The sequence below is a fragment of the Ursus arctos genome, unplaced genomic scaffold, assembly GCF_023065955.2.
Source record: "Ursus arctos isolate Adak ecotype North America unplaced genomic scaffold, UrsArc2.0 scaffold_7, whole genome shotgun sequence".
Taxonomy (NCBI): Eukaryota; Metazoa; Chordata; class Mammalia; order Carnivora; family Ursidae; genus Ursus; species Ursus arctos.
This window is the reverse complement of record NW_026623089.1, coordinates 66,594,447-66,645,709: the sequence shown is the minus strand read 5'-3', so window position 1 is coordinate 66,645,709 and position 51,263 is coordinate 66,594,447. Positions and strand designations below refer to the sequence as shown.

At 50.3% G+C, this 51,263-nt stretch overlaps 1 protein-coding gene across 1 annotated transcript; it reads right to left on the bottom strand.

The window, feature by feature from the left end:
- Nucleotides 1-9,833: 9,833 nt before the first annotated feature.
- CAPN9 (calpain 9) lies at nt 9,834-50,363 on the bottom strand. The gene is made up of 20 exons (XM_026504200.4): nt 50,135-50,363; nt 44,438-44,507; nt 40,731-40,849; nt 38,959-39,092; nt 35,899-36,067; nt 34,841-34,924; nt 32,327-32,412; nt 30,267-30,344; nt 28,754-28,914; nt 27,631-27,788; nt 27,254-27,462; nt 24,421-24,457; nt 23,334-23,414; nt 21,328-21,385; nt 19,716-19,780; nt 19,212-19,280; nt 18,849-18,927; nt 17,011-17,127; nt 14,330-14,394; nt 9,834-11,458 (listed from the first exon to the last, which is right to left on the bottom strand). Exons 1-20 carry the CDS (start codon nt 50,345-50,347, stop codon nt 11,432-11,434), a joined length of 2,079 nt encoding a protein of 692 aa, XP_026359985.3. The 5' UTR covers nt 50,348-50,363; the 3' UTR covers nt 9,834-11,431.
- Between the last annotated feature and the right edge of the window lie 900 nt (nt 50,364-51,263).

Sequence of the window (51,263 nt, the reverse complement as noted above, 5' to 3'; positions counted from 1 at the left end):
ACCAGTTCTTGCCACCAAGATACCTGTCGTTATTTCTGGTCCTTCAGCGTTCTCTCCAATTCTGTGGGCTACTTTGCATCCTTATGATAATCCTTTTTCTTTCTTTTCTTTTCTTTTCTTTTCTTTTCTTTTCTTTTTTAGAATTTATTTGTCGGAGAGGGAGAGAAAGAGAGAGCACAAGTGGGGGAATGGAATGCAGAGGGAGAAGCAGGCTCCTCGCTGAGCAGGGAGCCTGACATGGAACTTGATCCCAGAACCCCGGGATCATGATCTGAGCTGAAGGCAGACACGCAACCAAATGAGCCACCCAGGCATCCCGATAATTCTTTTCCTACTTAAGTTACTCAAAGTCACATTCTCTTGCTTGCAACCCAATCATTCCAACTAACACAAAGCTAAGAGTTTTGGAATCAGAGAGTTTTAACCTCAAGTGGAAATTGTAATTGTCACGATTATTTTTTTAAAAGTCTGTTTATTTATTTATTTATTTGAGAGAGAGAGAGAAAGCATGAGCAGGGAAGAGGAACAGAGGGAGAGGGACAAGCAACTCCCTGCTGAGCGGGGAGCCCAATATGGGGCTCAATCCCAGGACCCTGGGATCATGACCTGAGCCAAAGGCAGACGCCCAACAGACTGAGCCACCCAGGCATCCCTGTAATTGTCAAGATTAAATGAGATAATTCATGTAAAGCAGTTATGGGATCTTTTTTCAGTGAATGCAGTAAATCAATTGTAGGTATTGTTATTATAAATGTTATAATCATTACTTATTAGATGAACATTTATTTATTTACTTATTTTAAAAGATTTATTTATTCGAGAGAGAGAGAATACATGAGCAGGAGGGGCAGAGAGAATCTAAAGCAGACTCCATGCTGAGTGTGAAGCCCGATGTGGGGCTCAATCTCATGACCCTGAGATCATAACCTGAGCCAAAACCAAGAGTCGGATGCTCAACTGACGGAGCCACCCAGGCCCCTAGGTATTAGATGAACATTTAATAAGCAAGTGACTATTCCCTGCAATATCTCATTTCTCCCATGATGTGCTTGTAGGCTTGAACTGGGTCAAGTCTAGATTTGGTTAGGTAGGATGAACAGGTTCAAAGACATGGACATATGCACACTTGGCAGGAGAGATGAAGAAAGGGATTAATAAATACTCAAAATTATTGGCAAGTGTGGAGTCATTCTTTGTATTTTTTATCAGTTAAACCCTTTATAATAAATATATAAAATAACAAAACATAAAGTGACTTAAGAAATATTGGGATAGGGGCGCCTGGGTAGCGCAGTCGTTAAAGCGTCTGCCTTCGGCTCAGGGCGTGATCCTGGCGATCCGGGATCGAGTCCCACATCAGGCTCCTCCGCTGGGAGCCTGCTTCTTCCTCTCCCACTCCCCCTGCTGTGTTCCCTCTCTCGCTGGCTGTCTCTCTGTCACATAAATAAATAAAATCTTTAAAAAAAAAAAAAAAAAAAAAAAAAGAAATATTGGGATGGATTTTAGAAATGTCAGGACCTTGGAGCTGTATTGCAAGAGCCCCAAGCATTATTACTGTGTTTAATGCTCTGTGATCTGATGCCATCCACGGCCACGTATATCTCTGTGATTTTGGCAAAAGAACATTCTGTAGATACAGTGACCAATTACCAGCAAAAGAAATACCAGCTTTGCAAAACCAGACTGACTTTTATATATTTCTGCCAAATGCAATAATAGAGATAAACATGATATAGGGTTTCTGTGGGAATCTCAACCCTACATTTTCTGACTTTCCAGGGACTTTCAACCAACTGAATGCTGTTCAGATAGGGTAATTTTTCTAAACACTTGCAATTATTGAATACAGCAGGCATGTTCTGTGAGCAACACCATGATTCTTTTGTTTAGAAAAAGGGACCTGCATCTGTTTCCTATCAAAGGTTTTTATCATAGTGTTCCTTGCTTCAATGAAGGCCACCCTGTATGCTTGAAATTTCTTGTATCTGGAAGGCATAATGCCATCTCCGGAGCAGAACACCCTGTGTGCTTTTTGAGCAAAGCAGAGCCAGTATTGCATGCTAGCAAACAGATGTTCAGTGGGCGCCCTTCACGTATCCACAAAAGCCAAGGCTATTCTGATGGAGCAAAGGGATCAAAGGGTTTAGGAATACATACTCCGGGTCCAATTTCCTATCCTCCATGCTTGTGGTCCATGAACATTAGAGACAGAGGTCCCAACCATTAATGTGGACCAGAAGCGGTGCTGGGCACATGGGATGCACAGAGGTGGGTATGACTCAACCCCATCCCTGACAGCAAGTCGTTCCTGGTCTACAGGGGACACCTAGAGTGGGCAGGAGTGAGTGCACAGTTGAGGCAGTGCCACAATCCAGCAAGGCTAAGGGCATGGTTTCGAATGGGAGGACAGCCAACCCAGCTCTGGTCTGCATCCTGCAAACATGCTTAGCGGTAAGCAGTGGCATACTAATTTCTGAGCATTTCCCTCGGAACAAGGAGGAGGCCTGACTGTGTCTTAAGTAGGAGGGCCACACAACACCCATCACAGTGCTGGCTGAGTATCCAATATTTGTAGAATGCAGAATGGAGGTACCTGCAGGAGTCCTTCCGGAGCTGGGTAGAAGCGCATGTAGATACGATTCTCTTCCACAGTGCGCTGTCAAGGAGCTCGGGAGGGGCCAGAAGGGAGACACGGGGTTCGAGCCAGTGGTGTAGAAATGGTAACTGAATCCACAAGCACACAGACATGTGCACACTGGGATGAAAGCGCTGACGGCTGAATCCCAAAGACACCAATACTCAAGTCTGAACAGAGGGGAAAAGCATGGGGATGGGACTGGCAGGAGTGGTCGGGAAGGCAGGGGGAAGCCAGGGAGTAACAGTGCCCAGAGCAAACGCGTGGGTTCATAAAGGAGGGCATGGCCAGGATCATCCATGCTGCAGAGATCTCTCACAGGAGGAGGCCCTCATTGTCCCCGGGAGCTGGCACTATCCCAACAGAGGTGCCAGCACAGGGGTGAGGGGAGGAAGTCTGTTCCAGCGGAGTGTTGAGAAGTGACCACGGGGGAGACCGTCTGGGTGGATGACTGTCTTTTTAGAACCTAGAAGTTCAACTGTGAGGGACTAGAGAGGAAGCTCAACCCACATGGTGGGTTTGGAAGATGCAGGAGCATGGGGAGCTGCTGAAAGGAGGGAGGAGGGCCGAGAATGTCCTAGAAGCCAGGTCCTGATGTGGCCTGGACAGACTCCTCTGGACAGTCTCATTCTTCTCAGAACACTGAGATTTGTCAGGGACTCAGGTAAGTGAATTCTAGGCTGGCTGGCCCCACCTCTGCTACCTCCTACCTGTCTCTCCATCTCTCCCACGGGACCAGGACTGAGCTACACTTGATTCGCCTTCAAAGCCCCAGAATTAGAGAAGGAATCATAGAATGGCACAGTGCAGAGCAGCCCAGAGAAGTTAAGTGATATGCCTCAAGTCCCACAGCTACTGGGGGTCAATTCCAGACTAGACTGCAAGTCTCTGGACTCTGAATCCAATGCCATTTGCGTCATGTGATCCTGCATTCGTTCCGCGTGGTGTGACTGCCTGACTATGGAAAGAGACAGACTTTTCCTCCTAGCAGGGTTCAACGGGTAACGCACCGATAAATGTCCCCCTCAAGAACACTGGGCTATGTTCTTCCATCCAGAGGCAGCTTTCAGGGATCGAGAAAGAGTCTCTCTCCCTCTCCCATCGGCATTTTTCTCTCCGTCCCCCTCTCTCATCCGCCAGCCCCTTGCCCCCATTCAGAAAGGCGCTGCGGGGCTGGGAAAATGCCCCAGGCGAGCATCAGTAGCAAGCTGGCACAACCTACTGTTGATTCGCAGCTGTGGTGCCCGCGCAGCCCACACTGGTCCTTGGCAGGCGGCCTTGGCTCCCAGTAGAATGGCGCTTTGTTACCATGAATGAGCCAGTGCGCTGAGCGGAGCTGGCACCACTGACCCCAGGACTCCTGCCAATCAGGTCCCCTGCTCTGCTGCTTTCTGAAGCCCTGGCACCTCGGTGCATGGCGTGACTGTGCATAGGGCAGGGCAGAACAGAGCCTGCGGCATTCCAGAAAAAGAGGGTGTCAGGGGCCTGGGGCTCCCTCCTGGCAGGGCCTGAGGGGTTTGGTCTAAGGATCTACAGGAAAAGATTTCCACTCCCTGGGTTGGGTGCAGCTCTTTCCATGTGACCACAGGGCTGCAGGTGATGTGAGGGCTGGGGGCAGCCCCGCGGGGAGAGATACCGGGGAGGTAGGTCATCTCTGTGATCTGAAGGAATGGGGTGGAGGCAGGACCCTCCTTGCGATGGTCCACCGGCCTATCTCAGAGAGCCCATGGGAGTCTTTATTTAGAGAATTTGTCCCCTTACACGGTCCTTCATCGAGGGCTTACAGTGTTACAGTGTGTCAAACACTGCGATCACATTTGGGAATTTCAATCTATCAGCCATTGTAGAGTTTGCAGCCCGCAGAGTTAGGTCACATGAAAGTTAAGACACTCCGTGAGCGCTCGGCCACCCTCCGTGTGGGAAGCTGGCCCAGGTGAGCAGGCAGCTCCTTGGGGGAGGGGGGATGTCCACCCTGCAAAATAACAGGTATCCTCCCCTCAACCTGAAATCCCACCGAGGAACGTCACTCCCTGGGCTTAGAGGTTTCATCGTGCTTCAAAATGTCAGTAAGAGAGGACGTTTTCTTTTTAAATATCATTAGTCACTTACACTGTGGTAAGAATAATTTTCAGGTTACTTGAGAGCATCACAGAATCTCAAGATGGAGAAGGACACCACCTCCTCCAGTAGAGGCTTGAACATCTTTATCTAAATTTTGCTCAAACAGGAGGCAGTTAGCATTGCCTTCAAATGGCTTTTGGCTGCTTCATGAGCCCCTCTGAGCCTCAGTCTGGGTTGTTTAGAAATCTGTTTTATGGGGATGAGAACACCAAACTTGTAAGATCGTCTGAGTATTAAATTACTTATTTATAAAGTATGACTTTTATATTTTCAAAAGATTTATCTATTTATTTTAGAGAGAGAGCACGAGCGGGAGAGGCAGAGGGGGAGAGAGAGAATCTCAAGCTGACTCCACACTGAGCTCTGAGCTGGATGCAGGGCTTGATCCCACGACCCTGAGATCATGACCCGAACTGAAATCAAGGGTCGGAGGCCTAACCTCATTATTCTTGAAACTAAGGGAAACAATGATAACATGGATTATCATTTTGAGTAATTTAACAGAAAGCAGTCACTGAGATAGACAGCAATTAATTCAATATTACATATCTGCTTACACTCTCATGTCTCTGTCTCTTATCTCACAGATCATGTACTTTTTATTAAAGGCTTTATCAAGGTATAATGTAAATACTACAGGACACACCCACTGTAAGTGTACAAACAAATGCTTCTTAGTAAATGTGTAGGGTTTGCAACCATCACCATGATCCAGGTTCCGAATATTTCCATCACCCCACACAGTCCTCATGCTGGCTCACTTAATCCCCACTTCCATTTCCAGCCCCAGACAACAGCAGATCTGTTTTTGTCTCTATGGATTTACCTTCTAAAAAAGGTTTATGCAAATGGAAAGTAGAATAAGCATATATCAGCAGCTTATTTTACAATATTTACAATAATTCCATTGTAAGGAATTTTGTTAATCTTTTCTCCAGTTGTGAATTGTTTTCATTTCCTTGGCTTTATAAATAAAGCTGCTATTAGTAGCCACATACAAGTCTTTGTGTATACATCGTATCTTTTCATTTTTCTTAGGTAGGTACTTAAGAGTGGATTTGCTAATTTACGTGGTAAGTATATGTTTAACTTTTAAAGGAAACACTACTGCTCTTCAAAGGAATGGTACATTTTACATTCCTACCAGCAATGGATGAGGGGTGCAGTTTCTGCATATTTTCACCAGCCCTTGGTATTGTCAGTCTTTTTCGTTATAACCATTATGGTGGGTCTGTGTGGCATCTCACTGTGGCTTCAATGGGTAGGAGTGTGCATTTCACTAATGGCTGATGATTTTGAGCATTTTTTCATGTGCTTATTACCATTTGCATATCTTCTTTGGAGAAACGTCTATTGAAATCTTTGTTCATTTAGAAAATAGCTCATTTAGAAAAGTTGTTAGTTTTCCTGAGTTTGTTTCCTGAGTTGTAGTTCCTTAAATATTCTAGAAACAAATCATTTGCCATTTCCATATGATTTGGAAATATTTTCTTCCAGTTTGTGGCTTTTCTTTTTATTGTTTGTATACCTATTGCAATAGGGACACTGTTATTGGTATCTTTTGAAAAGCAAATATTGTAATTTCAATGAAGTTTAATTTATCAGAAGTTTCTTTTATGAATTGTGTTTCTGGTACCATAGCTAAGAAATTCTTTGGCTAATTCAAGATCACAAAGAATTACTTCTATGTTTTATTTTAGAAGATGGATAACTTCAGCTCTTACATTTAGGTATGATATATTTTGAGTTGATTTTTGAATATGGGATAACAGTCTACATTTGTTTTTGTTTTTGTTTTTGCATGTGGTTATATGGATGGTCAATCTTTCCAACACCATTTGTTGAAAAGACTATCCTTTCCTTCATTGAATTGACTTGGCACTTTAGTAAAAAATCAGTTCTCTATAAATGGAAGGATTTATTTCTGGACTTCCATTCTGTTCAGTGTATCTACATGTTTGTCCTTAAGCAAAACCACACTCTCTTGATTACTGTCACCTTATAGTAAGTTTTGAAATCAAGCAGAGTAAGTATTCTTTCTTTGTTGTTTATGTAGATTTTATGTTCAATCCTCAGGATTTTCTGTGTACAGATTCATATCATCTGTGAATCTGTGAACAGGTTCACTCCTTCCTTTACAATCTGTATATTTAATTGCTTTTACTTGTCCCTATTACACTGGGTAGAACCTCCAGTGTAATGTTAAACAGAAGTGGTGAGCACTGGTATGTTTGCCTTATTCCTGATCTTTGGGGGCAAGGATTCAGTCTTTTACCATGTCTCTTACCATTACATATGATACTGTGGGTTTCTTATAGATACTTTTTATAAAGTTGAGAAAGTTTCCCTGTATTTTCAGTTGTTTGAGAGGGTTTGTTTGTTTTTTTAAAAGATGTATTTATTTATTTAAGAGAGAGAGAAAGAGTGAGCATAAGCAGGGGGAGGGGCAGAGGGGAAGACCCTCAAGCAGACTCCTGGCCAAGCACAGAGCCTGAGACAGGGCTTGATCCCATGACTCCAAGATCATGACCTGAGCCAAAACCAGGAGTCAGATGCCAAACCGACTGAGCCACTCTGATGCCCCTGTTTTTTAAGACTTTAAATCAAAGGCACCTGGGTGGCTCAGTTGGTTAAGTGTTTAACTCTTGATCTCAGCTCATGTCTTGATCTCAGGGTTGTGAGTTCAAGCCTTGCATTGGGCTCTACGCTGGGTGTGGAGCCTACTTAAAAAAAAAAAATTTTAGTCATGAATGATGTTGGATTTTGTTGGACGTTTTTCTGCATCTGTTAAAATGATCATGAAGCTTTTGTTCTTTATTCTCTTAGTATGGAGTATTACATGCATTGACTTTTGGGTGTTAAACCAATTTGCATTTCTAGGGTAAATCCTATGTAGTCATGGTGTATAAACTTTTTAGGGGCGCCTGGGTGGCACAGCGGTTAAGCGTCTGCCTTCGGCTCAGGGCGTGATCCTAGCGTTATGGGATCGAGCCCCACGTCAGGCTCTTCCGCTATGAGCCTGCTTCTTCCTCTCCCACTCCCCCTGCTTGTGTTCCCTCTCTCGCTGGCTATCTCTATCTCTGTCAAATAAATAAATAAAATCTTTAAAAAAAAACTTTTTAATGTGCTGCTGGATTTGGTTTGCTAATATTTTGTTACAATTTCTGCACCTATTGTGATAGGGACGCTGGGCTATAGTTTCTTTGATGTCTTTGTCTGGCTTTGAATGAGTTATAGAATGAGTTGGGAAGTCGTCCCTCTTCCTCTGTATTCACAAGAAGTTGTGGAAGATTGCTATTATTTCATCTTTATTTTTATTTATTATTTGTTTATTTTTAATTTCTTTAAATATTAGATAGATTCACCAGTAAAGTTACCTGGGCCTGGACTTTTTTTCATGGGAAGATTTTTAACCATTATTTCAATTTCTTTACTTGTTATAGATCTGGTCAGCCCTTCCAGTTTCCTCTAAGTGCATTTTGGCAATTTCTTTCTCTCTAGAAATTTTTCCATGTCATCTAAGTTGTCTAATTTGTTGGCATACTGTTGTTCATACTATCCACTTATAATCCTTTTTATTTTTGTAGGGTCAGCAGTGATGTCCCCTTTTACACTTCTGATTTTGTTAATATGTGTCTTTTTTCTTGGTCAGTTTAGCTAAAAGTGTATCAATATCGTTGAACCTTTTCTTTTTATTGTTGATCTTTTCTAAGAACCGATTTTTTATTTCTTTGAGTTTCTCTATTTTTCAGCTTTCTAGTTCATTAATTTATGCTCTGATCTTTATTTCTTTCTTATTGCTTTCTCTGGATTTAATTTACCTCTTTCTCTCTCTTGTTTTTTGGTCTCTCGTGTTTTTTTAAGATGGAAGCTTGAATTGATGTGAGAACTTTCTGCCTTCCCAAGTCCTAATTTAGTCATATCCCATTTTGATAACGTTGTATCCTTGTTTAATTCAGCTTAAACTGTTTCTCATTTCCATTGTGATTTTTCTTTGACTCATGGATTATTTCTAAATGTGTTTAATTTATAAAAACTGAGATTTCCCAAATTTCTGTCTGTGATTTCTAATTCAATTCCCTTGTGGCTGGAGAACATACTCTGAATGATGTAAATCATTTTTAAATATATTGAAATTTGTTTTGTGGCCTGGTATATGATATAACCTGGAGAACATTCTATCTGCTTTTGAAAAAAATGTGTATTTATTTTAAGTAGAGTTCTCTAAAAATGTCTATTTGGTTGACAAGTGTCATTCAAGTCTTCTGCATCTTTGCTGATTTTCTATTATTTGCTCTATCAGTTACTGAAGTGAGGTATTGAGCTAATTGTTCAACTATTTCTTTCAATTCTATGCATTTTTGCTTCATAAATTTTGAGGCTCTACTATTAGACAGTATTACATTTATAATTGTTATATGTTCCTAATGTATTTTCCCTTTATCTTCATGTAATTACCTTTCTTGTCTTTAATAATATTTTTTATCTGGAAGGTAAATCTGGCTCACTTATTGCTGCTATTGGCACGGTATGCCCTTTTCATCATTTTACTTCCAACCTATTTTTGTCTTTTTGTGTGAAGTGTCTCGTGTAGACTGTAGCCATTGAATCATGCTTTTTAAATCCATTCTGATAATCACTGCCTTTTGATTATAGTGTTTATCCATTTATATTTAATATAATTATTGATGTGCTTAGATTGAGGTCTACCATTTTGTTTTCTGTGTCTCATTTTGAAAATGTATTCCCCCTTTACTGCTTTTGTGCTAAACAATTCTTTCTAGGTATACCATTTTGGATTCCTCTGTTGCTTTACTGCATTTTTGTTATTTTCTTAGAGGTTGCTTTACAGATTACAATATGCAAATTAATTTATATCATCTACTTCAGATTAATACTTGCTCAATTTCAGTAAAATATAGCAATATTGCTTCAATATATCTCAATATCTTCCCTTTCCTTTGTGCTATTATTATTATATATCTCTACATATGTTACAAACCTAAGAACACAGTTTTATAATTATTGCTTTATATAATCTTATGTCTTTTAACAAAATTAGAAGAAAAGAGAAAAATCATTTATAGTCTTTTATATTTACCCACAGATACCATTTGTAGTGCTGTTCATTTCTTGCAAATTCAAGTTATTATCCAGTGAGACCAACAGATCAGGAGACAATTGCTATTGAAAAGGTAACTTATTATATTCACCAATCCCAGAAGGAGGGGCATGCCATGCCATACAGAGAGGCACCAGGGTTGGTCAGGAAGCAGAAGGAGCAAGGGGAAAGTGTGGGCAAGGTCTTTATTGCGGTTTCCATGGGAAGGAATGGGTGAAGCAGGGTAAGCAATCTGAGGATTGGCTAGTTTGAATAATTTCAGCAGGCTCTGGGGCATGGAAGTGTCCCTAGTTGTGTGAAACCTGGCCCTGTGGTGGTTAGGGCAGGTGGATTGTGGCCTGGAGTGTGAAAGTCCCATAGAGGAGGTGGTTGGGGTGTGGGCTCTGGATTGGTTGGCTTGTATACGAAAGGCACACTTATAGGCAAGTTGTTTGCTATCTCTTGGAATTGACTAGCGCTGGGAAGGGCAACCCCTCCAGGGTCAGCAAGGCCTCAAGATATCAAATATCAAATACAGAAACTAGAAAACATTGTTATTGCACGATGCTCCTATCCTGCTTCCATTGCTAGGTGAGCTCAGGGAAGTGTTGGGAAGGGAGAGGAGACCATGTTGCCCTGGCATCTTTAGCCAGGAGACAGGAATCTGTTGAAGCTTCACTTCTCACCTGATCTTCATCCCAACCATTGTCCCCCTTCTCTCTCTGCACACCCCTCCATTCCACCTCACCTGCCACAAGTATATAAATAAGAAAGTGAGACCTAGCATTTACTGAGGCAATATCATGTTATTTCCCATTATTACAATTTGGTGGGATTTTCCTATTCAGAGTCGGGGAGCTAAAACAAGCCTGGTCTACTCTGTTCTTCCCCATCAAGGTAGAAATAAATGCAATCCAGTCTGACCTGAATCTGGACTACTGAGAAGAAATAACATTGCACCTGGCCTTCTGACCCAAAGCTTTAGACACAAAGGATGTCTGCACTGGACAGAGACTGTCTTAGTTACCACCTCTTGGAGGAGGAAATAGGGATTTTCATGTTGTTCCATTCTTACAAGTAAGCATCCAGAATTCCCCAAGGTTTGCCCCCAACAAGGAAACACACCTAGGATGAAGAAAATGCTTAATTATGACATCACACCTTTCCGTTCTCATCTCAGGCCCCAATACATATATAAAAACATTGTCCTGTATAGGATGTTTGAGTATAATGATTGACAGTCCACTGAAGTCAGGGCTCTGTGCACTGAGTTACACTGGAAAATTAGTACTGGGAAGAGGTGGGGAAGGTGGGAAAGAAATTGCTAACAATGCCTGAACCTGAGGGTTAGGGCACAGGTGGTGGCATCAGCCCCTCTTAGTGCAGTGATTGTACAAAGTAGCATAAAATCAGAGATCATAGCTGAGTCCATTTCATTCTTCCAAGATCAGGATGGTGGGGCAGCAGGAGGGAGGAGAAGGCTGGATAATGGGAGGAGAGTTCTACACCAAGAAACTTTCACGGTCCAAAAGTCAAGACTCAGCTGGACAGACTGCATCCTTGTCAGGGAAGCCTCAGATGTTCATTGTCAAGTTGATGAACTGGGAACAAAAAGACAGAGCGAGAGAAGAGTTGGTTACCCCTCAACTCCCCTACCAGCCCTGGTTTGTTTATGTCATAGCAGTTCTGCCATCCGATTTGCCTGTGAATATGGACTTCTGCTTCAACAAGAAATATATTTTTAAAAAATGAATTCCCAGCACTTTCAGTTTTCCAGAGGTCCTGAGATGTTTCTGAGTTATCTCAAGTCAAGTGCAGATGGTGAGAGAGACAGAATGAGAGAGAGAGAGAGAGAGAGATGTGCTTTCTCCCCAGCAGAGAAGAGAGCCTTCCTGAGGCACCTTGGGCAGGACAATATGAAGTGCCTTTTCCTCTTTGATGAGGAGTCTCCTGAGAGTGAGGACAGAACTGGTCCTTCAGGAAGAGGCTGCAGACTTAGCATCCAGGGCTCTTTACAAGTGAACTGGTGGAGAAGTTACATGCAGTTCCTTCTCTATCCTGAGGCCATCCTGCCTCTTCCTCCCCCTGCCCCCAGCTTTCTTATCACAGCATGGTCATGGGGGAACACGATTATGTGGGATGGTTTCTTCTCTCCTCTCTGCCCTACTTCCTGGACACAGCGTAGGCCAAGGCCATGGTCAGGGAAGACAGCTGGGTGAAGGAAGACACACAGGCTCTTTTAGCAGAGTAATGGTAGGTGGGGCAAGGATCCGATTGTTACCTAGGTGGATGGGAGGGGGCTCTTGAACTTCACTGCATACTGGACTCATGGGGGAATTTTTTTACAATATCACTGCTTGGGTCCCACCCAGAGAGATTTGGACTTAATTGGTCTGGGTCATGGCCAGGCCATTAGGATTTTAAAATCTCCACAGGTGATTTGAGGATGGCCGGCTTGAAGGGAGAGAGAAGACTCAAAGATTTGTCCTATTGTCTTGGAAATGGACAACGTGGGTGGGGGCAGGAGCTTCCACCAGATGACTTGGATCTGTTGAGGGGAGGCGGACAGGATAGAGAGCTCTTTCAGCCCCCACACCTGTGGACACTTGGTTTGGAAGTGACACCTTGACTCTGAGGCAATGGAACGCTTCCTCCATGCTTCTAGTACTCTGAAGACTTTGGCTAGAGGGTGTTGAGTACCAAGCCTGCCCACTCTCCCCCTGCACTCTGAATAGGCTGCCACTATCCTTTCTTCATGCTTAATAGTGGCCAAATCTTGATGAAATCGAGAAATCTGGGTCTAGGGGGTCCCTCTTGTATTCATAAGGGCCCAGTTTGAGTATGCACATCTTTCTTTGGAATCCCTCCAGTGTTTTATACAGTTATTGGTCAGAGGAGTTATATTCATTGAGTGTGTTGTGTGCATTGAAGTTTAGAGAGAATACTAGAAAAGGAAAATGCCCAGTGTCTGTCCTCAGGGAAATTACAGTGTATCCAGGGATCTGTGATACACACATGAGAACATTGGTGATGAGCCGACATAATAAATGGCCAAATTATATGATAGTTTTAGAAACCAAAATTTGGTGTAAGATTAAGGCCTTGATCTCTCTGCAGATGGGGAAACTGAGGCACAGAGCAACCGAATTGACTAAAATCAAAGAATGGGGGGGGGAGTTTCAGTCCCATCTAATACACACTGTCATCAACCTCTTTATCTTGATAGTCAATAAAGTGGAGCCCAAATCCAAAGTTCCTACTGAATTTGGAAATGAGCTATTATTTTTGGTGTGAATGTGGAAGAGGGTGGGGAGGGAAAAGAGCTCAGAGATGGGAAAGAGACACGGGCTGCCAGCTTTGCTACTGGTAGGTTCAGGGAAAGCAGAGCTGGACAGGAAGACATGGGGAGTGAAAAGGGAAAAATGGGCAATAGAAATCACGGGAGCCAGTGAAGGGAAGCATTCCATATTTTCCTCCCTGCCTTTGGGCAGGAGAATGTCTAACCAGCATTCTCAAACTTCTGTATGTGTAGGAATCATTGGGGATCCTCCTGAAACAAGATCTGATTCAGCAGGTCTAGGGTGGGGCTTGGTACTTTGCATCTCTTGTTTGTTTGTGTGATTTTTTATTGTACTGATTTTATTGACATATAACTGACATATAACACTGTAAGTATAAAGCGTATAATGTGTTGACTTGATACATTTATATATTGCTCTGTGACTAGCTAACACCTCTTGCAGGTCTCATGATTATCATTTCTTTTTTTTGTGGTGAGAATAATTAAGATGTAATCTCTTAGCAACTCTGAAGGTTATAATAGTCTTGTGGGCTGTAATCACCATGTGGAACTCTGCATTTCCAACAACTCTCCTTGGTGATGTGCATGCCGCCGGTCTGCGGACCACACCCTGGGCAGCCGGGAGGGATGGTCCACACCTGGGACTCCTTCTCCAAGCCTCTAAAACTCTGATCCATGCTCTTCCCCCCATACTTTTGCTGTGGTTAGCCCTGTAACTGGCAAAAGTTGTGTCTTTCTCAGGGTTTTTGAGGTGTGTGCCTATGTGTGCATACACGCACGCACGTGTGTGTGTGCACCCCCCCCCCAAGAATCATGAGACCCACAGGACAACATGAGCAAGGGGAGCGAACAAATCGGAAGCTAGAAGGCCGGCAGGCTGAGGAACCCATATGGCAGAAGGAAGAGAAGAAGAAGGCAGGGTTTGCTTGCTCACTCTGTTTCAGACGATTAATCACTATGTGCCTCAGTTTCCACTTCTGCCAAATGGGGCTTCTGTTAATCCTTAGCTCACAGGACTATTGTATGATTGCACTGACAGCTAACTGACTGGTATCTAAAAAATATCAGCAGTTCATTGTGGTTATTACCCCCATGGCTACGTGCAAACTTCGCGTGCATTCGGCAAACGTTTGTAGAGCGGGGGCTCCGCCTAGCCCTGGCTGGATCATACCTCGTTTATGTTGAGATGAATGAACTCCTTGTCCTCGTTCTTCGTACTGAGAGCCTGGAACACCCCTGATAGGAGAGACACGAGAAATGCATCATTGTGGGAACAGTTCCTTCAACAGATTTCTTTCTTTCCCAGGGACTTCGGAGCCTGCAGGGCCTCCCGTGGAGGAGCTGCTCCATCTGGTGGTAAGGAGGGATCTTCTAGAATGGCCGGCCAGACTCAGGCTGACTACACGGGGATTTCTGTTGCATGGTGGAGGCTCCTGAATTCCTGGGATGGCACAGCTGGTGGCCTTGGCATTGGGTGGCACGTGCTGTCCTCTACCATATGCCAGTCAGCTGGCCAGTCCTGGACCCCAAACATCTCCCCTATGCTAACTTTTTGGGGCTCTGTAGCTCCACGGGCCTTCTCCCCAGAGAAAAAGCACGCGTACGTGAAGTTTTGCATGAGTCTTGGAAGCCATTCAATCTCTACGAGTCCCTAATGAGAAGGTGAGCACTGTAGGTGCCCCCACACATAGGAGGAGCAGGGGGAGGACGGGGAGCTGGCTGAGCTGGACTCCGCAGCTAACACACTGAATAACCTGAAACCTGCTTTCCTCTCTGGGCCTCGGGCTCCCCATTTAGTCAATGTGGTCAAGCCAGTCAAGTCTGGCTTCCCCTACGAGTCTCCCAGGAGCTTCAAAAATACAACAGAAAGGGGGAGGGGGCTGTCCTAGAACAAAAGAGACAGAACCCAACAGCCAAGTGCAGCGAGCAGATCCTGAGACAAGCGAGCACACGTGGAAAGACGGCCTGGGGAAGTTCAGCACCGGCCAGGTCTTACGTGACGGTGAGGGCTTACTGAGAAGTGTGTTGGGGTACAGACGGCACGAGGGCTGTGCTGAAAACAAGCCTGCCTGTTAGAAATATTTACAGAGGAAAGGACTGAATTTCTGAGCTCTGTTATCAAATGATTTGAAGAAAGTATACGTTAGAAGAACACACGAGAGGTCAGCAGGACGATCATTGCTAAAGCTGGTGCAAGGCGCCGGAACCATCTGGGGGATTTTTATAAACAGAGATGCTGCGTGCCACCCCCTTGATTCTAATCAATTGGCCTCCTGTGCAGCCCGGTCATCACAAAACATGTTTTCCTTTGAATCCCCTTCCCCTATTTTGCCCATCCCCCACCCCCAGGTCATAGAAATTTTTTAAAGCTCCTGGAGGGGTTGTAATGTGTGGCCAAGTTTGGGAACACTGGTGTGGGGCCGATGGGGACTGATTGTTATTCTTTATACCCAGTGTATGATTAAAATTTTCGAGAATAACAAGTTTAAATAAACCTGGGGTAAAGCCGTAGCTTTGGTATTCTAAAAAGTTCTCCAGGTGGTGGATCTAACGAGAGGATCCCAGAGTAGGACGGTGTGAAGTCTAAAGTGCCTTCTCCCTAATATTCCTTGATTTAGTAAGAACAAGCTGGGAACCCCCTGTCAGGAAGGATCGGGCTGAGGGGATTTGGAAAGAACAGGGGCAGCTGAGAGAAGAGAAGCTACCAAATTTCATTCCTTTTAGGTCTAGTGACTACCTTTCAGGGGGGCCTCTAAAATGCACCTCTTACTAGCCAGTGGTAACTACGCAGAGAACGCCCAGGCTCCTGGCTTGGTGTGCAAGGCCCTTCAGCACCTGCTTCTCAAATCATCACGATCAGCCCACACATGCGCCTTACTTGTCCACAAGTGCGGCTCTCCCCGTGGGAGACAGGCTGGTGGGGACAGGCCTCAACCGGTAATCATGTGTGTTCTAAGTGTCATAAAAGAAGCAGAGGGGGCTCTGGCACGGTAGACCCGAGCAGCACAGACCCTGCTTTGCTTTAGCGGGTGTTTTGAGGTCACCTAGCACACACCCTTTAGAAAATGCCAAGCAGGACGGGTCCGTGATTCATGGGGCCCAGTGCAAACAGGGAATGTGGGACCCCTTGCTAAAAAATGATGATTCAAGATGGTGACACCTAACTGTGAAACCAAGCACGGGCCTCTTCAGGGGAGCAGGGCCCTGGGCACTGACACATTTCGCTCCCCCGCCCCAGCCATGGCCGCCACCCCGGTGCTGGGTTCCAGGCCCCTGGATGCTCTTCCGTCAGCTTCAACTTAGTGACAGTGTGACAACAAACTGTAAATTCTAAGGACCCCCTACACATAATCTCTCTCTTTTCTTGGGGTAACACACCTTGTTTGGGAAAATCTGGTCAGCATCTAGGGCTTACAAAGCACAAAGGTAGGGTGGAGGGAGGGGGACGGAGGGGGAAGGAGAAGAAGAGGAAGAGAGGAAGAGAGAGACTCCTCTGCTTCTATGCATGGATTTGACCCCAGATTGGACCTTCCCTCAGGTGGGAGTTGGGAGCCCCCCCATCCCATCCTCCCTCAAGGACACTGCAGGGGTACCCGTGGAGAATGACTCTTAGCAAGCTGAGTGGCCCTAACGCAGAGGCCGTGAACGAGAAGATTCTTAAGGACGGCGCTGCAGAGAAGACTCCCACGCCCCCCACCCCTCAGCCGACCATGCACAGCGATCACACGACAGAGCCTGTCATCCCAGGATTTGTCACTGTCTGTCTGTCACCCACTCCTGGAAAGGAACGGGGGACACAGGGACGCCCCCACCCCCTGGGGCCCAGGGGGCGCAGCCCCGCCAGCCACTCACGGCTCGCGTTCTCCAGCCGGACCAGGCAGTTGAGGAAGTCATCGAAGCCCAGCTGCAGCCCCTCGTCCGCGTACCGGAGGACCACCAGCTGCAGGAGGTGATGGCTCAGCTGGAAGCCTGCGGGGGAGGGGAGGAGACACGGCCCGTCCTGGCGGGGCCCCATGGGGCGTGCCTTGGGGCGCCCCCAGTCAGTGCTCTGTCAGCAGCGGGCTCCCTGTGCTCAGCGTGGGCGCGGCGTGACAGCGTGCCATCTCCCTCAGGCGCTGGTGGACTCGGGAGGTCACGCTCTTGGTTTTGACATGCACTTGCCCCTTGTATCTTGCTGACTTCTCAGGAAGCCTCACTTGGGGGAACTTTGCACTGGACAGTGTCTGAGCCCCTCTCCCACCCTCCCTACCCCGCCTCCCTTCCTGGAGAGCACTTTAACCCAAAGGTGTGGAGGGCTGTAGAAATCATGTTTCTAGAAGAGATGCTGCTGCCCCCAGAGTGCCGCCGGGGCAGGGGCTCGTTCACACACCCAGGCCGAGCCAGGGGCGGTTTCTTAGTTTCTCCAGGATTCCTGTCCTTATTGGTTGAATGAGGGCTTTAGATAGGTAAAGTCACTTCAGATCCAGCATTAATGCTTCAGTGTCTAACCTACACCCTAGGCAATCGCCCCCCTTGACTTCAGTCTACACTCACTTTCCACGGAGTGTTCAATGTACTGCTTAGCCGTCTACCGGGGTCTTCTCTGCTCCTCAGCCCCAATCCTGGACAGAGGAGGCCAGTCGGACACCGAGAGCAGTTTCTGGAGCCAGCCAGCAGGGTCGGTTGCTGGCAACGCCCCAGATCCTAGCATCTGCTCTTCATGGGGCTGGAGGAGGGGAGAGCGGGGGCACCCTCCTGCCCCCCACGTCAGGCTCGGAAAGACTCGGTCACACCCCTCCTCGCTGCTCTGCCCTCCTCCCCTAGAAACAGGGTCACCAGCCCCTAAGAAAATCAGGCCCTCCTCATCCATGGTATTTTCCACCATATAACTAACCTTGTTGTTTTTCCTCCCTTACATAGGACCCAAGACATTCCCGATTTTGGACATTCTGTCCCTTAATCAGACCGTGAAGCTGACAGTGCTTCCAGATGTTTGGCTCACCTGGGAGGCAGCCTGATTCTAAGCTCTGGCAGGGCCCAGGGCGCACATCTGTGAGGCGTGCTTGGAACTTGGCAGGGGCTGGGGGCTGCCGTGGCCTCAGAACCATGGCTGCGAGCAAAGGAGGGCCGGGCCCCAGAGACTAGGGCTGCCGTGGTGGTGATGGCCAGAGGGTGAGGGACACCACCCGGCTCCCACCCTCCATGTACAGAGCTGATATGAAGTGTGACTGCACTATCTGGTTGGGATTCCGTCTGCTGGGGGCAAAGCCAGGGACGGGGCTGCTGGTGGCAGAGGAGCCCCATGAGCTCCCCCGTGACCCTGAATCATGGGCTTGGGCACGCCCTGCCTCATCCGTGATCATCACCATCCGAAAGCAGCAATTAGACGTTTGGAGGCACTGCGGCTTACCACCGAAGGGTCAGGCCAGGGCAGAAAACGTGGCCAGAGGTTGGGGAGGAGGTCAGGCTAAGGTCACCCTTACTGGATCCATTTTAAAGATTCCTGCCAATATCACACGGTGGTTTAAAACACGGGCCCTGAGCGAGTCCTGAGCCCGAGGCCTGGCTCTGGCATTCACCGGGCTGGGCCCTCAAGAAGCATGAACTCGGCGCAAGACCGGCCAACTCTAGGGCACGAGAAGCAAGGGGCCGTCCACAAACAGTCCCTGGCCATGCGCAGCCCACGCCTGACCTTCCAGGCTCTGCTTTACCTGCAGCTTTCAGGACGGTCCGCAGCTCGTAGGAGGACATGGTGCCCGACTTGTCAGCATCGAACTGAAGGAAAAGGTTCTGTGGGGAGGACAGAGGCACTGAGAAGCAGAGGGAGGGCACCCGAGGGCGCCGCCCTTGGCAGTAAGTACATCACAGCCTGCCCAGGAGGAGCGGCTCCTCCACCTTCTGCTTCCCTCTTTCTGCAGGCGCCGAGCCCTGCGGTGCTTCTGTTCGCGTGAGACCAGAACTGGGGGATCCCGTCACGGTTCCCCCCCCTCGGCCCTTTCCCTTGGCCACTGAAAACCCCCTCCTGCTCCAGGCTGGTGCGGTCCCCAGAGGCCATGGCCGGCGGGGTCACATACTGTCCACGTCTTCAGCTTGTCCCAGAATGCTTTGAACTCCCCGAACTCTAGCTTCCCATTGCCACTGGTCTGTGCCGAGCACATTAAGGAAGGAAGGAAGACGGGTTTCAACCCAGGGTGCCTCGCGGGACTTCAGGGATGGAGGGGCAACCGGCTGGCCTGGGGGACCGGTGACCCGGAGTCGGGGCTCCTAGGGAGGTGGCTAATTATCAAGCCACGCATCCCTGAAGACAGGACATGGCAGGGGTGAGCACCAGCTGGTTCGAGAAAGCACATCACAAAAACACATTTTATTCCCTTAGCTGGGTCCCCGAAGTGGCAAGAAGACCCCCAGGTCCCTTCAAAAGGTCTACGCCTCTTGATTCCGTTCTAGTTCAAGGGGCTGCCCCGTCGTGGGATGTGCTCCGAGAAGAAGACTATCCTACTGGTGAAGGGGCCCCATTCTAGGAGGGTCTGCACGACAGCAAAACACAGCCATTTCTGCCCATGGACTTGGAAGGATACATCCATTAGAGAAATGATGTTTTTACAGGAAATCAGGCTTAGCTTCTTGAATTGGAGGTCCTTTTCTGAAATCACACATGACACAGAGTCACTGGACATGTGATAAGATAAACCTATTCCCTGCTGTTGCGGTCGGATCCGGGGCTGCTGAGGGGGAGACGAGCTCGTTCTCAGACCGCTGGTGAGAGTAGAGACGGACATGGACTCTGGGCAGGAAAAGCTGCACGATATAAAAGACGGGAATATCTTTCCATTCATTTATCCTGGTTTTAAGAATCCCAAGCAAAGAATGACAAATTCAGATCTTTATCATTGGGTTGTTTATAATGGCAAAAATGTAGAAAGGACAGAAATGACCGACGGGAGGATAGGAGCAGAAAAGGTTATGTGCACAGGATGGATTGTTACACGGTCCTTAAGAACCATGTTTTTGAAGCACATTTAATGACCTGGGGGAAATGCTCATAAAAAGTTAGTTTAAAAGGCGGGATTTGAAATTATTGAAGAAATCTGAATACTCGGATGCCGCTCGTCAAACAGTCACTTTGGAAAACAGCTGGGCGTTTCCTCAAAATAGGAAGTACAGAGTTACCATGTAAGGCAGCAACTGGCTGAGGTGATACCCAAGAGAAGGGTCCACACAAATGACTCGTCCACGAACGTTCACAGCAACATTATTCATAACAGCCAGAGAGTGGCAACGACCCACGTGTCCATCGTGAGGAATGGAGAAAGAAAACCCAGCATACTCCTTCAATGAAATGTTATCCAGCCACGAAAAGGAGTGAAGAAGTCCTGGCAAATACTACAACGTGGGTAATTCTTGAAGACATTATGCTAAGCGAAAGAAGCCAGTGGAAAGAGAGCACAAGAGGGAGGAGAGGGAGAAGCAGGCTCCCAGTGAGCAGGCAGACTGACGCGGGGCTCAATCCCAGGGTCCTGGGATCATGACTTGAGCTGAAGGCAGATGCGTAACTGACTGAGCCACTCAGGCGCCCCAACTGATTTTTTTTTATCTGAAACGTCCAGAATAGGTAATTCTATGGAGACAGGAAGTAGATCAGTGGTTTCAGGGGCTGGGGGAGGGGGGGAGTGACTGCTACTGGGTACAGTTTTTGGAGTGATGGAAGGTTCTAAAATTGGTTGTGGTGATGATTGCACAATGTTACAAACACACTGAAAGCATGGTGGGTGAATTGTACAGTATGTGAATTATATCTCAAAGCTGTTACATTAACAAAATTGTATCCATAATTTAATGACAATTAGTGTGTGCACGTATACACACACACTGAGAGACACGCACCGACGACACATGCTACACACACACGTGAAGACACACACGTGTATCTTAAGAGTGGTTAGAGTGGTGGTTTTTGTCTTTGTCTTTAGGCTTTTTTGCATTTTTATGGCATTTTCTACCATAGCTGGCATCATTTCTGTAATCAGGAAATAAGCAACAGAAGCTATTTTGAAAGTCTACCTAAAGTCAGCCCTGGAGAGCAGGGAGCCCGGGGGAGCTGGAGGAGAGCTGGGCAGCAAAGTCACAGGTCACACGTCCCCTCCAAAGGAGCCCTGGGCTCCCTGATGGGGGGGCGGGGTTGACACTTACTCTTTGACAGCACGGCATTTAAAACATATTCTAGTTCCTCCGCTGTCACCTCCATGTCCTGTGGAAGGAAAGACGATTGTTTTTCATTGGCCCTTAGTGCCCTCTTTGCTACTTGCTTCCAGTTCTGAGCTGGATTTGGCTCAAGTGACAAGCCCGGCCCTCAGGGACCCTGCTGCGGGCCCATATGCCCGTGTCCCATGACTGCAGCCCACTGAACTTCTGGGGGACTCGTGCACCCAGCCCAGAAAGGATGGACAAACTGGGCCGGGAGAGGCGAGCATCCCCACCCCCTGAGCTAAAGCTCCCCTCGTGGCACCTCTGTTGGAGGACCTTCATGTCTGGGTCTCCAAGTCCCTGCACAGCAGAGCTGCCCAGAGGGTAGTAAAAATGCCCGTGCTGGGGGCTCACTCCAGGGACCATTTCAATCGGAAGACTGGGAGGATGTCCCATGGATTATTTTCAAAACCTCTAGGGTGAATTCAGAACCACTGATCTCGGGCGTCCACCAAGTCCACGAGATCTCAGCATTCACGCCCTAGAAGCTCGTCAGAACTGTGGAGTTTCAGGCCCTGCTGCAGAGCTCCTGGCGAGGAAATCTGCATTGTGCCAGGCTGCTCCGGTGAGTGTTAGGTGCGTGACTGTTTGAGTAGCACGGACTCAGAACTCTGGTCCAGGGTTTTGGGCTAGGGGTGCAAAGCAGTCGCCTGTGAAGTTATTTCCGTATGCGCCTGCCCAGGTTCCACCCCGAGCTTCCGAGGCCTGGGGGATGGGGTTTGGGGTGTTCAGCCCTAGAGGACAATCACTGATGCAGCCCAGGACAGAGGAGGCCAGAGATGAGGAGCCACACGGCCGAGTCATGGGCCCCTCCCAAGAGAGCAGAACTGGAACCAGCTAGCTGATTCTACAGGTGCTTTTTGGTTGTTAATAAAGTTGGAAAGAATCTCCCGCAACATTCTATCGCTTCCCTTCCAAACCCGGGTCTCCATTTCTGGCAACTTCTGTCCCTCCTCAGCCGTGAGGAGGAGCTCACCCAGGCGCATCCTCCAGCCAGCACCCAAAGCTGGACGTTTACGGCTCCTGTCCCACCCGGCCCCACTCTGTCCTGCCCGGGGCTGCCAGTGGTCCTGGGAAGAGCAGATGGCCACTTTGCCTGCTGTGGCTTACACAAAGCCACACGAGTCCCCATTTTTCTCCACCCAGACTGCTGTCCCCAAGTCTCCCTGCCCCCATTTCTTACACTGCCTGAAATCCCACCATCAGGGCTCCCCACCCCGAAACACACCTCTTTTATGATTTAGGAGACCTGGCAGGGGAAGGAAGTGAATGTAGTCATTAGCTCCTGCCATGAAATGGTCAATCAGGCTAATTTTATTTATGGCTACGAGGGAGCACAGGTGGGGTAGTTTCTAGGAGAATGGAACCTGGGGTGAGAGATACCCAGGGCCCCCAAGAGTGGCCAGGGCCCCCAACAGACAACCTGACAACAGAAGGGGCAAGAATGGAGTAGGGGTCGGAGAGCGGGAGGTGAGGGACAGATCCTCTCCTTCCCCAGTGTCTGGCCGTGGCCAGAACTGCCAAACAAAGCCATACCGCTGATGTTACCGGACAAAAATCACGTTTGCAATTTCGTGAGGACATCCCCGAACAATACCACCTTCTACCAGAGCAAAGAGAACATTCTAAAGGCAGCGCTTTGTGGGTAGAGTGCAATGAGCCACCTCTTCAAAGCTTCCTCTAGCCTTCCACAGAAAGCCCCTGGGCCGGGCTGAGCTCCTTTGGGGGCCATTGCCCCATCAATGGTGGCAGACCCTTGTGAGGGGCACGGTGCGGGAGGTGGTCTTTAGAGCCTCCCTAATGACCAGGCCTGGCCTCGTGTTGGCTGTAGCTCCACCAGGCCTCCGGGAAGGGCTGCTGACAAACACCTTACATCATCCCTGGGCAGTGGAGGAAACCAGGCCCCTCAGCACTGCAGGGGGTCAAGGCCAAGGCAGCGCGGCCAGCCCTACCTCACCGGCAACTTGTTCAAACAGGGCGCGGAACTGCGGCTCCTCCTCTGTCTCCTGGCCAGCTGGAGTCGGCTTCAGAGGCTACAAAGCAACCAGAGGGACTTGCATTGGATCCACAGACGCCACTTGGCGTTTGCTATCCCAAAGAAATAACACGAAAAAAGAGGCGTGCACTGCAGATGGTCTGGTCCTGTGGGAGAGGCTGGGACCTCACTGCTGTGAGGAGGGCCCGGGGCGGGGGCGGGGGAACTGCCTGGAGCGTTAGGAATGGCTGTTGGATTCCTTGTGAAGGCTCTTTAGAGGGAGACTCCGAGGGACGAATCAGGGGGATTTCTGCAGATAAGAGCGCTAAGGGAGGGCGGAGTCCTGACCGAGTTGGGGTCCCAGCCAAGGTGGTCACGGCTCCCTGCACTTCCTCTATCTGCCCCCCATCACTCTCAGCTGTAATTACTTGCTGAGCCATCTGTCTCGACAGCTGGTGAAATCTTTGAGGGCAGGAGTCTGTCTCTCACAGGCAGCCCTGGGTCTAGCGTACGGAAAGAGCTCGGCAAATGCGTTGGGTGTTTTAGTTTTGATTTGTGCAGATCAGTGCTGACTTTGGAAGTGTCAGACTGTGCCAGTTTCGCCTCAGCACCTCTTCAAAGACTTACAGCCGCCGCTGCCCCCGCCCAACACACATATTGTAGGGAGGAAGTCACGTGTTCCTCCAAGTCCACTGTCAGAGAATCTACCAGCCACTCTCATTTTCTTCTTGATTATTTTTCTTAAACTGAAAGCATTTTAAAGACACCCCATCCCTTTCGGTGGCAGCAGCCGCCTCTCAGGGAACAGGGAGAGTTGGTAGCACAGAGAAACATCGCTCCAAACAGAGTTTTCTTCAGAACACCTACGTCGTTCCCACGCCCGGTGAGACATGAGAAACTAGAAGGTGCAAGGCTTGTCCTCCACGCGGTTGGGATCAAGGTACTCACCGGATCGCAGATGAACCATTCCCAGAACTTCAAAGTTCTGAATGACACTGTGAGTGAAGGAAGCTCTGGGGACAGTCACTGAATCCCACCCTCCAGAGTAAAATGTGAGGGCTCACCTCCGGAAGGTCAATGTCCACGTCTCCATCCATGTCCCTGGGGGCAGAAACACGCTGGCTCACTTGTGGATTAACTTCCTCTCTAGGGTCTGCAGCACTCACGGGCCCAGAGGTAGTGGAAGTTTCTGGGCCACTGAAGCCCTTCTTTTTCCACGATGGTTTACATTTCATAAGGCCCGCAGACCCCCTGCATTGCCCTCCCTCTCTCCCCCCATCACTCAGACCCTGCCCAGCATGATAATAAGTGGGAGGCAGTTGAGCCATCAGCCAAGGAGAACTTGTAAGTTCTGGACTTCTAGAAGTGAAAGAAATTGAACCAGCTGCCATCCCCTGTTTCCTGGATGCCCTTTAACAAGGGATATTTATAAGTGTTACATAGGATAGCGGAGCCCAAGAGGACCCACAAGTGAGGCAGATTCATTATGCACACCCCATGAGCCCTACATCCCCAAAGGAGATTCAGTTCCTTGACACGGTCATTCAGTCTAGGAAGGATGAATTCTTTCTGGGGGAATTGGAAAGATCATAGGGCTAGTTGAGTCAGAACTTCATATTCCCCCCAAAGCTCCTCCTTTATCCCTGCCCTCCAACACTGTGGGTGTTGGAGGGGTGGGGAGGCTGTGTGTGTGTGTGTCTGTGTGTGTGTGTGCACGCTTACGTCTGGGGAGAAGGGGACAAATAATAGAAATGTTTATTTTCCTGTTCACATATTTAGGGGAATCTACAGTGTTTGGGAAGCAGTGATATTAAGAGGAGGAGCAGGTTTCAGCCTTGGGTGATGCTAGAACATTTGGAAGAATCTAATCTTACAGAGGAAACGGGAAGCACTCCCCGAGAAAAACTGCTAAAACTTCAAAGGAGATACCAGTGAGCAAATATTAAGATGGAACGAGGCTAGTTCTCCTTTCTTCCTCATCCCCTGGGCACGCACAGCAACGCTTTTCAGAGCTTTTATTCTTGTTGTTAGGATCCTCTCCTGAGAGTGTAGCCAATGGAAATAGGGTTCCATGTGGTTCTTCAGTCACTGAGCTACAGAGCCAGTGCTCTCGATCCAGATCACAGCAGATTAAAGGACCTCATGGGGGGGCAAGCGTGAGTATGGACTTAGTTTTGCCATGTTGAGCCATCTCCCAATGCCCAGGACTCTGAGCGCACCCCGCTCGGTCAGGGAGTACAGGGGTGGGGCAGGCACAGCCTGGCTTCCCCTCTCTTGTTCTTGCCGCCCACCAGAGCTGCCCATCTGCACGCCTCTCGTGTGGGTGCTTTTGTGTGAATAGATCCTGGGAAATCATCCTCAGCTTGTACCAGTATCCAGGAGAAGACTGGAGAACAACTCTCCAGCAGAATTTTCCAAAATCAAAGAAAGATCTTTGATTGCTTCTATTTAGCTGAGGAGAAGGAACCACGCCTTTTCTAATCAGCTTGGAAAACCCAACCAGGCTGGACAACGGGGGTATTCTCAGTGCCTGCCACTGATCCAATCCTATCCCACCAAACAAAAAATAGAACCGCAGGCTACGAACTCACAGCGGGCGCCATCTTGTTGTCTAAGGCTGGTCCCTAGTTGGGGCTTGATCTAGCTCCAATGCAGAATTAGCCAACTTTGCCATTCTGTGCCATCTCTAGAATGTCTCTACTGGGAAAAGAAGTGAAGGCTTGTATCTCGAACTGTTTTTTTTTTCCTCTGCCACAGAGCAACCGATAGCAAAAGGGTAGTAACGGGAAACTTTTTGTACAAATATCTAACACAAAATAATTTTGCTAAGGCGCTGTGAAGGGGAGGGGGCAGAATGTCGGGTGTGAAAAATGGAAGGCAGGCTTGTGCAGTGTAAGCACTTGACAATTAGCATTTTTGACTGTAGTGTAAGTGCCTGGCATTAAGTTTTTGACGGTCGAGGCATCCATCTCAAATAAACACACTGCTGCTACACAGCTAGATACAAAGCCCGGCCACCCACGAAGTCCCCTCTTTTTTTTAGAAAGCTCTGGTAGACCATTTGACCCACTGCTTGCTTTTCCTTTGAGCACTTTAATTCCTGCTTTTATGTTTGAAGTTCACCAATAGTGAACCTGCGAAACCCTAGGCCCCCACCCTTGACCCCAATAAAGGCAGAATCCCAGGCCTGGGTGCATCTCTCTCTCTCTCTACTCAGGACATCACTGTGTGGCCCCAGGGTTGCCGTGTACTCTCCAGAACCTGTAAGTAATGAACCCTGCCTTTTCAAAGTTCCTCGGGATGCATTTGCAATCACGAAAAGATCCACAGGGGTCAGTCTGGCCCCAACGTTGACTCCGGTTGGGAAATATTTCTGGGGGCCCACCATGGTACAGACCCAGGTGAATGCTCTTGGGCATTCCTAGCTGATAGCATCGCTGTCCATAGGCTGAGACCAACCCCAAACAATCTGGCAACATTTATTTAAACTGAAGCTGAAAGAACAGGTCATTCAGGAAACCTGTAATAGTCACCGCCTTCACTGTATTCAAAAATGAGTCTAGCACTTTTAAATGTAGGTCCCACTCCAGAAATTTCTTGAGAATAGGGTCTGGAAAATGAAGAGCTCCACCCGAGAGGGTTTGGCAAACATGATTCTGGGAGTGGTTGGAAAAAGCAACTTTTCAATGGCTTGTTTGAGGGAAGGAAGGAGCAGAACTAAAATGGAAACATATCCTGCTTTGCAAATGGCAACCCATTTGCAAAGAAACCCTCCTGCCTGGTTTCTCAGGTGGATCGTGGAGAAGGGAAGAAAAGTGTCATGGCCCCAACAGTCCCCTGTGACTTCCCAGGGACTGAGCCACTAAATAAAGAGGAATTCTTGAGCCTGTTACTCACTGGGTGATGGCTTTCTTCTCCGAAAAGATCCTCAGGCAGAAATCGGCTTCCTGATGGGGCTCAAAAGTGCTGGGAATCAGAATGTACTCCCCAGGGGGCAGCTTGAAGCGGTCAGAGACTTCTCTCAGGTTGATGAAGGTTTTGCTTCTGGCCTGGGAAGCGTGGTACCTGAAGAAGTCTTTGTTCAGGTGTTCGTCTTTGCCGGGGCTCTGCAGTGGGAACGTAAGGGCCTTGGTTCTATAAGGAGGGCCGTTGGTCTTGGGTATTTGGACAGAGTTGGGGGACTGACCATTGAGTCTTGGGCACGTGACCGAGGAGGAGCTGAGAGTCCAGCACTTAGACGGCGGACTCTGAAGAGCCACTTGGTTCCTACCCACCTGGTAAATGGCGTAGCCAATGGTCAGCATGTCGGCTCCAAACCTCTTGAGTTTCCTTCGATCTTTCTGCATCAGAGCTACGAGGAAAGTGCAGTCCTCCTGCCCCTCATCTTTCTCAGTCAGGGACAATTTTATTTGTGGATTGGTCCAGAAGGTATCTGCCATTTGAAAGAAATGAATTGTTTCATCTTCCTTTAAACACACACCCACACACACATACACTGCATCCACCCCCACCACATCCTCCCATACCTGAGAAAGTCATTCATTCATTTCTTCTTCCCTGTTGCAATGGTCCTTGCGCCCTACTTCCTGTAACCCCAGTGAGAAGGCCAAGTACTCCCCTTCCATCTCCACCTTCTCTCAAGCCATTTCCCATGCAGCTTTTTAAAGACATTCTTCTGGGTCTATGGTTTGCTCCATCTTATTTTTCCCATTTCAGAGGAGAGTGAGGTGCCCCTGTGGTTGTACAAGGGGGGCAGAATCCACCCCACCCACAGCTCCAAGGGTGAACGCTGATTGGTTCATCCTAGTCCCTCTTGCTGCGGAGAGTTCAAACAAAACCAATCAGCCCTCAGCATCACCAGGCAATATGGGTTCAAGGAATTCCCAGTTAGAGGGAAGTTGAGGACTTTCGTTGGATGAGCCTCAGGAGCTCTGGCTGTGCACAAGTGAGGGCTCAGGAAGCCCCGGATGCTGCTGGCAGCCCGCCTGTGACTCTAAAGAAATTCACACTGAGGAAGAAGTCAGCAGAGGAAGGAGGGCAGAGCAGAGAATTCCAGACCAATGGGTTGATTAAACTATGCCTGAAGCCCACCCTGCTTCTCCTCTGAACTTTACAGTCATGCAAGGAAAAAATCCTTTTTGTTGCTAAACTAGCATGAGTTGTGTTTTCTATTACTTGTCATGGAAAATAACTCAAGTGGCCAAACAAGTTTCCCTGAGCAATTCTTATCCGACTTCCTGCTATGTCTCGTCTCTGCAGCCCTCACCAGCCATTCCAGAAATCCTACTAACTCCACACTCAGGTTTTCTCTAGGGTCCTGGCGCTGACCCCCCGACATCCCCCAGGCTGGACTGGGCACTTGGCAATGACAGAGAGAGTGACAGGCGGACTACCAACCCAGGAAATTGCGACAGCCCCCGGCCGTGGAGCCCCGCACCCAGCTTCCTTGATGGACCGTCACCTCCCACTTGTGGAGAGCATCTTCCTCCAGGGCGTCAGGAGTAAGGTTGCAGATTTCCACTTTGTCAAAGTGGGCCTTGAAGTCCCTAAACGCCATCCTGCAACAAAGTGGAGAGACACTGGGCATAGGAGGTGATGGTGATGCCATGATCCATTCATTTGCTTAATTATCTAACCGACCGGTAGTGAGTGCCCACACCTGTCCTAGAGGATGGGGAGAACTCAGGTGTGGGCAGACAGAAAATACATAAGCAAAGCTAAGGAAAATCCAGGTTCAGGGACAGCAGCCCACCCCTTGCATCTAGAGTGGGATGAAAGTGGCGATGTGCGGGTCAAGGCTCTTAGGAAGTGGGGATGTCTCATCCAAACTTTCCTGTCTTTCCTCTTCTGCTGGCTTCCTGCAGATGGCTGGGTGACCCTGGGGGATGGTGGAGCCACACAGAGGGAGGGTCTTGGGTCCCTGAATCACTGCCTGGAGAGAGCCACCACAGAATAGGGATGTCCTCCTGGACTGTTACAATGAGTGAGAAATAAACCTTATTGCATTTGCATCTTTATACATTTTGAATCTACTTCTTACAGCAGCTGGTGTTACCCTAAGTCACTGATGCCTTGAAGTATGGCCCCACCATGACAGAATTCTAACCTATGTGGTATCAGCTTAGCACTTAGCCAGGTTTCAAGGAAATATTGGAGCTGGAAAATAGATATCCACATTACAAATGGCAATATACTTGTTAAAACTATAAAAATATGGAAGACAGAGGCTGTGCCTAAGGGGAAGAGGATGGAAAAAGCTAGAATATTAGTGTGTGCTGGTTTTTGCTTGCTGTGTTTAATAAGGAGTATTAAAGAAAAAAAAAAAGTGAGCTCAGGCAAGAATTGGCTGGTTTGCTCCAGGGAAGAAAGCTGGACATCAGCGATGTTTGGTCTTGCAAGGTTGGAAGACCCGACTGTTTTTTGGACCCCACAGGAAGAAATAAGATCAAAAGAAGCTTTTAGAGAGGAAGGCCCATTAAAAACTCCTAGTTAAGCAAAGAGATTCCACCCTGCAGAAAGTCCAGATTAGGACTATTTCTTGCCCACTGAGGTCTATATTTTTGGATCCTCTCAAGGTTGCTGCCTTCAGGGGCCCTTGTCATCAAGTGGGACAGGGGAGTAGCCCCTGGGAGCACTGGGGCTGCCTGTCTGTCTTCAAACACACCATGCAAACTTGGGTGATGGGTAGTTCAGAGGAGGGGTGCTGGGCTGGCATCCAGGCTCAGCCCCACGTTCATATCAGAATCTCTGCCAACCTGAGTGAACATAAGTGGCTTGAGGCCAATGTGTTTGATTCACTAAAGAAACTGAACAAAAATAGACAGAAAGGCAGCAAGCCAAGGGCTATAGGGCACTGCGCTCATACCCATTATGCAGCTAATACGGAAAGGAAAACAGACGAGCACTGTACCAGAACTCGCCGTCATCCAGAGCCGTGTGACACAGGCGCTTCTGCTCAGCTGGGCCCACGGAACGCCACTCGGAGGAGCTAGGAGGGGTAAGCAAAGTCGGCTGAAACAACACTGGCCTTGGCGGGGCGGGGTGTCCCTCCTGAGGAGCCAGGGTGGTGGCTATGTGGGGAACGATCCTGGTTAGCCCGGAAACACCCCAGGGGAAAGTGCGCGTGCAAGAGCAGCCGATGGTAAAAGGTCCTCGGGATCACGTGCAGCCCCTCGGTAGGGGATTATCATGGGACCATCATAGGATGCTGGACACTAGCAAGGTAGCAGAAACTTCCAGCTGGAAGCCAGAAAGGGACTGACGTGTGCCCCGGAGCGTCTCCTGATCTCTCCTCTTTATTTGTAAGTGACGTTTCGAAAAGTGAGAATAATATCTTATGTTTGCTGGGGCTTGACATGTCACATGCTGAACGCTTTCTTTAGGTGAGATCACCAGGAAGCCTCCAAATTCACTGTGTCTCTGTGACCCCCACAGCTGCCTCCAGAGAGTTTCGGCTGAGTAACCAGCGCCGTGGTACCCACCTGACGTGGCCACCACCTGACGTGGCCACCTCATCCACAGCCTGCAGAGCTCATCCCGGGAAGGACCCAGAAGCCCCTCTCCAGGTCCTGCCTGGCAGGGGCAGAACAGCAGCACCAAGAGCCGTGACCTTCTGAGTGGCTCACCCCCCATCCCGGGCCTGCCCGGCTACAGTGCTTCCAGTACTTCCCTCGTCACTGGCAGGGTCAGGAGCAGGGATCAGGATGGGGGCCTGCCCTCCGTCACCCCGAGGCTCAGTGGGAGCGGGAGGCAAGCTCGCTTCCAGGCTTGACCCCAGTAAAGGCGCTTCCCTTATTTCTCCCTCTGCATGTTTCCCAGAAGGAAAAAGTGGCCCACACGTCTACACACTATGTTCTCTGAATGCAAGGACACTGTAACAGCCTATGTGTGATATGCAGCGGTCTCATTAATTCGATTTCAGTATTACTGTTCTTTCCATTTCTGCCAGGAGAGGGAGGCCGATCTCTTCCCTCCTGTGACCTGCTCTGGTGTGAATCCAGTTCTGCCAAAGGCCCTGGGCTCTGAGAAGGCAAAGCAGGGGGAAGGTGGTGGGACAAGAGCCGTGATGGGACCACAAGCCCCCGCAGGGGTGTGCGCTGCGCTCTCAGGCTGGAGTCAGCTTAATAGCGACACAGACACACCGACGGTTGGTGACAAGGTGGCCTCGTTGTGATCTGAGGACAAACGCGGCTCAGTTTCCTTTACTTAGGCTCTAGACATGCTGCGGGTCTCCCTGGAGTCCCACAGGCTGTGAGTGGACAGGGGTGGGACAGCAGCGCCCCGAGATGGCAGAGTCCTGGCTGAGGGAGGAGGCAGCTCAGGATGGCCCTGCCCAAGCACATCGAAACGTTCCCAGGTCCTAGCCACCTGGGCCGCTTCCCAAGGGATGAGGAGGGGACACACACCCGCGAGGGAGAACTTTCTCTATGACTGGGGGGCCGAGGAGATAACCCTGGTTGCTTGCTCTGTCAGGGACGCATTTCCTGTTCCGCTTTCTCTGTCTCTCTACTGGGCCGCCGGGCCTCTGGTCGATGGCCAGTGACCAATCAGAGAGAACCCTCTAGTGACCTGCTTGGCCATATTTCAGGGATTCTCACACCTCAAACACTCACGGCCACCCCCACCCCCACACGTACGCTCGTGCACACATACACCCTGCCTATTGGGCTACTCGTCACTGGAGATAAAGCCTCTCACCACGTCAGGGGGAGAGGACATCTTCCACGGGAGGGAAAGTATCCACTGACATAAATACAATAACTGGAAAGGTAAAAAAGCCATTATAAGGTGTTGCATTTTGACTGCATGGTGGGCCAGAGGGCTGAGGGAGGAAGTAGGGCAACCCCAGCAGCAGGACCGCCCCTGGAAAGAGAGCCAGGAGGGAACTGTGGACACAGTGCCCCTTCTTCATAGGCCTGCAGAAGCCAGCCCCGGGGCTCTGCGCCCCAGGAAAGCAGAGGTGGGACTGACCTGTCACTCCAGGACCCGGTCCATTCAACCTGGCCCCAAGGGTTCCGGACCCTGATGAGCTCCATTTTCTGGCCTCGGAAGTTTACCTAGAGGGGAGAAGTATCAGGGCCATGTGGAATGAGAAATTCATGCGTGAGCTCTGGAGCGCTTCACCTCCAGCCACGGCTGGCTCTCCCCAAATCCTCTTGACTATGACACACAAAAGCCATGTCAAAACTCCTCAGTTCTTAACTAGCCCTCGGAACTTTCTAACTCCTGGTGAGCACAGCGGCCAGCATCACCAACAATGTTATATTATTCATCACCCCAGAATGGATACGTTGCATCTGGGAAATAAAGTAGAATTATAAATAATAAGAAATTAGTCCATGGGAATCTTCCAATGAATGCGTTTTCTCTCTGGACCAGAATTGCCCTAGAGGCAGGGGCCGAGTCTTGTTTATTGATGTATCGTCAGCATCTAGCACAGACAGAGGTAAAGAGCGGTTTGTCCAAAGTGCTCAGGGACCTAGGAGTGAGTTTTCTTCATCCTTAATATCTTACTCACAGATGAATGAACAGTATACAGGCACACTCCGGGATTAAACAATGATAAACAAAAACCACTTCCCAGTCTTCTGAATCCAATATTCTCCCTTTTCAGGTGTCAGATGAGGATTTCTGCTGTCCGTATGGACAGTAAAGAAAAAGACTCAGCCCTGCCCCTCAGGCCCTGCCCCGGACCAGCAGAAAGGACCAGCGCATTTTAGAAAGATTTTGGAGGAAAGAGAGTAGAAGTAAAAGACTTTTATTCATCAACGAACCAGAAATTTGAGCTCAAAACTCTTTATCCTCATGCATTGGGCACAAATCATACTTTTGATGTGTAAAGATTAATTTAGTATAACCTCTCCAGGGCCCGGGAAGTAGCTGGCAGCTCAGCATTCAAGATGCTCGTTAAGTGAAATGTGCAAGGAAGGTGGAGAGAAAGGAAGAGCAATTGAGTAGGTGCGACGGAAGGTTTCTATTACTGGAAATAATATTTGGAAGATGTAACATCAAAAATCACATGCCTACTGGGGCCCCGGGTGGCTCACTCTGTTAAGCGTCAGCCTTCGACTCAGGTCATGATCTTGGGGTCCCAGGATTGAGCCCCGCATCAGGCTCCCTGCTCAGTGGGGAGCCTGCTTCTCCTTTCCCTCTGCCCCCCACCCCACTTGTGTTCTCTATCTCACTCGCTCACTCTCTCTCTCTCTCAAATGAATAAATACTCTTTAAAAAAAATCACATGCCTACTCAAGTGAGTGATTGGCAAGGCATTATGGACAGGGAAGGAGGGGAAAGGAGCCTATGCAAATACCTCAATTCTAGAGAATCCCCACCCTGAATGCTCTGCTCACAATCCCCTGGTGGGGAGAGAGGACAGGCTTCCTTCTGCACTCCTCACCCCCACTCCTCTGGACTGGGTTACTCAAAGCGTGGGCAGCAACAGGAGAGACCAGAGGAGCTGCATTTGCTACAGACCGGGTTTGAGACTTGTCCAGTAGGAGCACGAAGTGGGCCTTTGGACTTGACTGAACTTGACCCTGAAAGAATGTGGCCCCTGTCTCCTTGTCCTCCTCTTCCATGTCATCCCCTTCCTTTCTCTTTCCCACATGTCCCTTCAGGAGCTCTTGTCCAAACCAGGCACTCCCTAGAAGTCAGAGGGGTGCTGTGTGGGGTCTAGTAGCCCCTGGGAATCAGTTCTACCCTGAACTATGGCTGCAGAGAATGGGACTTTTGATGGTTATTTTTATGTGTCAACTTGACTTGGCCACTGGTGCCCAGATATTTGCTTATACATCATTTTGGGTGTGTCTGTGAGGGCGTTTCTGGATGAGATTAGCATTTGGATTGGGAGACTGAGCAAAGCAGGGGCCCCTCCCCCATGTGGGTGGGCCTCATCTAATCAGTTGAAGGTTGACTAGCATTATAGAAGGTGGAGGAGGGGCGAATTCACTCTCTGTGTCTGACTGCTGAGCTTGGACTTTGGTCCTCTTCTGCTCTTAGACATTGGTTCTCCTGGTTCTCAGGCTTTTGGACTTGGACTGGAACATCCCCACCCAATTTCCTGGATTTACAGCTTACAGATGGCAGATCATAGGACTTCCCAGTCTCTACAATCATGGGAGCCAATTCCTCATTCTCCATCTATTTATCTATATCTATTTATCATCTTTTGATATCTTATTGGTTCTGTTTCTCTAGAGAACTCTAACTACTACAAGAATTAGGGAAGAAAAAAAAAAAAAAAGGAAAAGAAAAAACAAAGCCCAGACTCTCACACCAGCTAAACCAGGTTGGTACTGTGGTGGAATCACATGTTTCTCTCGCTCTCTCTCTCTCCTGTTTGCTCTTTTGGAGTCCAACCTGTCTCCTTTAGATTGAGACCTTCTCTAAAATGTCGGAAGGTCTGTGATGCACTTAATCAGTATAAGGGACTAGCAGGGCTGAGTCTATTCCTGGACCGTGTCCACAGGGGTTCACGTTGCTTACCTGGTCAATTCCTGTCACACTGTAGGCATGGCCCTTAATGAGACCAAAAGGCGTCCGGGCTTCAGATTCTGCAGCATTTCTGATCTAAAACGTGAAAAAAAAAAAAAGCAGCGTTGGACCCATTGGGTAAGCCAAGCCTTCCCTCCCTGCCCAGACCCAGCTCCGTGCCTGGCTCAGCCCCTTCCGCTCCCCCAGGTGAGAGCCATGTGCCTGACACATAGCAGGTAAGTACACAGGACACCCCTAAGATGGTTAGCAGTAACATACAGCAATTCCTAGTCTCTCCCCAGGGTGAGGAGATCCTCCTTCCCAGCTCAGACTCCAGGGAAAAGTTCACTTTTTCGCGCCAACACAGAGCAACTTGACCCCACCCCCCATCACGTAGCCCAGTACAAGATAGAAGCATGATCCCGTACACCATAAGAAGCATTCAACAGTCTCACACACAACTCTATGTCACAAACTTGGAAACACAGAGGAAAGGGATAATTTGGTAGTGAAGAAGATATTCCCGAGGTGAACCCAAGAGGAAACAGAACTTGAATGGGTTCTAAAAACTGAATGAGGTAAAATTATACGTGCATGCGTAAGGACATTAGAGAAAATACTGTTAGATTCCTATCTACTGATGTGACTGTTTTAATGTTAGAGGAAGTAGGAAAAAAACAAGTTTCAGAAAAGTATAGAGTAAGACTCCGTTTAGTAAAATCAAACCAAAATTCTCCTATGGTTGTGTATATAGGCGAATGCCTGTCTGTCCGAGTAAGGAGGGGGGTTTGAAGGGCACACACCAAGTGTCCCAGGGTGGGACCTGGGCAGGGACATTGAAGTTTGCCTTTGTACATCTCAGGATTGTTCTGCCTGATATAGTAAGTGTGCCCTAACTTTGTAATTTAGAAAACATTAAAACTTTTGTTTTAACGAAAATAAATAAACATTGTCACCCCCCACCCCCACCCCCCGAAAGTTATACTCCTCCCCTCGCTGGGCCAGGGCACCTGCTGGTCTGCAGCCCCAGGACAGTGCCGGGAATGTGAACAAGCAAGTGAACGACTTACATCAATGGAGCAGCCCACAAGAGAGCCCCTCTTCAGGGCCTTCTCTAGAATCTCATAGAAGTTCTCTGGAGCCTCTTTAGTTGCAAAGGTCTCTGCTACACCCCCGGTGAAGTCTTCCATGGCCTCGATGGTGCTGCCCCCCTTCAGAGCCTCATAGCTGCCGTTCAGCCTGTCAGGGTGGCAAGGAAGGCGCAGAGACCGCTGCAGAGAACAAGGAAGGCCACCAGGTGGCGCCCCTTGGCCAGAGTTTTTCTAACGCTTCTAAGAATCCTTGTCTCTCCTGGCCTTGCTTATTTTATTGCTCAAACTGTTCCAGCTCCGGCTACTTTCAGCCTCTCCAGCTGGCTCCTGCGTCCCTTTGACATAACCCTATCAGTGTGTGTGTGATCTCCAAGGATCTTTTATTGGATTCCTTTTATTGGAAAAACGGTGTTAGAGACCAAGACCCGTGAAGTAGGGGTGCTTGTTCCTGTGGGGTTGCCATTCTTTCTAGGCCCCCTCTGCTGACAAAGTGAGGAGATGATGTATGTACACTGACCCAGGGTATATACGTGTATCCACCTGGAACCATCTCTATTAAAGAAAACATGATAGCAGCCTGAGTCTCCAGCCTTAACTCACAACCATAGGCATCATTCTAAGCCTCCTGCTTTCACTTCTCTGTACCCTCCTCTCCAACAGTGAGAAACCTAGCTCCACCACCTGCCATCCACCTCCTTAATTGTTCAACTCACTACATACATATCAGAATTGTATACACGTATCGTATACATATTGTATATATGTATCAGAATTGTTGTCCTAGCCTCTATGAGAAATCAGCCTGAGTAGAAGGCTCGAGCATGATTCCTTTTGCTTTTAATCTTACAGACCCCGTTCACGCCCACAGTTGCTCAGGTCAGCTCCTTTTTCTCCTACCCCTGCAGCAAGTTTGCTGCATAAATTTGCAATACAGTTAGATGAAATGCACCGTCTGCATTTCATCCTGGGATTCCTCATCCTTCTTGATGATTCTTAAATCTTCATGCATTAAGCTTCATTCTTTGTGCCATAAAGTTTTATGGGTTTGATAGATGAATGGTGTCATGTATTCACTATTACTGTATCTACAGAATAGTTTCACCACCCTAAAAAGATCCCTTGTGCTCCACATATTCATCCCTACCTCTGTCCTTCCCTCCCCCTGAACCCCTGGCAACCCCGGATCTTTTTACCGTCTCCATAGTTTTGCCTTTTCCAGAATGGCATATAATTGGGATCCTACGGTAGGTATCCAGCCTTTTCAGTTGGGCTTCTTCCGCTAAGCAGTATGCATTTAAGATTCATCCGTGTCTTTTCGTGGCTTGATAGCTCATTGTTTTCATCACTAAATAATGTCCCACTGCCTGGGTGTACCTCCATTTGTGGATCCGTTCATCTTGAAGGACATCTTGGTTGCTTCCGGTTTGGGGCAATTATGAATAATGGCACAATAAACATTTGTGTGCAGGTGTCTATGTGGACATAGTTTTTATCCAACTCATTGGGGTAAAAATGACTTTTTACCAGACTCATTTACCAAGGAGTATGACTATGTTTAGTTTTGTAAGAAACTGCCAAATTGTCTTCCGACATGGCTGGACCATTGCTTTGTCAGCAATCGGTGCTGTAAGTAGGCAGTGGTATGTCGCTATTGTTTTCATTTGCAATTTCCTAATGACAAATAATGTTGAGCTTTCCATGCGCTTATTTGCCATCTGGACACCTTTTTTTTTTTTTTTTTTTTTTGGTGAGGTCTAGCACAATCATTTTTGGCCTGTTTTAATGACCAAAAATTAAAGCTTTTCTTTTTTTAGGAAGCTCATTCTTCACTCTTTGAGTGAATACCCTTCACCTTGCACTGGATCCTGCTAGCTGGAATTCCTGACTCAAGCCTTTTTCACAGCTGCAGGGGGAAGATTTCCCTGGGTTGGGCTCACCAAGAATGAAGCCATGCCTGGCCAGCCCCGGAGAGCACAGGTGTCAGCCCTGGAGAGGATCCTGCCGAGGTCTCCTGGTGGGGGACTCCCCATGGGGTAGAGCTGGGGCTGGGTTTCCCAGCTCTCCTGTGCCCCTTTGCCCACCTAAAGCCTGTCCAGCGGCTCTGAGGAGGGTGTGGATAGACCTAGGTGGTGCAGATGGGCACGGGGGGGGGGGGTAGCATACCTTTGGTTCTTTAATTCTGAACCACTGATTTCAGGATTAATTAAACCTCTAGTTACCTTCACTTAATTTTGCCACTTGCCAAAGTTAGAAGCACAACTATTCTTCCCAGTTCCCATCTCTGAAGACAGGTTTCCCATGGCCTGAAGATCCAGGATGAGCCCAAGAGGGCCTCCCAGGGGAGCACTGCTGTCAGCTGAGCACAGAACTCAGGCCACTGTGGCCTTTTGCTGACAAGCTGATGGGCTGGAAATCGAGAGTGCTGGAGGGAACCGAGGTCATCTGGTACATGATTAAAAATGACTGTTTGAATTCTACTTACCTTGAGCTTCCTCAGCTCACAGCTCAAACCCACAGAGACAGAAATCAGCCTGCCAGGGGCTGGGCGTGGGGGATGGGGAGCTGGAGTTTAGTGGGTTCAGAGCTTCCGTTTCGCAAGTTCTAGAGGTGGGTGCTGGTGAGGGTTGCACAGCAATGTGAATGTACTTAATGCGTCTGAGCTGTACGCATAAAAATGATGAAAATGATACATTTACCGCAGCCCAGATGTGTGAGCCATGACGGTGCTTGGTGGGAAGTTGGGAGAGCCAATTCTGCTAACACATCCAGATTTTCCTCCGCCTACCCTCCCGGCTCTTCGGAAGGCCATAGGGGGGACGTGTGTCACCACCATGCCCAAGGATGGGCACAGCGAGGCCATGACAGGATAGCTGTCCGGGCTCCCTTTCCACCCCCGACCCCGACGGAGCCTCGGGCAGGTCGGCCTCCCCCGGGCCACACCTGTCAACCTGTGTCCCTGCTCCCGGAAACTCTCTGAAAAGGCCCTGGGGGTGGAAACCTGCTTCCTGGACAGGGCCCACCCATGCAGGGGGCACTCACTTGGCGTAGGCTTTTTCCAGCAAGGCGCTCCAGAACTCGCTGTGGTCGGCGGAGTGGAGGAAGATCAGGCGGTCCTTGAAGGTGGGCAGCCGGTCATCGATGACCACATCCAGCCACTCGCTGTGCTGCCAGAACTGTTGGCCGGGGCGGAGAGGCGGTCATGGGGTGGCCCCAGGGGAGTCCAGCCCCATCTGTGAATGTGCATCACCTGCCTCTTTCTCCCTCAGACCAGACTGCCCTTATGGTCTTGAGGAAAATCACATGTGGGTTCCATGATGGAGCCCCCCGGACTGTGTCCACCGAGCCACAGGCTGGTCATCCCACCCTTCCATGGACATCCGCCTGAAGACCCAGTGTGGACCCATCAAAGCCAGGAGCCAGCAGGACAGGGTCACATGTAGACACTGCAGGGGGGCTGAGTTCGCTCTTCTCTCTCCCGAGGGAGGGGCATAGTATGGGGTTTGCTCTGCTCTTGGAACAGCGTGGGTCTCTCTGCCCTTCCATCAACCGGCTGCAAGGTGTCTTACATATTCCTCCCAGGGTCTCCTGAGGCTTTCTTGGGGGCATTTGTGACGTCAGGTTCCACGGAGGCGCTGCTGGGGCAGGCGATTAATGGCCAGGCCTGGGCCTCGGGGCTTCCTGAAGCAGGGGCAGGGTTGGGGGCAGTTCCGGGCTGGCCTTCTAGGGGAGTGTTGGCTCAGGGGATCTTACAGGGCGGCACGGGCAGGCCCCACCAGCTGCGTTGACCTCCCTGCACCCTCACACCTGCACTGTGGCTGCCGACAGGAGAGGAGCAGGAAGGGGGCCTCGCTTCCAACGCCCCACTTCCCAGGTGTCGGCATGTGACTGACAGGCCCCCGACAGGGCCAGCGCCCCCCCCCCCCCGCCCCCCGGTCAGAGGCAGGGCAGCAGAGCACAACAGGGCACCAGAGTGAGTACCCAGATGCCCGGCCTCAGGAACGGACGGGACGGGGCTGGCCCAAGCGTGGTGGCCTGGGAGGGGAAGGAGGCCGTGCGGGGGCAGAAGTGCGTGCGGGCCCCATGCTGCCTCCTTCCTAGGATCCCTTTTAGTTGTGCAACCCCCACAGGGTAGCTATCAGTCCTTTTTCCAGACAGCATGTGAAACCTGCCCGAGGTCACCTGCAGACGTACGGGGCAGGGCAGGTGTCAGTGCAAGCTTGGGCCCTATGCAGGGACTGTTGGGGAGGAGAGCACAGAGAGCAGGGCTGTGAGCAAACTGGAAACCAGCTCCCAGGCAGGCTGTGCCCCGAGGGTGGCTCTGCGGGGGTCCCAGAGGGGCGATGATGTGTGCCCCCCACCCCCTGCCCCAGGGCTCCCAGCCCATGACACTTCTGTGCTTCTGTCCATTTCTACTTCTTACACTCACTCATGTCTCCCAATCTGTATTTCTTCAATAAGGAGGATCTCCCAGTTTATGAGAAATAATCCAGTCCCTGGGAGGTAGAATTGTTTTAGGCCATTTATGCTAAAAGCACGAGCTATTCTGAAGACTAAAACCCGTCAGCATGGACCTCCAGACTTGCCACAATCGTGCTTGAAGTCTTACTTTGTATTTTCCACAAGGGTTCACCACGGGATGCCTATGCTGCCCTTCTCATGCGTTTAGAGGCGACCCCGTGGGGCAGGTTTGGGGTGCAGCTTTCACACAGATAAGGGCACATTCCCTCCAGGATCACCAAGCAGCTGAAGAGGCTCATGGTGTCATGCTGGGCCCCAAAGAGCTAACGCCCCTGGCCAAGTCTCCCTCTTACCTGGAAGTGGAATATTCCAGCATAACCGGCTCCAAAGCTTTGGTCCTGGGGGATGACTCTAGCCAGAGCTTTCTCATTCAGCGTCAGGGACGCAATGGCAGCTAATAGCCAGCAGTCGCCTGCAAAAGGAAAGCCATCCATCACGGTTTTCATTGTCAATTCACAGTGAGTGGGAAAACTCTATGCCAGAAGCAGGGGGTGCGTTTCAGATGTGGCCACGTCTTTTCTGCATTTAGGAAAATGGACAGAATACCAACAAATACCTCTGTCCTCCCCTTCTGCCTCCCTTCCTGGCTCTTCCTGTGCCCGGTTTACAATGCACAGCTGTGTCTGGACGATGTCATTGGATATGATTACTTGGCTTTCAGACATATGCTCCATCGTGCTCAGCCCTGTGCAGTTCCAGAGGCTTCCCCGCCAGCGCGCCAAGGCTGCGGGCGTTAGCGTCAGCGGAGCTGGGTGGGTAGGCATTTCGTAGCTGCAGCCCAAGAAATGGGGGTCCTCAGAAATAGCCCCTCGTGGTGCCTGGGGAGGGCGTTTCTGGGACTGAGGCCTCCCCACAGCACAGACTCGGCTGAGCTAGAGATGAGAACAGCTCCCGTTATGTTTCATTTTCCAGATCTGCTGACTGGTCTACTGATTCCTGCCGCTGTGACTTCACGTGGACACACACAGAGGACAGCTCCTAAGGGAAGCCAGACACCAGACAGCATTTATCTGTGCTGTGCCAGACTCTTGGAAACAGCCACTCGCCTGGCCTGCGACTGGGACAAGTGCCCCTCGTCATGGCTCCCACGACCTACGTGTGTGAGCGGATACTTGCAAGTTTCCATTTCTCCAACAGGACCTCTCTGTGTTACCCCAGATCTCTTTGTTGGCAGTAGGTGACACCACCGTCATTGGAATTCAAGACCCTGGCACACTCAGCTCGGCTTCCTCGGGGTTCACATTTCTGGAAAATACCATACAGCCCATGACCCCTTCGTGATTGTTGTGCACAGACAGGAGCGACTCGCAGAGAGTGTAGCATCAGGAAAGCTCCTTGCAGAGCCGCCCTGCTTCTGGCTTTCCCTGGGGTGTCGTCAGTGGGGCCCATGCCACTGGCTCCTCAGCAGCAACAGCTTTTTGCAGCCCGGGGTCTGGCTTTGGGGGAGATGCTAATGAGAAGGGACACAGAATCTTCCAGGATTTGTTCAGCAGACATCCCTGAGTGCCTCCTGGGTGGAGGGGGGGGGAGGGGGCGGTCCCTGCTCTCAGCTCTGGGGTGGAGGGGCCCCCTGCTATGTGCTGACCTCCTCCCCACTTTTCTTCAAGTTACAGCTTTGCCCAATGCAGGAAAATGCATTCCTTTTTTTTTTTTCTTTCTTTCTTTCTTTCTTTCTTTCTTTCTTTCTTTCTTTCTTTTTTAAGATTTTATTTATTTATTTGACAGAGAGATAGAGAAAGAGCACAAGCAGGCAGAGCGGCAGGCAGAGGGAGAGGGAGAAGCAGGCTCCCCACTGAGCAAGGAGCCCAATGCGGGGCTCGATCCCAGGACCCTGGGATCATGACCTGAGCTGAAGGCAGGCGCTTCACTGACTGAGCCACCCAGGAGCCCTGGAAAAATGCACTTCTTTTCCTAGAGTGCGGCAGCTCGTGTCTACTCAGCAGGGAAGGCCCTGAGCTTTTGAAGGGGTGGGGGATTCAGAAGCCAGTGCTACTCATACAATTTAAAGCAAAGGAAAAAACTCAACAACAAAGCAATATTGCTTTATCTCTCTGCTGGGCTGTGTCGATGCATGGCATTGTCATAGCAACGCTCTGCCCAGGAGAGGACACCCTCTGAAAGTCGGTTCGTCGGGCAGCTGGGTGCACAAGGGCGTGCAGGGAGGGCAGGCGACAGTGGTGGTGTTCTAGCTCTTATTTTGGGTGTCAGGCTCACAGCTGTTCAGTTTATTGTTATCCCTCCTGGCTTATACAGATGTTATGTACAGTATTTGGAAGTAATAAAAGTGTTACAAAATGGGGGCTCAGTTGGTTGAATGTCTGCCTTTGGCTCAGGTCATGATCCTGGAGTCCTGGGATCGAGCCCCATGTTGGGCTCCCTGCTCAGCAGGAAGTCTGCTTCTCCTTCTCCCTCTCCTCCTCCCCCAACTCGTGTTCTCTGCCTTTCAAATAAATAAATAAAATCTTTTACAAAAAAGTGTTACAACATAATAGTTATAATCAACACCAACTAAGGTTAAATATGCAGTTGTAATTCCAAATAGATGTTTGCACTCATGCCACAAACCAAAACTTTGAAACGCAAAAGAGCCTGTACGATACCTCTCTACTGGATAACAACATAGGGATGGGGGCGGGGGCCGGGAAGGGAGGCAGAGGAAGAGTCTGGAGGGAGAGACGAGAGAGGAGTTGAGGACGGGGCAGACAGTCTCCCAGAGAAGGCTTACCCCCATCAAATGAAGATGAATCCAGATGTAATTTTTTTCAAAAGGTCAAAGTCCTAGCTAGGATGTGTAATTCTATTATCTGTACAGTTAACCCTTGAACAACACGGGCGAAGGGGCACTGACCCCCCACGCAGTCGGAAATCCATGCATAACTTTGACTCTCCCAAAACTTAACAGCCAGTAGCTTGCTGTTGACCAGAGCCCTTACCAATAACACAGTCAGTCAACATGCGTTCTCTATGTTTTGGGTATTCTGTACCGCATTCCTACAACAGGAATGCAGCGAAAGAAAACGTTAGCAAGAAAATCATAAGGAAGAGAAAATCCATCGACAGTAAGATACTGTGTTATCCAAAAAAAAACCCACGTATAAGTGGACCCCTGTTGTTCAAGGGTCACCTGTGTCATGGATCGATCTATCGATCTATCATCAACTGTCGTCACTCTAGGTCCGCGGCTCTGGGTTCTGTGTTTGGGGTAGCTGGCTGGCGAGCACGAAGGCTGCGGCATGACCCGCGGCAACCATTAGACCCTCGTGCTAATTCGCTGTAGGCCGGGCCTCGTAAGCTTGTCGCTCCACTGGTGGTTTTTTCTTTTCTAGGAGTTTTTGTTGTTGTTTGTTCGTTTTTCATAGATAGAATAAAGGTAAACCCAGTCCAATTTTGAACTAAATCCTGAAAAGCAATTTAACAGACTTAGGGGTACTCTTAGGTCAATTTTTAGGAAGGAGACTGTGAAGCTCCTTGGGGAACCCCACAAAGCCTGAGTCCCTGGGGGGCAGTGTGGCGTAATGGTTAAGAGCAAGTTCAGATCCTGACTGCCTCGCCATCCCCTCTGTGACTTATGATGCTCAGCCTCCCTCAGCTTCAGTGTCCCATCTGTAAAAAGGGTGACTGGGAAGATGACCCGGGACCGAGTTACTGCTTGCAAGTACTAGCCGTGTCACGTGCAGGGAGCCAGACCGGCGCCGCGGCTCTCTGTTCTCTGTGAACTGAGCCCCACGCTGGAGGCACATCCGTCCCCAGGGGCACGAGAGTGCGAGGAGCCTGGAATCCATGAGGCTCCCTCTGGGGAAGCAGACTGGCAGACTGGGAGGGAGGAGGGGAGGAAGTAGCAGGTGGTAGCAGAGATGTTCCCCCAGACCCTGTGCCCTTCGGGTTTCCAGGGGTCCCTTGATGCTCTTGCCATGGTGGCAGCTCAGAGACCCTGTCCTGCTGGCCCCCCGGGGTGCTCGCTCCAACCCCCCTCTCTCCGTGCTCCATGCCTCACACTTACCAAGCTCCCCCTGGCAGATATCTGTCCTGGTGGCCCCTCCAAGAATGAATTCTGGGTTTTTCACTATTTCCTGGAAGAACAAAGGCGTTACTGGGCCAGTGTGATTGGAGCGGGCTCAGGGTCTCTCTCCTTTCTGGGAGCAGAGGGTTTTTTCCTCTATTTGATTCTTTTCCCGTGGAGGGGTGCCACAAACTTGGGCCTGTCTCTGGTAGACGGCAGCCCCTGGGGAGACAGCCTGCCTTCTGGGCAGCCCGTCAGTGCCAAACAAGCAACTCCGGCCATGCTTGGCTGCAAAGCAGGACCATGAATTGAAGATTCCCATTGCCACTCAGGCCCTGGGCTAGCAGTTGGGGCAGGGTGGGGGGGACATGAGTTCAAATCCTGTCTCCACTCACGGGCATTATACCTTCTGTGGGCTTCAAACTCTTCATCTTAAAATGAGGTAATACATACACCACAGACCAGTGCCTGGGATTAAATACAAATTCATGCTCACCCACCCAACTTCTTTCTTTGTTAAAATACGCATCGTGTGTATATATATATATATATGCATATATATGTCTACACATATATACACTATACAGTGGGAGATACATGCATATATCTCTCATGTGACTTTACCTCAGTGCATTACATAGATTTCATTCTATATTACACATTATTGTATTATTATGTGTACATAATTTCTTATATATACATATGTGTAGAAAGAGATACGTATAAAGCATTAACAGAAAGTGTTTGAAAGCAATTATATAACGTTCATATATTCTTTGCATTTTGCTGAGGCAGGAGTCTCCATTCCTGACAGGGACCATGGCAAAGAACAAGAGAGAGAAAGGCCCTGCCCTCCTCAGCTGCTGAGTGACTGGGGACCAGTCACAAACCGGTGCACGGACATCCACGTTCTGGAGTGGCAAGTACCAGGATGGAAGGTGTTGGTGCGGAACGGGGCTGTGTGAGCTGGAGCAGTCAGGGAGGGCCTCTCAGGGACCAGACAGTTGAGTAGGGAGTCATGTGAGAGTCTAGGGAGAGGAAACAACAAATCCTCAGGCATAGAGGAAAGCTGTGGCACACAGCAGATGCTCGGTCATTTTAACAGGATCTGAATGCAGGCTGAGGAAGGGGTTTTTCCCACCCCGTTCCAGAAACAGGACTGGAGGCAGAAGTCCTGACCAATACGTGGGTGGATGCCCTGGGGGACAGCTCTGCCCTGAACGGTCTTCCTCAAGCTCCCCAGGACCCTACTTCTCCTCTGATCCGTGTCCCTGCTCATAGCAGGAGGATGGCAATCTCTTTGTAGGAAGGGGCATTTCTTAAGACAAAGAGCCAAAGTGTAAAATGAGGCACTTGTTGTGCAGCCGCCAGGATGGGCCGCCTCGTGGGGGGTTGGACACCCCCAGCATCTGCCCAGAGAGCACCGCGTGGGCTTGTTTTTCCAATATCTCAGTAAACGGGTCAGGAGAATTGCTGAACCCTGTGCCGTCAGCTCACCACAAACCCAGGTGTGGCAGAGGTCCCACCGACACCCCAACCCCGCCCTTAGCTCCCGCCCGTAGCCCGGAGACAGGAGACTCGTCACTGGATGACCCTTGTCTCCCGAGTGGCAGGCAGGGCCGTGGATGGGGGAGGGGGCAGCTCCTCCAGGCCAGTCTCCTGGCCCGTGCAGACCCTTCACATGCTCTCTCCCTGCTCCTCTGCCCAGGTGTTTGCAGGTGGCTCTGGGCCACACCAGTGGGAAGGTGCAAACCAGCCCGGGAAAGTGCGCTCCCCGCCGGAGCCCACCCCGATCAGCACAGGGGCTCTGGGCGCGCCATCTAGCTTCTCCAGGCTTTGTCTCCCTCTTTCAAGTGAGGCACAGACCACCTTCCTCCGTCTTAGACGTTTGGGGCTGGGTGCACATGTGTATTGGAGCCCCTGCCCCGAAGGGTGGCCCAGGAGTTCCCATGGCAGCCAGCCCCTATGAGGGGAGCAGGGCTCTAGCCGGCCAGACTCCCACCGCCATGGCCCTCATCCCCATCGCGGATGGAAAATGGGCTCTGAAGGCTGGCAGATCCTGCCCCGCAGGCTGTGGCAGATGCTGGGCCTCCCAGAGGCCAGATGGGCTGTGGGCGAGGAGCCCCACCCCCTACTTGCGACCCTCCCCTTCCCTGTCTTCGGCTGGCCCACCCTGCCAACTGTGCCAACTGTGCCCAAAGCTGCCACTGCCTCTCGGCTCCATCTTGCAGCTCGTCGTTTTTGTCCAGGAGAGTTTTATCAAATTGCATCAAACTGTGGATGGATGGAGAAAAATACAAAAGGAGAAAACGCAGACACTCTCACCAAGTGAACAGAAATTAGCCATCCGGTGTGAAGTGGTGAGATCCCCAATGTCCCCGGCTGCGTGGCTGATACAGGGGTCTGTCCAGTGCTCCTGGGAGCCAGTGAATCCGCGCGCCATCCCGGGGTTTCCTGAAGGGGTCACCCGAAGGGGCGGCCGCGCGGCCACCGGCCATGTGGCCATGTATGCTGACAGATGTGGGCCTCACGTGCAAGGCATGTGTGGCTTGCGTCTGTATGGTCCGTGCGTCCGTCTCACGTGCACATTGGTTCTGTGCATACTCTGAGGCATTGCATTCGTGCCTGGGCAGCCCGCGTGTGTGGACGGCCCAGGGGTACATTTGTTCTTAAGGAATGCTATTTGGGGGCTTGAGGAGGAGGGCTGCCTGTCATGGTCCTGTGACAGGAAGATCAGAGGAGTCTCGACCAACCTGAAGTGAACCCAGCCTGAGGACCAGGTGTCCTGGAATGTTCCCTCTTGGGGCCTGATCAGTTCACTTTGTGTGTCATCAGGGGCTCAGCCACGCACACAGACGTTACTTAGCCATTAAGTTGAAAAGGGAAAAGCCGCATTTCTAACGAATTTGGAGAGGCTGGGCCCTGTGATTGACAGCTGTGTGCTACCCAGGGCTGTGAAGGCCTGGGGGTGTCCCTGGAGGCACAGAGGGAGCAGCAGGCCCAGTGCGCAGGGCAGTCGTGGCCACGGGCCGCCGTGTACACAGGCCGCCAGGGGGCCCTCAGCCTGGGCTAGAGGGGTACGAGCATCTTCAGCAAAGGTGTCCTGGGTTTAGGCTGAGAAGTTAGGGAGGGCATTGCATAGAAGAAAGGAGAAGGATGCAGACAGACAGGGAGTCGAGGAGAAAAAGGCCGAAGGAAGTGCTTGTGAGCTGAGAAAGTCAGACTGTGGCCCAGGAAGCCAGGCCCTTGGCTGCCTGGTGGCTCTCTGTACCCCAGACACGCTCCTCCCTTCTCTGACACACAGTCCTTTCCAAGAGGCCCACTGGAGGGGATTTCACCTTCTCTCCCAGCAGAGCCTGTCGCCCCACCCCCACTGCAGGGCCCCAGGTGATCCCCCTCAGTGCTGAGCTCATGGCTCCCTGGAGGGCGAGCCTGGATGGCCGCTGCCCTCTGCTGTCCCCTTGACTGTTCTGATCCCGGCTGCGCTGGTGCTCACTCCCCCGCCTGCGAGCACAGCTGTGTTTGACAAGAAGGTGGTACTGGGGAGGGCACCGCACCCCACGGTCCCACAGGGCAGCTCTGCACTTTCTCCCCGACCATGTACCACTTACGTGCGGAGCAGACATGCAAACCGCGCCCAGACCATAAAGGCCTTCTTGAGGGACACGGGCAACGCTTAGCATTTCCTTCCTGCCACCCGCCCACCCACTTACCAGGGACCCTGGCCCTCCGTCATGCAAAAGGAATCTCAACCCTCACCCCCACCCAGCCCTTTGTCTGCTGATTTCACACTGGTCTGTAAGAAGTCTGCAAAACCCCTGGCCCCTTGGATTGCAAACAGATAGGTGTGTTTCTGGGAATGAGGACAGGAGGGACAGTCTCAGTGTCATGCAAAGTGAATGGCAGAACAGATGCTGGGAACAAATCCATAGGAAGGACAGCAGCAGTAGATCTGAGTTAGAAATCGGTCTGCCCTTGGCTGGGGGTGGAGGGGCCCGAGGGCACAGCGATTGCGAACAAAAGCATCCTCCACGCTGGCCTGTGTGCATCCAGCTTTTATGTTGGAGAAATTCCAACTTTGGCAAAGAGAGGGTGAGTTGTACGAGACAGCAGAATTACACATTAAGCCAGGGGGTGGCAGTGCAGACCGCAAGCCAGGGCGCCGTCCTCCACTGGGGAGCGGCTGGTGTCTGGTTACAATGACAGTAGTAGCGACCACAGTCCCGGACACTCATTTATGGGCTCTTTTCTGCCTCCTCTACACGTTAACACGGTAATCCCTGCGACAGGCCTGCAGGGCCAGCAGCGTTATGACCCCCCCTTTTGTGGAAGAGGAAAGGCTCTGTGTGGCGCACAGCTCAGACCCCCCAGCAGCGGGGAAGGGTCGGCTCGTTCCCTGAGAAAGCTACCTCTTCCAAGGTCATGGCTTTCCGTGAGGGGCACAGACACAGGTGACGCTGTCACCCCTACACAAGGCAACTCTGAGGGTCCATCCCAGCTCTGGGGTGCCCCATGCAGCTGGCTGAGGCCTTTATGGGGCCATTTATGGGGCCACATCACAGCCCAGAGGCTCGTCTGCCCACTCCTGCTCCCTGTCCTTCCGCAGGGGTTGATCCTGAGAGGGCGCGGGTGATAAACTGATAAACGTCCTGAGGGCACTGTTTGTGTGGGGTCTGGAGAGGAGGTCCTGTAGCCGTCGGTGGCACTGCTCTGGGGGGACACCCGTAATAGCAATCATGGCATCTGCTGCCACTGGCTGCAGACTGTTGGGGGACATCGGATCTACACTGCCCGTTCCTGCATCACAGGTGAGGGGACTGAGGCTCGGAGACGTTAGTGCCAGGACCACAGTCGTGGGACAAATCAGTGGGAGGGTGGGACCAGCACTCAGGGTCTCACCTTTTGTCCAGCCCTCTTTGCGCCCCCCTTGTCCATAGCAACCTGTCCCCACAGGAGCCGCCCCCGGGCTGGTTCCCACCGGGAAGGAATGACAGCCGGCATCTCCGGCATCGTTCGGGCAGAGGTCAAGGCTGGACTAACCCAGCACAGCAAATATTGACTCCTTGTTCGAGGCACCAGCTGGCGCCCCTGGGGACCATCCCCTCCAGACTGTTGAGGGTGGGGCAGCTCGGACACCGTCTCCCCTCTGGGAAGGGACATGCATGGTTTGGGAAGAGAGACCCTGCTTCCCGAGTGTTCCATCCATCACGTGTGTGCTGAGCGCTTGCTGCGTGAGTGTCCATCCACACTGAGCATCCGGGGCTGCAGCCAGAAACTCCCTGGCACCCCACATGCCTCCCAGCAGCCTCAGCACACGGGGCCAGACTGCAGCCCACCCAGCTCTCATGTTTGCCTTTGGGTTCCCATAGAACATGTCATCTGAGACTTGTCTCCCACTCACCACTTAATGACAAGCCCCTCTCTGGCTCAGGGTCCCAGTCCCGGGCTCACCTCAGTGGGAGTCTGAGAGCTGGGGGTGGGGTGCAGCCAGACACGCTGGGCATGGCCCCGGAGCATCCCTGGCCTGCTGGTGAAGCCCCCTGCATGTCACTCCCTCTGCAAACCGCACAGCATCTCGAGGGTAGATTTGGCAGATGAGTCTGTGTGTAGCGCACGCCCCCCGCCCTCCTTCTCTTTGCTCGCCTCTGCAGCACCCACACCCTGCCTGCCACCCCCACCACTTCCTCTTGCACTCACCCCGGGCCGTTTCCACACAAAGGGGATCTGGGGCCTCTCGCTATAGAAGAGAGAGGAGTTGTTGGCTGGGAAGTCTGGATCCTCAAACAGGACGCCCTTCTGTGCGCACTCCTGCCTCAGTTGCTCGAAGCTCTGGCCTGAGGAGTGGGTGATGCGGGCATCCTTGGGAACTGGGTGCTTCTGGGGCCCTGGGGCCCGATAGAGGTAAGGCATGGCCGCTCCCCTGCTGGTGGGCTCGGTCCGCAAGATGAGCGTGCTGGTCAAGAAGGAGCCAGCTCAGGGAAACTGGGGCTCGGTGGCCCTTGGCCTCTTCCTGTTTGCCTGGGAACCTCCCTGCAAAGACTGATATGAGGCACACCCTGATGGCAAACTGTAGAGAGAGCTCTCTGCCCTCCCAGGGGCTCCTGCAGACCCAGAGGGAGCAGTGAGCCTGGGCCGGTTCCAGGCAGAGGCAGCAAACTCTGCTCAATGCACTGGGCAGACTCCGTGGGAGAGAGAGGATGGCTTCATGGGAAAAGAGAGCAAGAAAGCACATCAGTCTGGGAGGCGGCAGGCAGCATTTGCTTTGCGGGAGGAGCGATTACTGTGTGGTCTTGGATCACATCTGAGGTCAGAGAGCTGCAGGGTTTTGTAGTTGGAAGGGAGCTTGGTGAACCGTCATGGCACCTATTACAGGGACAGGGCTTACCCAGCTCGCTCTTGGACCGCCTCACTTTGATTTACAGCAGAGGTCCACAAACTTGTTCTGTAAAGAGCCAGTTGGTCAATATTTTCGGCTTTGTGGGCCATACGGTCTGTGTTGCAACTACTCAACTTTTCGGGTCGTAGCGCAAGAGCGGCCGGGGACGCTGTGTGATGAAGCAGCATGGCCGTGTGCCAATAAAACTTTATTTACAAAACAGATGGGCTGGCGGATGTCGTCCAGCCAGAATTTGGTGACTGACCCCTGATACGGGTGTGCTCATAGAGGACGTCAGCTCCTGCTCTAGGGTACAGGCGCCTCTGTTCTCCAACATTCCTGGCAGTAGGTGTTGGGAAACATTTGCAAAAGCAGATATCGTATTAGTAAAATTCTGTGTCCTGTAAAACTTTACAAACAGGATTTCACATTTGAGAAGAAATGAGGTCC

Coding starts and splice junctions, on each gene's coding strand:
- CAPN9 (XM_026504200.4), bottom strand. CDS start 50,347: ATGCCTTACCTCTATCGGGCCCCAGGGCCCCAGAAGCACCCAGTTCCC. Junction 36,068..38,958: donor CTGGAAAAAGCCTACGCCAA/GTGAGTGCCCCC, acceptor CCACCCTGACAG/GCTGAACGGCAGCTATGAGG. Junction 32,413..34,840: donor GTGTGACAGGAATTGACCAG/GTAAGCAACGTG, acceptor TCTCCCCTCTAG/GTAAACTTCCGAGGCCAGAA.